The 69,025-nt window shown below is 31.7% G+C and overlaps 2 protein-coding genes across 4 annotated transcripts; both read left to right on the top strand.

Annotated features, from left to right (window-relative positions):
* Positions 1 to 14,889: 14,889 nt before the first annotated feature.
* LOC134715263 (heat shock 70 kDa protein 12A-like) lies at positions 14,890 to 18,829 on the top strand. The gene is made up of 4 exons (XM_063577329.1): positions 14,890 to 15,222; positions 16,376 to 16,591; positions 17,001 to 17,148; positions 17,544 to 18,829. The coding sequence occupies exons 1-4, from the start codon at positions 14,914 to 14,916 to the stop codon at positions 18,602 to 18,604; spliced, it is 1,734 nt and encodes a 577-aa protein (XP_063433399.1). The 5' UTR covers positions 14,890 to 14,913; the 3' UTR covers positions 18,605 to 18,829.
* A 9,967-nt stretch (positions 18,830 to 28,796) lies between these two features.
* Positions 28,797 to 50,159, top strand: LOC134713909 (steroid 17-alpha-hydroxylase/17,20 lyase-like). 3 transcript variants are annotated; one of them, XM_063575188.1, is made up of 11 exons: positions 28,797 to 28,900; positions 34,092 to 34,246; positions 35,496 to 35,573; positions 37,462 to 37,560; positions 39,067 to 39,160; positions 40,409 to 40,564; positions 43,430 to 43,641; positions 44,868 to 44,996; positions 45,803 to 45,907; positions 46,460 to 46,594; positions 49,448 to 50,157. In XM_063575188.1, the coding sequence occupies exons 2-11, from the start codon at positions 34,093 to 34,095 to the stop codon at positions 49,810 to 49,812; spliced, it is 1,527 nt and encodes a 508-aa protein (XP_063431258.1). In that variant the 5' UTR covers positions 28,797 to 28,900; position 34,092; the 3' UTR covers positions 49,813 to 50,157. The 3 variants fall into 3 exon arrangements, with proteins under 3 accessions (XP_063431258.1, XP_063431257.1, XP_063431259.1); XM_063575187.1 differs by lacking the exon at positions 28,797 to 28,900 and adding an exon at positions 31,052 to 31,170 and having other exon boundaries at positions 49,448 to 50,158; XM_063575189.1 differs by lacking the exons at positions 28,797 to 28,900; positions 40,409 to 40,564 and adding an exon at positions 31,055 to 31,170 and having other exon boundaries at positions 49,448 to 50,159.
* Positions 50,160 to 69,025: the final 18,866 nt, after the last annotated feature.

Here is a 69,025-nt window from a genome sequence, read left to right as displayed (position 1 = left end):
GTACATGTTTTGGCTTAAGGGATGTTCAAGTTTATTACAATTACTTTTTCATTCAGCAACATGTGTTCATCGTGTTGTGGCCAGTTAATTAGACTTTAATAGTTTGGCTTTAATTAACCTAACGTTAAGTATTTGAGACCAAAAGTAATCGTCACTATTTAAAACCATTTTTTTTTGTGGCTTTGGCTTTCTAAAAGTAAGTACCTATTATAAACAAAATTCTTTCTAAACTAAAGTCACGTTGACTTCGTAGATGTATGAAAGAACTGTTCCTAACAAGATAGTTTAGATTGTAAGTAGGCACTGAATAACAAATAGTTCCTCTTTAGCCATTGAGTTTATAGTGTCACATTGCTGCCTAAAAGCACTTTTATTCAAATTAAAATAAAATCCAGATTAAGGAAGCCTTGATTTTAACAAAAGAACCACAGTGAATGAATATGCTGCCGTCATGGTAATTGTTACTGTGTATGATTGTAAGCATCTTACTCTTACTAAGGAAAAGAAAACTATTGGCTGTTTTGCCTAATCACATGTCAGCAATACTGAGAAAAATTTCAGGACATTATATACACTCTTATGGATTTAAAACATATAGATGTTGAGGAAATACCACAAATAATTTACATGAAAATTTAGAATTGTATTCTTTAGCTGATTCTAATTGATGTCGAATGCCTGTCTAATTCTGCTGAAAGTCATTTTTAGTTTCTTCCATTGACTGTTGGCATTCTGCTGTAAATCAAATTAGAATTGTAAAGGTTGTGCCGGTTTAGGTCATAAATAAAACAATATTGTTGATGTAAATCGGCATAAAGATTACCTTATTACTTTAGAATTAAGATAAATCGTCGCTTTGACCATTTTTTTCAGGTGTTCAAGTGTTTTACAATCACCATTAGCACTAACAATGAGTTGTTTGTTATGCTAGTATAAAGACGGCTAAAATGTCAAGAATCAATGAGACATTCTGCCTGTTGAATAGAAGAGGTAAAATTATTATTTTGTATCACTTTTTATTGATATTTCTGCTTTTTTTGCATAGTTATCTTCCATATCAATGCAAATCTCTGTAGGAATTTTAAAATCATGATTTTTTAGTTTTCCTCAAGTTAGATTTATGGGATTTTTTCTGTGTATATTTGTGGTATAATGCTAAAGATAAAAAAAAAAAAAAAATTAGCAATTTCTTCAAGGTTAGGGTCAAATTTATGCTAGATTGACTGGACTACATCATTGTACATGTAATGCACTAGATATAGCGTGATTTTATCAATTTACTATAAACAAATGACTTTTTTGATGGTATTTGTGAATCGATCTGAATTTGTCAAAATTATTAATAACTATAAATTACTGTCTATTGAATCTATTTGTCAGTATAAATTTTGTGCAACATAAAGCATTTCTTCTCATATCTTAGACATAACTGTATTGTCCCCAATGCGTCATCTCATTTTACCAAATAGCATATTTCCCACATAATAATATCAATGAAACCAATGGGAACCAAATTATGTTAGGTAATAAGTTCACGATGGCACAAATCTCGCATGAAACTGACTCGCACAGTGATGCAAACAACAATTAACTAAACACAATAGATAACATTAACTATACAAAAATTCACAACGAATAACTTATAATTATATGGTCATTTTTATAAATTTTCTGTTTACAAAACTTTGAATTTTTCGAAATAATAAGGATTTTCTTACCCCAGGAGTAGATTACCTTAGCCGTATTTGGCACAACTTTTTGGAATTTTGGATTCTCAATGCTCTTCAACTTTGTATTTATTTGGCTTTTTAACTATTTTGATCTGAGCGTCACTGATGAGTCTTATGTAGACGAAAAGCGCGTCTGGCGTATAAAATTATAATCCTGGTACTTTTGATAACCAATCATAAAACCCTTAAAAATATGAAAAAGACCGTTGTGACAACGAGGAGACAAAAGAGTATGTGTCGAGGTTAAATTATAATAACATCTGACGGAGAGATAACGTACATTCAATTTTTATGATTTAAATATTATACAAAATAAAAACATTTTTAAACTTCCTTTTTATATTCGTAAAACTGAGAAAATTAGATCTTTGCAAGTTGTTTTGATAAAAAAATGCACATCCTGTTGATTTGAATTATTTATGAATTTTACACAAGTGTATTTAAATCATGTTCTTGTATTTCCAATTTTCAATCTCAAACTGTTTAATATTCTTTTTCTTTCTTTTATCAAATATAAGTACAAATATATTGGAAGAACTCCAGAAAGGTTTTAGATCATGTTTATGTTTTTATTTATCTATTTATAAATCGATCAATTTCATTACTTACACATAATTCTAGTTCTATTATTAAACGCCAAATACTGATAGTGTTCGGTGTTAATTTGCTGTTATAAAATGTCAGGTCATTTTGAATTAAGAAATATATCTCCCTTTATCTATGATTGTATGTCCTCATTCTGTTCAACTTTTGACCCTTTCTTGTTTTATCATTTCTACAATGTTTGTAGTTTTTTTTTCCAAAATTTGGACCCCGATCAAAAAAAGACAATACATGTTCAAATGCGCGTCTGTGCAATAAAACTTTCTACCGTTTACGCTTTAAAACTCCCGATCAAGTATATGGTATGTGTCACAAGCTTAATTATTATTAAATATGGCTTTCTTAAAAAAAAAAGAGAAACAGCTGACAATAGAACCAGATTTAATATATCGTTTTCTATAAGATGAAATGCCTGTACCAATACAGGAAAAGGACAGCACGTTGTTTCCATATATTCGTGCTTTTTTTTTTATTTTTGCCATTTCAAAAGCACTTTCCGTTTTGAATTTATCTTGCAATTCAGCATTTTTATTATTTTCTTCTAGTAGGATTGTTAATTATTATAATAATAATACTTTATTCTGAAAAGGAATACAGCCTATCGAATATACATTTTTACAATAACCCAAATTAACCCTGGGTTGTTATATTTGTAAATGTTAATACTTATCTCTATCATATCGTATTTTAATCGATGCTTTCTTATCCTTTTATTCATGCCAGTGCCGAATCACTTGCTCCTGGACTGGCAATATATCTATATATTATTTGGGTTTTAAATTGCAGTACAAACGTTATTACAGTAGGATAACTATAAGAGGTACACATGTTCTGTAACGTATCTTCACATGTTATGAGAAATTTTACACTTGCTGTCTTTTAAAAAAAAATCTTAATGGATATTACTTTTGGGGAAACTATTTGTATACTAAATCATAAAAAATGCCTGGATCTTGATCTACATCGATATAAAATATTACACTAAGCCATTAGTACGTGCGAGTAGTCTTTTTATTTATAATGAAATAGTACCTACGTTTTTTATTATTAATTTGGGTACATGTAAGTACGACATTGTTCTCACAATTAGTTTTTTGCGCGAACTGAGAATTTAGAACCAATTTACTTTCTTTGTGTATGTAAACTTCTACATTCATTTATTCATAATCTTTGCAAACACTTTTATGTTTTGTTCTTTGTAAAAATACAGGTCAATTGATAAATTTATGGTTCACAACGGACATTTAGTTCAGTATCTTCCGATACGCAAACACAAATCAACCATTTTCGGTTTAAACTGTTTTATTTTATTATAAGGCAATAGTTATCAAACATACCAGGATTATAATTTAGTACGCCAGACCCGCGTTTCGTCTACATAAGACTCATCAGTTACGCTCAAATCCAAAATATTTATTAAGCCAAACAAGTACAAAATTGATTATTAGGAAATATGATTTGCTTTTAACTTTTTAGTTTTAGATATTTTCTATGAGTTTAAGGATCATGTATATATTAATGTTACTTATACAGGATTTATTTATCTATTGATGCAAGTTTTGACACACATACTTCTGTATTTGCATGCACCTATTTACAGTGTAAAATGTTATCAATTGGTTTTTTTTTAACTTGAGTATTATCTAACAGATTATAAATATCTTAAATCGCTGTTTCAGAATCTAATGCATTCTGGGTAACATTTTCAAATGCGTACACAAAAAACGATCTAAACAATAGAAATTCAACCAATGATGTGACGTTAGTTTCATTTTTTGTATAAGCCATGAGATTAGCCATAGTCCTTTAGATTTTGAAAATGTGAATTGATCTTATACATCCTCCGTAGATTCCTATATGTAGCAAATATATATATGTGTAATATTCAAAAATGTAAGGCCCTACAAATGCATGTAAAATGATATTTTCCGAAGTGCTGTTCGGAGCAGGTGCTCCTTTTAATGTTTTACTAATAATTAATTGCATTCATCTTTATTACATTAATTGTATTCTACCAATACTGCATTTTTAGTTATAAATAATCCATATCACAAAAAGTATAAAACAAATTAAAATTTAGATAAAAGGATTTAAACTGCTTAAAATAAATTTGTTCCGGTCAGTTGTTTTCCTACTATTTACAATATAATATGATAAAATTGAGAATGGAAATGGGGAATGTGTCAAAGAGACAACAACCCGACCAAAATAAAAAAACACAACAGCAGAAGGTCACCAACAGGCCTTTAATGTAGCGAGAAATTCCCGCACCCGGAGGCGTCCTTCAGCTGGCCCCTAAACAAATATATACTAGTTCAGTGATAATGAACGCCATACTAATTTCCAAATTGTACACAAGAAACTAAAATTTAAATAATACAAGACTAACAAAGGCTAGAGGCTCCTGACTTGGGACAGGCGCAAAAATGCGGCGGGGTTAAACATGTTTGTGAGATCTCAACCCTCCCCCTATACCTCTAACCAGTGTAGAAAAGTAAAAGCATAACAATACGCACATTCAAATTCAGTTCAAAAGAAGTCCGAGTCTGATGTCAGAAGATGTAACCAAAGAAAATAAACAAAATGACAATAATACATAAATAACAACAGACTACTAGCAGTTAACTGACATGCCAGCTCCAGACTTCAATTAAACTGACTGAAAGATTATGATTTCATCATATGAACATCAGGCACAATCCTTCCCGTAAGGGGTTTAGTATCATACCATCATAACATATATGAGAAGAACATAACCCGTGTCATGCCAACAACTGTTTTTAGAATAAATGTGTTTAGTTCCGACGCAAAGACCTTATCAGTGACTCAATATTAACTCCAAAATATGCAATCTTTAATGACTTGACAACAGTATCGTAATTATATCCCTTCTTAATAAGTCTATTCAAAGGTTTTGTAAGTTTATGAGGTGAATACTGACACCTTTGTGCTTTATAAAGAATATTTCCATAAAAAATTGGATGTGAAATACCTGAACGTATAAAAAGTCTGCATGTTGAGCTATATTTACGAATGATGTCTTTATACCGATGATAAAATTTAGTAAATGTTTTGATTAGTTTGTGATATCGAAAACCCTGGTGTAATAATTTTCAGTAATACATAAATTTCTCTCGTTAAAATCTAAAACATTGTTACATACACGAGCGAATCGTACAAGTTGAGATATATAAACACCGTAAGATGGTGACAAGGGAACGTCACCATCTAAAAACGGATAATTAACGATAGGAAATGAAAAATCATCCCTTTTATCATAAATTTTAGTATTCAGCTTTCCGTTAGTGATATAGATATCAAGATCGAGGAAAGGGCAGTGGTCATTGTTAGTATTAGCTTTATTTAAAGTGAGTTCACCAGGATAAATTTCATTAATATACATACTGAAGTCGTCATTATTGAGAGCCAAAATATCATCCAAATATCTAAAAGTATTATTAAATTTGTTTATCAGATGTTGTTTTGATGGGTCTTTGCTTATTTTTGTCATAACTTGTAACTCGTAACAATACAAAAAGAGGTCCGCAATAAGTGGTGCACAGTTAGTCCCCATTGGAATTCCGATAATCTGACGATATACGGAATCCCCAAAGCGAACAAAAATGTTATCTAGTAAAAATTCAAGGGCATATATAGTATCAAAGCATGTCCAATTAACATAGTTTTTTTGTTTATTGCTACTAAAAAATGACCTAAAAGAGTTTGAACATATATATTCACATTCTGATTTTTTGAATGCCCATTTAATTAGGTTTGTGAATTTTTTCTTTATGAGAATGTGAGGCAATGTGGTATACAGGGTAGAAAAATCAAAACTTTGAACAGATTCAAAATCACCAATATAAGCATGCAATTTATCAAGTACTAACGTCTTCAGCAAGTAACAGGATAGTACTTTTGTATAAATACTACTATTACAAGTCAGTTATAAACACTCTGGTAACTGAATATTTACGATTATATTCACTTACTTGATAATCTCACCTGACATTGTAGACATATATTACGAAGAAACGTGCGTATGGTATGTACAAAAAAGATATAGCGACCTAAGTAAAAGACAAAATAACAAATTGAAACATAGACTAACGTCTTCAGCAAGTAACAGGTTTTACTACGTATACACTATACAATGGTTTGAAAACGTTCCTAGGCCTAACAAGTTACATTTCTGTAATTGTGAAAATAAGAATTAAAAATACCATCAAAAACCTACCACTAACATCAAACGTACTAAATTATCAAAACTTTATGACGTGGCATAAGATATTTGAAGACAAAATATGCCTGGGAACAGGCGCATACATATAAAAATGGTCGAAGGTTAAACTTTTGCCGATTTTAGACAATAACAGAAATCTTGCGTAAATTTCTTAACATAATAAACTCATCATAGATACCAGGACTAAATTTAGTATATACGCCAGACGCGCTTTTCGTCTACAAAAGACTCATCAGTTACGCTCGAATCCAAAAAAGTTAAAAAGCTAAATAAAGTACGAAGTTGAGAGCTTTGAGAACCAAAATTCCTAAAAGTTTTGCTAAATACAGCTTAGTAAAGGTAATCTATGCCTGAGGTAAAAAAAAAAGCCTTAGTATTTTTAAAAATTCTCAAATTTATGACTGTGCACTTTTTTCAGAAACAAAAACCCTTGGAGTAAATCAATCGGTTATGTTTCGTGTATAACACATGTCTAATTTATCCATCTTGTTGAATAGATGTTATCTTTATAATAAAGCTGTGAGACTTTTACTGTCACGAGTCACTTAATGTAGTTTTGACAGGAACATTATATATGTTAAATAAAGGCAACAGTAGTATACCGCTGTTTGAAAGTCATCAATCGATTAAGAGAAAAAAAATGCGGGTTACAAACTAAAACTGTCGTAAACACATTAACTATTTCATGGAAAACAACGAAATAACAGAAACACTGAAGTGAAACAAAAAACCAACACGAAATTGCAGCGCACAAGGAAACGAACAACATCATGCATTTCCCATGCAAATTTTGATAGCAGAATAGGAAGTTTAAAACGTGAGTTGAAAGGAGAAGCGACAAGTAAATTAGATAATATTATCTTTAAATAACTTGGAACATTAACATAATCTTAAAGATTTTCTAAAATATAGTTGAGTTCGAATTTAATTCTGATATTGACAACACGATCACAATAACTAAACGCGCCACCGAGTCCAGGGACTTTGATAAGATTAAAGACATTGCTAAGACCTCAAAAACAAAATCAATAAGCGTAACAAATGCAACAAGATTGCAGAAAAAGACGGGTAGGGTACAGTCAATGAGTTTTTTTTTTTAAATGGACTTGACTTTCGCAAGCAGCTACTATCCATGCATGCGAGAGTTTTGTATTATACTGATAATTGTTTGATGTTCGGTTGAGGTTACGAACAAGATCATAATGTAAAATCTTTTGATTAATATGGTCTGTCCCGCAAGCTTAGTATGATTGCTAAATCCTTCTTCTTATACGTCATCTGATCTGTGTTTTTCTGACGAAGTTTGTATTTATTTTAGTTTGTAACTCATGTGTACAAGGACGTTTCACTATTGTAATGGCTTGCATGATGTCACACATTTTAACTCTAATTGGACGAAATAACAAAATTGAATAAATTCCAACATAAAAAGATATTAACACTACGATAAAAAGAAAATAATAAGAACTTAAAATCAAATCTTAAAATGTCATTATCACAACTATCAAGTTCTTTGGATTTTGCAGGATTAACCTTTAATACCTTAGAAGTAAATATCACTGACAACGACGAGAAATTACAAGAAGTAATAATAATATCAATTTGACAAAGAGTTAAAAATATTTTGAACGAAGTAAAATTTATCTAATAACATCTTTTCAATGACTTACAAAGAGGTGTATCATATATATCATCTTCATGTGGCGTTCGTCCTACACCATATACATGTACACACCGGAATAGGTTGTTTCTCTAATCGTTAAAGTTTGTCGGGTTGGTTTATTCATAACAGATTGTAAGCTCAAATATGTTATGTGTATTTTACAGCTATGAGGACATTTTTCCGACGTAGTCGGTATAGTTTCGGTTTTGCCCTATGAACTCAAGGACGCTTAAATATGGCAACCGAATACGCATGCTCGAAAATCCTTTCTGTGATTGGACAAAGTGCTGTCATGGTGGGTGATTTGGTTGTGTTTGAAAAAACGTCTCGAAAATTATATCGTGATGGAAAGCAAGTGAAAAACTATAAATATTGGAACTAGATGTTACAAAGATTTATATTTTTATCAAAATAATTGTTTCTCCAATAGCTCTTTGCATCCATGACAGCTGTTTATTCGGGACAATTATATAATTTTTAATGTAAACTTTGTTGTACGAACGTACATGACTTTTAGAAAGCACCTACGCATGTGAGATTCCGCGGGGTTTTGGTGAATGTTATCAGAAAGATACTACTTATACTACCAATAGTTTTTAGCTTTGTTAGCCATGAATTAAGTTTAATGTAAACAGTAGTAAATGTATATTTGTTTCTTGTCATTTGCACTGGATTATTTGACAAATACATTTTTAGGTGTCATCACAATATTCTGATATATTGCTGTCTTAATATAACTAGACTTAGTAAAGAATTTCTTGTAGTTACATTCAGATGGAGATTTTATTCAAGAGGTCCTGCACCATTAAGTCATTGTGCTTCTGAAGGTCATCAAAAAAGTTTAAAACATATACTCAAATGTAAATACGTCGGATATCTTTTTTTAAAGATAGTTCTTGTTGTATCTATATACATTTAGTTAATTACGATGCACTGTATAACTTGTTAAGTGGGAAGATATTATAATTTTGTGCCTTTTTATAATCTATGTTATAGATATTTCATATCTTTTGGACAGTTTTGTGGTGTTTCGTAAATTATACCATAGCTTTTGTTGAAACCCCCGGCATTAACCTCACGAGACGAAGTCGAGTGAGGTTGCCGATGGGTTTCAACAAAAACTATGGTATAATTTCGTCTCGTGAGGTGCCGGGGGTTTCAACAAAAGCTATGGTATAATTTACGAAACACCACAAAACTTTCCAAAAAATATGAAATATCTGTTTTAACCTATTGTATCTTTCGCTGTAAAAAATTGTGTATTTCATATATTTTTGTTTGTTTACATCGAAATCATTTTAATAAGAATCTATAAAATAACCCTTTTCGGACCTTACACTTAAGGCTCCGCCTACTTTTTAAAACTAGCGCGGGCTTCAGAAACAGCGGGTATTCAGTTTGAAAAGATTTTTCGACAGCGATGGATGTATCTTTACAGTGGTGACGAAAAACCTGTTAAAGATGTTCTGGATAAGGACACAAGAACTTTCTAGTACAGATTTCTTATATTTTGGAAGATTGCTGCAATCCCAAACTTACGTACAATTGAACTGCAAAGGGAAGGTTTTTTTTAATTTTATTATTTGTTTTCAAAATTTTCGAAATGTTTTATTTTTTTAAATTAATGATTTTGAGGAAATTAACTTAATAAGAATCTGTCTGAGAGTTTGTATGAATTATGCCACTTTTAACATTAAACCAGAAAAGTCCATGGGGGAGGGTGGAGAAGTCCTGATCCCGCAATCCCGGTCTTTTTAAAAACACGAAATTCCGAAATGCCGGGCTTATTGACACGAAATCCCGAGGTTCCGAAATTCGAAAAAAAAGAATTCCCGGACCCCGATAGGGTCAATCCCGAAATCCCGGGCTTAAAAACACCTGATCCCGGAGTCCCGATAAAGGTCCTATCTATTAAGGATGTCTGCTGCTCTAATTTAAAATAACAAGGATTTCATGTGGTTGCTTAAAATGAAAACAACTTTGATATTTAAACAAAATAAAGTAATAAAATCATTAGTCTCGTGTGTAGTTTTCAAAATACGAGACATTTAGAAAATGGCGGGAAAAGGGTTTTCTTCAGACTTTACTATTTGTTAACATTGGAATTGTTTTTTACCCTTTAAACCAAGAAAAAATAACAAGGATTTCATGCCGCCGGATCACTAAATCTTAAATGATCTATTGAACAGATTTATGAAGACAAAAGTGGGGTGTCGTGTAAAAAAAAATTTAATACATGTGGATGGATTAAACCTGAGAAAATCGAAAATATGACAAGAATTCAAAAACATGACCAGCAGACATCCTTAAATTCATTGACATGCGACGATATAATTTTTTAAAAATCGCTCATTTAGAGCTGGGATCAAATGTATAATATATATTCCTGTTTAGAGTAAACAAACGCTATATAATTTTAACGGTCAAACATAGAGTATAGCCTCATGAAAAGTCTAGATCTCAGCAGTGTTTAATAAACCGGGTGTGGATCAAACACTTTTAAAGTGGGGTAGGGCCATAATAAAAATAGGTTTGTTTTCCCAAACGCTAACTACCCAGAAAAAAGCTGCTTACTCAAATTCTTTTATTGTCCTTATTTGAAGAAGTTTTTTTTTAATCAAATAGGCATGAAGACTAATAAACATCTGATACTTCAATTTCTTTTTTTTTTAAAGAAAAGAAAATGACTACCTACCTACCCACTGTCTCAATCTTTGGTAGGGTTTGGGCAAACCAACATATTTTTAAGTGTGGCCTAGGGGTAAAGCATGCCAACATTTGAAAATATTATTAAATAGATTATTTGTTTACCATATTTAAAGTTCTTTAAAAGGGGTGTGCTTCCTGTCACCCCCCCATCACCTAAAAACTTAACCGCCTTGCCAAACAAACGGTTAGATGGGATTCATGTAACTGTAGCTGTACAGTGGAGACTATAGAAAGATTACCATTTAATTACCGAAAATCAACATATTTTTAAACCTTTTTTGTTAGTTCTGGGAGCGAATCTTGGTTCATTTAAAATATAGGACAACAGAGTTGGTGTATGTGGGTTCGATTCCCACCCTAAGCAATCATTTATTTCAGCTGGTGCAAAGCGGGCAGTTTAGCTTAGTGGCCCCACACTAACTTTGTTGTTTCTATCAAAAAATTTAGACGGCCGCGTCGAGGTCTTGACATTTTTTTTCTTTTGAATTCCTTATACAACAAAACCATGGTATAATTGTGAAAATTATACCATGAATAGCCATGATATAATTTTCGGTTATTGGGATTTATACTCGGGTTGCACTCCCATAGGTTACATTGTACAGCTATAGGTTAAGGTAAAAAAATACCTGTTTAAGATTGAATGCTGTACTCACATCTGAATGCTTTTTAAAGATAGTACTTGTTATAATGTTCATGAAAATGCTTATCATGTTTCAAATAATTCGATTTACTTAATCAATGTACTTTTATGTTGCCTTCGATATTTTTGTTTATTTTACCGATTGAAATTCATTATATATTTATAAGGAAATGACATTCTTCATTATATATTTTTTAAATTGTAAGACACTTGTTTCCGATAAAACGGTTGAGTAAATTATAAGTAAAGTTTCACGAGTAATCTTTCCCATAGGAAAGAAAGAATTTATAAACACGAATAAAAAGATTTAGAATATTGTGTACGTCTATAAGCTACCTAACACAAACGAGACAGTAAGAATTTACTAACCTTACTGTCTTAAAAACATGAACCAGTACTTATATAAATACATTTGTCAATATGAAGAATTCGTGAATAAAAATTTGGTCAATATGAAGAATTCGTGAATACAAATTTGGTCAATATGAAGAATTCGTGAATAAAAATTTGGTCAATATGAAGAATTCGTGAATAAAAATTTGTTCAATATATTATTTTGAAATATTTTTTCTAAATAATCCATCAATTTATACATGTTTGGCTAATACATCTTAAGCATCTCTGAACAATAAACATACATCTTTCAATCAAAGTAATAAATAAAGCTAATGGTAAGACGTGAAGTAAGGTCAGAGATATTCTGTTAAAAATAGATTTGTAAATCGTAGTTTGAACTCACCGTTCCATTTCAAACCACTTCCTTGATAAATTTTGACAACTCATATAAACTGTAAATTCAACGAATAGTTTAAATCAAGTTTTACATGTCGATTTCAAATTTACAACTTCGAACGAAATGGCATTAGAATAACTATTAGAGGTACAGTGACGTCTTTTTCATTTTATGTCTGTTTGTTTAGCTTTCATTTTGAACCTTTTAAACTGATATTGAAAGTCTAAAAGAAACTTTTTGAAATAATAAATATTTGTTAAATAGTATAAAACATGACAGTAGCTTCTGACTCTATCATAACATTAAGCTGTTAGTGCATGCATATGTGTGTTTTTGTTTTTATTTTTTGTGAAATATTATTTATTTGGAATGTTCATACATGTTTTTGTTTGACTGCGCAAACTACTATAATGAAAGAAAAAGTATAATCACAAAAATACTGAACTTAGAGGAAAATCTTATCGGAAAGTCAATAGTCACATGGCAAAATCAAATAACAAAACAAATCAAAACGAATGGAAAAGAATTGTCATATTCCTGACTATTCCTGTACAGTCATTTTCAAATATAGAAAATGATTGCTGTACTTTGCAATCAGAAAACAAGGGTTTTATAGTCAATCATTAAAGGAGAAGGCACAATAAGGCTTTATTTAACTAAGATACAAGGTATTCAGAAAATAAAAACAAATTTTAGATTTAAGGTGTTAAACAACCGGGCTTTGATTTCCCTTATTAGTCCTTTTAAACATTTGCATTATACAAACACTTGTGCAGAAAGTATCCTTGTTTCAAAAGTTTAAAAAAACCTGGCATGAGCGAAGTTTTATTCTGTCCAGTACTATGGACAAAATAAAATGAAAGTGCTGATTTTGATTATCTTTTTCCTTTCAATTTTTATGACTTAAAACCCAAATATTAACAACGAAACAATTCATGAAATGCTTTTTTTTTCATATCATATTTGACCCACAACACAAAAAGATCAAAACAAGTGAAAATGAAGTCGATAAATTTAAACCACATGAGAATTTACTGTTCCATATCAGTGCGTTAATGTATTACTTTCTATAATACTTTTGTTTTTGTTTTTTTCTTAAATGAGTTTAACTTGATTTTTCCTTTAAAAATCCACTATCGCTATATACAAGTGATATTGAATACGGTCATATTTGCATATTAGAGAAGTGTACTTGTATTGATAAACGATTTAAGGTATATGCAAAATTATGTAAAATGACAAACCTCAACATATGTCTGCTGATCTTGACAGTTATTTATCCACTATATTGGTGCATTACAATCATAAATGTTTATTGCTAAATTAAACATGATTCTGAGGAAAATACATACTACAGAAAAGATAGACGCATGAATATGTAAAATTGTGAAAGTTGACTTTTTTAACTCAACTTTCCCATTGTTTTTGAATGCTCAATAATTATTAATTTAAGTTGTCGTGCAAAATAAGAGCTAATCATAAAAATGATTCAGGTTAATCTTCTTACTTCTACCTAAAGATATAATAGATAACTAGACAAAGTGATGCCCCGCACTCCACTCTGAAGTAATTGTATTATAACAAGTCTATGTAGGACTTTCTTTGAGATATTATTGTAACTGGAAGACACAATTGATGCCCCCACAGATGCAAAGAGCTAAAATAACAATAGAATTCAACCGCTAATACTCCAAAAATTGACAAAATTAAACTATCTCCTAAAAGTATAAATATTATTAAAAATCAAAACCCTGACCACACGAATACCTTCATACAGACAGCAAAGTAAAACTTCCTAGGATTCAAACTGTAGGAGGTGCTAATCTGACAAATTATAGATTCATAAAAAGGTAATATAAATAACAGATGAAAAAAAAAACCAAACGACAAATGTATAATGTATCAATAAAAAAGTTCACAGAAGGGTGATTAGGAGTGTGCTATACAAGGAGTTAACTTTTTTATTTTGTCCAACTGCTATAAATCCAAAGAATGATTCCAGACCTCCAAGTTAATAAAAGTATGTCCTGTGCACGATGTTCATATCGCGATGTCTACAATATTGAATAATCATCATGCACTGGACATGAATGTATAAGTTGAGTGATTTAAATTGTTTTTTTTTATATGTTTTTGTCATCAGGTCAATATTAATATTTTATAATTAATTACTTTTTGTAAATTTTTTTATGAAAATTACACAAGCAAAATTCTTTTTAATAAATTTGGTGGGTACCCCCTTTTAGATAAATTAATGACTATTAATAAATCGGTTCACTGGTTATCGAAGATTCGTTTATTCAATATCCTGAGAAACAACATGAACAAACGGATAAAACATAGGCCATGTCTAACAGTCCATCTCGTCACTACCATTGACTGATTATGAAATAAACTTAACACATCATTGAACTGAAATCGTTGCTGAATAACAAAAGACAACAACATTGTCAGCTAAAATGATAATAATATCATTAATTTGAGTCTTTATTCCGGAGATATAACAGAGAGATCTCACAATGGTTGCATTTTTACATAGTAATACAGATGTTTTTTTTCAGGTGTATTTTAATTGCCAATTTCGAAACAATGTCTGACTATTTAATGGTTGCATCTATCGATTTTGGCACAGCCTATTCTGGGTATGCATTTTCTTTGACGACTGATTTCAAACGTGATCCGCTACTCATTCATTCTAACCAGAACTGGAATGCGGGTAATGCACAGCTAATGTCTCTGAAGACACCTACATGTATTCTTCTCGATAAAGACAGAGAGATCAAATCCTTTGGATATGAAGCAGAAAGTGAATATTCACAATTGGCAGAAGAAGGCACTGACAAACAAGAGGATTATTACTTCTTTTATCGTTTCAAAATGATACTTTATGACAATGAGGTACTGAAGATTTTTTTAAAATGCCAGTGACATACATATTCTGTTTTGTTCATACTTGCATCACATATACTTTGTAGAGGGATATCTTTTTTTGAGACGAGTATGGCGTATTAAATTATATAAATGGTATCTTTTATAGATATTGCAATCTATAAACGCTAAAAAAAAAAACTATATTACACCTATTATTTTGATTTAAACACTCAATGTTACCTTATAACGTGATTTTTTACATGTCTTAACAATAAATCATGCTTTCTCATTAGATGAATTTGTAATAAATTAAATTAAGTGTCTTTGAAAAAATTTAAAATAACACGTTTAATAATTCTATGCATCCGAAGCGCTTTTCTGGATTAACCTTAACCAGGAACGCTCAAAGTCAAACGTTTGAAATCTGAAGATGTATAAGTACCGAAACTGTTGAAGAGGCAATATGCATATACCCCACCACTGCAACAAGTGAGCTACGGTATTTCTCCACTCGAGACAGTTAAATTTGAAAATGTAAAGCGCCAGCTTCGCTAAGATTTCTAAATAAGTAAAATTTAGCTGTTGAGTGTGAAGACATATTGCAATACAAGGTTCTATGGTTGACATTGTTACTCTAATGATTATTATCCTTCCTTTCCGAATGTTGTAGAAAATTGTGTTCTTTATATGTGGCGTCATTAGGCATGGTGGGCTTTGTCATCACGTCCTAATAGAAAATTCGGAATAAACAAGGGAAAATTGAAAAAAAATAATAATCAAATATCGACCAATAATTTGCTGAGAACAGACATTATACCAGTGAATAGAAATATTTTTCTCACACCGATCACTTAATGTGAACATAGCACACAAATAAGGGAAGTTAAGTTAATTGTCGATGGGGCTGTAATATTAATTCATTTATTCATATTGTTTTCCAAGTATTTTAATTGTTGTTGACTTCATCTCATGTCCATCACCAATATGAATATTCTTAAAAAGGCACAAAAGAGAACTTTATTCAGTATATAACACAGAAAAATCAATAACAGACGATAAATTCATATAAATTTAAAAAAAAAAATACAAACAGTTTTACAAATATATGCTACATGTATGATGGGAGTGTTCTAGTTTTGAATATTAAATTATTCTTAATAGCTTTTCTATTCAATTTCAGAAACTAAAGCATCAAATACTTAATGATGTGACAGGAAAAACTCTTGCTGCTTCAGAAGTATTTGCAAAATTTATCAAAGCACTAAAAGGTCATTTATTGACTCAATTTATTGACAGGGGCAAAGCCATAGAGCCACATGAAATACGTTGGGTATTAACTGTTCCAACGATATGGACGGATGCATCTAAACAGTTTATGCGGGAATGTGCACATCAGGTATAAAATCGACATCATTTGTTTGAATGTGAATATCAGATATTAACTAAGCATTTCAAGTAGAAACGTGGTCATAAGGTATGCATTTAAAATATCTGAGTTGGAATATGTACATAAGGTAATAAATCAAAAATCTCACGTTGAAATTTGTTGATAGCTAAAATGTGCGGACGTGCAATCACTTAATGATGTGAATATCATGTACAAGTACACATTAAACATATAACGTGGAAGGTGAACATCGTTTATAAACTTATCACCTCAAGTCATAATATGCAAATTAGTTACCATGTAACATCTCATGTAGAAATTGGTACACGAGGTATCAACCAAAAGTTCAACCAGGAAATGTGCAAAGCATGCACAAGAAGTTTACCATAATGTTATATGACATATTTATTTATTGTAGGCTGGTATAGATGATAACAAGCTTGTGATTGCCTTGGAACCGGAGGCAGCCTCAATTTTCTGTCTCTTTCAAGAAAATTCACGAGCATCAAATGAAAGAAGTTTGCTTAATCGAACAGGACAGAAATATATGATCATTGATTTAGGAGGTAAACAATTGTATTTTTAAAGCATCCAAAAAGTACAGGCAAAAGAAATTTAATTATAACAGTAAATTTTTGTTGAAAGTAAACGCGAGATCCGTTTCTATGTTTAAATAAAACCTGTTACATTTATCCATCATCGCAGGTGGTTTAATTTATGATTTTTTAGTTTGTTTCTATCTATAAATAATTTGTGTAGAAGACATTTATTCAAAACGAGACACATATAAACTTATACTTACTGCAAATTATAACAGACACGTATATACTAGTTAGGTTGATGTATTTGTGTGTGGATTTTTTCGGGGGGGGGGATTTGTATTTGATTGCTTTCCTATTGAAGTAAATCTTCGAATCCTAATCTCATACATAAACAAATATCTATTCGTTATAATTTTTAGGGGGTACAGCTGATATAACAATCCACGAGAGACTACCAGAAGGTGTTGATTGTGAATATCCATCTTTGAAAGAGCTACACCATGCCATCGGTGATGACTGTGGTGGCACACAAGTAGATAACGCCTTTATGGAAGTTCTGAGAGAAATTCTTGGACAGAAGTTGGTAAAACTGATGAAAAAGAAACAGCCATCCACCTACCTGGAGCTTCTAAGAGAATTTGAAACGGTTAAAAGAAGAGAAATAAAACAAAAGAATTACATACGAATTCCCTTTGTTACAATTAATGAGCTAATAGAGGAACTAGGACAAGATGATATAGATAATAAGATCAAGATGTCTAAATATAAAAATCAAATAAAACGCAATAGAGAAAAATTTTGTATTGATGCTGAGTTAATGAAATCGTTCTTTGGTCCGACAACAGACAGAATTGTATCTTTAGTGAAAGAAACGAGTAAAATTAAGGCGATAAGAGATGTTTCCCTTTTTGTGTTAGTTGGTGGGTTTTCTGAATGTAAGCATGTGATTCGTGCTCTCAAAGAAGCATTACCTAACAAAACCTTTATTATACCTGATGATCCAGGTTTATCTGTTCTAAAGGGAGCTGTAATATTTGGTCATAAAAGTATTATTGAATCAAGAGTCATGATGAATTCATACGGAACAAAAGTGTTTGAACCGTTCGACCCAGATGTGCATGAGATGTCTAGGAGGAAGAGAGCTGGAGGTCGGTTTATATGTCCAAAGATATTTGATTTCATAGTCAAGAAAAACGAATCAGTTCCAGTAGGTACAACCATTAAAAGAGAATATTTGACGGATGAACCTCAGCAATGCTATATGGACCTTACTATGTACAAATCGGACTCCGAATATACCGAATACACAGACGAAGAAGGTTGTTATCGAGTTTGTAAAGCGACGATAGACATACCAAACCCATCAGACGAACAACGGACTGTTGAGGTTGAATATTTCTTTGGTGATACGGAGATAAGAATGACAGCAGTCGAAACAGACAGTGGAGAATCCTGTAATACTGTTTTGAAATTCATTTAGTTTGTTTCAAAGTTTCATTTATTGCACGTGCAACCTTTTACAGATTGTGAAATATACATGTTGTTCTTGTTCAAGCCAAGTCTGAAGTTATAAAGAATATATTACAAAAAATCCGAGCTCGGGAGAAAATTCGACAGGAATGTTACTTAAAAAATGACAAAACCAAAAGCTTAAACATATCATGCAAATGTATAGCAAAAATGTTCAATACAAGTAGTTGACTTAGTACAGGCATTTTCTTATGTAGAAAAAAGGTCAATTAATCCTGGTTTTATATCAAGCTATAACACGCACTTGCATGACAGACACACTGAGTCACATGCATTTTCTTTATATTGATAACGATTTGTGAACAAAACCAATAGATAGTATAAGTTGAAATGTAAAAATTAAGAGTACAGCAGTCAATATTGTATTATATTCTCAATCACTATGACTATGACAAAACAAAATATGTAAACAAATGAACACAAAAAGTCATATAGACAAAGCACATGAGCATAAACGAAAGACACGTATACAAAAGTTACATATCACAATATCACATTTTGTCGATTTGAATTTGGTGTTCATAAAGTTCTAAATCATTTAGAACTAAGTACTGTATTTCACTTTAGCAAAACTCTGATTCTGTGTTTGTATTTTGTTTTACTGTTGGTCCTGTTTGGTTCTATCAGCTCTTCGAGTGCAAATGTGACAACTATCCTTCCAGGTTTCAATTTGTTACTGTCAGTCTAAAATAAACTGACAACGGTATGGCTAAAATAAAAAAAGACAAACATACAAAAAGCGTACACCAAACACAACAAAAAGATTACATTTCATAGATTTTTACACGATATACCATCATTGTATATATCTAATATGTCTGAACACATCTGCACGTGAAGTATTCATCATTTAATTAACTTGATCAATCAAGTCCATTCTAAAACTGAATATCAAAATATAAAGACAGACAAATTCAGTTTAGATTAGATCGGCAGACAGATGTTTAAACTGACTATTCTATAGTTAACTTGCTTTCGTAAATAAGATGTGAATCCAATGAGTCGCTTACATCAAGTCTAGCATATCTATATGGTTTCTTGTGTCATTTGCCCGTTAAAAATGTGTTGTTCACGTTTTGCCTTTTTTTTTATTACGAAAGTTTGTTCTTGCAATTTATTTTTTTAACGCGTGAGAAGTGGGAAATAAGAAACAATGTATATGTGTATGCAAAGCGTTACAATTTTTTGACACCACACATACTTAATGTTCTTTGTAGAGGTATAGGTCAATAAGCAATTTAACGGTTTACACAGTCGAATATTTTTCGATCAACAAACACAAATATACCATTTCGTAGTTCTAACTGTTTAACCATGTTAACCTTGTTGCAAGACAATTAACAATTTTCAATATTAAGGAAATGCGATTTGTTTTTAATATTTTGGAATGAAATATTTTCACTTTATCTTTCGGGATCATATATAAATTAATGTTACTCATACAAGATTTTATTTATTGGTAGATGCACATTTTGAAGATAATTTCTTTGTTATAGAATTGTGACAGTCAGTAGTACCCAGATCGCAGTGTTATTTTGTTGTTGTCTTATTATTTTTGGATGGTTGGGATCCCCCTTACATGTTTAACCCCGACACATTTTATATGTATGTGCCTGTCCCAAGTCAGGAGCCTGTAGTTCAGTGGTTGTCGTTTGTCTATGTGCTACATAGTTGTTTTTCGTTCCTTTTTTTTTATATAAATAAGGCCGTAAGTTTTATCATTTGAATTGTTTTACATTGTCTTATCGAGGCCTTTTATAGCTGACTATGCGGTATAGGCTTTGTCCATTGTTGAAGGCCGTACTGTGACCTATAGTTGTTAATGTCTGTGTCAGTTTGGTCTCTTGTGGAAAATTGTCTAATTGACAATCATACCACATCATCCTTTTGTATACCTACATATGAAAAAGGACTAAGATTAAACTGTTTTATCCAATTTTAGATAATTTAAGAAATCTTAAAACAATTCTTATTATAATACTCTTACTAGTGATTATGCATTTTTGTCAAGAAAAAACCTTCCAGAAAATCAATTGGTAATGTTTCGTGTATGAAACATGTCTTATATCATACACCTGGTTAGAGAATGTTATCTTTATAATAAAGATAACAATTTATCTCATGGGTCACTTAATGTAGGTTTATCAGGAATACTGAATATGTCAATAGCGTGTGTTAGAATTGTTTTAAAATTTCAAGAAATGAACTGCAAATATTCCTGTAGAGATCATATTTACATGCTCACATTCCTTATATCTTTGAAATAAAAAATTCAAGGGGTTTGCTTAGAAGTAAAATAATATAGAAAACAGAAATATTATATAAAAAAGAATCAAGGAATAAAAACGAATATTTATGAAAATCTTGGAATGAAACAATCCGTCCAAAAGAGCATATGGGGGTGAATTATTCTTAGAGTTTATGACTTTCTTCAAATGGACACACTGATTTTAAAGATTCTTGGATAAACAAATAATCATCCATTCGTTTTATATGTTTGAGTTTTTGATTTTGACATTTGATTAGGGTCTATCAGTTTTGTTTCATCCTCGGAATTCAGTATTTTCGTGATTTAACTTTTCAGTACAAATGTGTTTTTTTCTGACAATAACGAAACAGCAGTAAACAATGTTAATGGTTATGTCTATAGATCTTTCCACAGCATATTCTTGGTATGCCTTTTTCTTAGGTCAGATTTTAAACGAGATCCACTAATAATTCATTCTAATCTGGCCTGGAATGCAGGTTGTGTACACCTAATGAAATAGAAAACACCTACCTCTATTCTTCTCGATAAAAACAACAAGATCAAATCATTTGGATATAAAGCAAAAAACGATGACTCATTGATAGGGAAATAGACAAATGATAAACAAGAAGATTAATACATCTTTCATCGATTCAAAATGGTATTGTATGAAGTTGAGGTAACACAATCATACATTTGATAATTTAAATGATTTTTTCCATTAATTTAACGGCGCACTTTGTAAAGGTGATATTAATGTTTGGTGAAATGAATTTGTGAGATAAGTGTATTTACGAATACTTACAACACAATATTAAAGGCAATATACAAGTCCAACCACTACAGCTTTGTACATGACCATATATAGGTGATATTTTACATGGCCACTCATGAAATGGTTTAACTTATATACTTTTTATTTAAGACGTCCGATTCGCTCGCTTCTGAAGCTGACAGTTCTCCAGAGAATATTGAGAATATAATTTATCAATTTACTTTATTTTAGTTGTTTCAAGGGTTGACTTTGGTTTAAATACGTCAATATTGAATACTTATGCAATCAACAAACAATACAGTGCTGAATCCACCAACATGTGACCTCTAAAAGATCTAGCTACAGCTTCTCCGCTAATGGTAATGCGTGGCGGCATTCGGAGCGTATATGAGTTCAAATATCTCTTTCAAACCAGTATTACTCATTGAGTCGAGGAAGCTCATCTCAGTGTGGAATGGTCATAATCGTAAAGCCATAGACAATTGAGAAGGCTTTCTGATATAGAGATTGATCAAAAGTTAAGATTGCTGTTATGTCATAAATTCATAATGCTTTATTGGTTTGGCGACGAAGTTCAAAGTGGAATAACTAAAGGTCATGTACGAAGCATACAAATCTATCATAGGTAGGAATAAAACCGATGGGTTACCTGGTAGTCACATACAGCAGATCAAGACGAAATATCTTATCCTGTGTGTTTAGGTTTTTCAACTCATCATAACTTAATTCAGCCATACGATTTGATTGAGGTTTGTAATATTTGATCTTTATCTTTGCTAATACTTTTATTTCATCACTAGAAAAAGCTGTTCTAGGAATGGGTTGTGTCATCTTCGTACCATGCCATGAAAAGTGTTGAGCCATTCTTTTGTTCTTGTGTTGTGGTCAACGTTATTGGCTACAAATTGTACAAAGCTGTTGCTTACATCGCCTGCAGCACTTGATTCAAACTTTTGGACTTCATAGTATGAAAACAAAATCCTAAGCTGTTCAATGTTGACACAAGAAATCGTGAAGCGACGTTGTGATGCACTTGTACTCCTAGACCGAGTTGAAGTGGTCTTATAAGTGCTAGAGGTTGTGAAGCTTGCATTACTACTTGATTGTCCTAAAAAAGCTATTTTCAATGATGGGTCTTTCTCAGAAAAGATAGAAGAAAGGAATAACAGCAGGCTTTCGGGTAGGTATGATAAATTGATATCAACTGATGCAATGTAGGCTGGAGTTGTATAAATAGACTTTGTGGTATCTACAGATCGGATGTCGCGTTTTTTATAAGTTTGGCAGCTGCTTTGATCAAAGCTCTCTTTTCGACATCTGGATTTAAATTACTTGGCCTCTGCATGTAATAGTCCCGAAAAATACAAGTCACGATTTTTCGTAGAGTTACAACCCTTCTGTTTACCCGATATTTCGTCTCCAAAATGTTGCCTCTATGTTTTCGTCAAATACATTTGGCTATAAGCATTTCCATCACACATCTCGTCCATTTTATCAACAAGATCTGATTTCGAAATCTTATCTTCGTTCATGATGTCGACTATTTCGTATAAGCCGTCTACTTGCAAAGCTGACCTTCCTCTTTTGTTTTCAGGCTTTACGTCCGATGATATGAGAGAACAGAATACAGGAATATTTTTACACATGCGGAAGTTCACACTACAGTCCTGGTGATAAACAGCATCCGATGCACGGAGGTCACTCACACTCTCAAATCTTCTGCTAACCTTGACTGCCCAATCATCATTTCGAAGATCACAAGCATCCTGTATGAGACTCCCAAAATCAGTTTTAAGAACTGAAAATACATTTTTGTCTTTTTTCTTTGAGTCTGTTGCTTAATTTCCACAGAATAAACAATGACGTTTAAAATCAAAATGGGACTTTGATTGTAGTTTTTGAGTGTTTGTATTTATTTTTCGTAGAACACGTTTTCCCTTTTTGTATTTCTTTATATCATTTGGATTGGTATATGTTTCCTGCAAAGTTGATTGACAAAATTACTCTCTAATGCGGACAAACAGTCTCCACTTTCCTGGTTAGCTCTGATGATTTTAAGACAACCTTTTTGTCACAGTTTGATCAGCGTTGTTAGCTGGCCATCTTATAGGCACACAATGCATTTCTCCATGGAATAGTAGTAGCTGAAAAGAAGTAGTAAACACATCATTTGTTGATCAAATTGAGAATGATAAAGAGGAATGTGTCAACGCACCAACAACTCGACAATAGAGCAGACAACAGCCAAAGACCACCAATGGGTCTTCAATGTAGTGAGAAACTCCCGCACCCGGAGTCGTCCTTCAGCTGGCTTCTTAATATGTATATTTTACTCATTATATATCATATAACATCCTAATACACATTATAATATTATTCGAAACAACAAGAATAAACAACGTCGACTCTTAATGAATAATGTTTTCTTGTTCGTGTGATGTTTCTCTTTTAGTGTTTCACTATACTGTTTCTCATGAATTCTAGCACTATTGAAGATAATTAATTGTTTGAAAAGCGAGAATACTGAAGTGTCAGAAAGGGTGACGAGAGAAGTTGAATCAATCGGTTGAAATCGAGTACGAGAAAACGAAAAAGGACATTAAGACAAACAGGACAAAATATACACATAAAAGAGTAGCTTCAACTTAGTACAATATTTATTATAAAGTCTTAACAAGTATATTATGTTGGATGTTTTTCCCTACTTGGAAAATTTCGATTGTGTTTTACTGTAGTATATTTCGTACATTATTTTTGTTAACCATTCATTTTGAACTTTGTTTGAATTGACTCTTTGATCAAGCAAGATATACAATCAAATATTTTTGACTCCATTGGGATAAATTATTTTTATGGGAATAAGACATTCAGATTAATATAATATAACAAACTTTAGATGAATTTATCATTATATGAACTTTTACAATCGTTAATTCTTAATCTATAATTATCTGTATTTAAATTTAAATTGGTAATTGACACGTGATATTAGAACATTTATATTGAACTAAAAGTAAAAGGTGACTTATTGGTCCATTGGGCCGGGTGTATCATATATGTAACTATATTTTGTACAAATTTATATATTTATGCTGACTTACACATGTCACTATAATAAACAATTTACTTACTTACTTACTTACTATAGTATCTAATATAGAACTTATCATTGCGCTAATCAATTAGCACAGTGACTGTGGTTAGCTCCGATAAAATAATGACGCTTAATTGAACAACGGTCACTTCAAGTGAAATAAAATAACAAAATAGTTAATTTTTGGCAATGATTCATTAAAAAATTAAGAAAATAATTATTTAAATCTAGTTAAATGAAATTAAGGCAATATTAGTTAAGAACAAATGCTTTGGCTATAGTAAGAAGTGCAAATTCGACGAAATTGTAATTATGACTATCCGTTTTTGGCGTTCAATACTTTTTTTGTTTTTGTAAGGGACGAGTTTTGTCCACGTGTCTTTAAGTTTTTTTTTATTTTATATTTTGGACTTTTTTAGTTTAAATTTTGTTCATTTTATGTAAAGGTTGTTGATTTTATTTATTTTCTTTGAAATTAACAAACATATAGCGATCAACTTTGTCGTTTGACCTGCGTCAAGAACTTTTGTATGTTAAAGTCTTTTCTAGAAGCATTTCCGAATATCTGAATAAACGTATAACATAAAGGGACTGTTCAATATTTATCAGATGGATGGGCCGGTGCAAAATGGGGCGGGGCAAGCACTTTTTTTGTAGAAATATTTGGATGGGGCAGAACTTTTTTTAAATATTTAGTAGATGGGCCAGAACATATTTTAGAGGAAAAATTTTGCTATCAATTTTATCGGTGTGAAAAAAAAAGTAAAAACATAAAAATACTGAACTCCGAGGAAAATTCAAAAAGGAAAATCAAAAATCAAAAGGCAAAATCAAAAGTCCAAACACATCAAACGAATGGATAACAACTGTCATATTCCTGACTTTGTACAGTCATTTTCTGATGTAGAAAATGGTGGATTGAACCTGGTTTTATAGCTAGCTAAACCTCTCACTTGTATGACAGTCGCATCAAATTCCATTACATTGTCAACGATGTGTGAACAAAACAAACATACTCAAAGAGTAAAAATGTCAAAAATAGGGGTACAGCAGTCAATATTGTGTTATCATTATAAAAACAACAAATGTAACGAAGAATCACAAAAAGGCATACATCAAATTTAACATACTCATTTTGCTTTTCTTGTACCACTTAATTTATGTATATAAAGTCTACCCGTAAAGGAAAGAAGGTTTTCATTGCTGGTGTAAAAATGCGCGTTTGAAATTCGTACAGGTAGACATACAATTAATTTTGTCGTTCAAAGTATGAAGGCATACATACATGCATGGAGAGTTGTCTCATTGGCACTCACACCACATCTTCCTATATCTATCACTATAAAAACAACAAATGTAACGAAGAAGCACAAAAAGGCATACATCAAATTTAACATACTCATTTTGCTTTTCTTATACCACTTAATTTATCTATATAAAGTATACCCGTAAAGGATAGAAGGTTTTCATTGCGCGTTTGAAATTCACACAAGAAGTTTTCTCTTGCGGGCACTCAAAACATGTCTCAACAAACTGGTAGCTTGGTCATTTTTGTTAATTTTAAGGAATTTTAATTAAGGACTAAAAAAGCTAGAATTTTCTGTTCGGACTATCTTATCTTTTAAATTATTTTGACCTTATCGAATACCAAGTTGTTTACAAGTGTGGTGTATTGCTGTTAAATTTATGAATTTGATTAAAAGGTAAGGTAAGAAAAAAAAGCTTAAATTTTCATTTTAGGCTAAATTCAGATAGTCACCTTTAATTTTTTTTAAAACTTTTTCAAATCAACTTGGATTTTCATAAAACTCAATAGCTATCTCAATTATATATTGATCTAACAGAAAGCCAGTTTGTTTGGTACTTTGGTGTATTGCTGTCATTTTTATGAATTTCACATAAAGGTAAAAAAAATCTAAAATTTTAAATTTAGGCTTAATCATACGGAAGCGTATTAGCGCCACACATGTTTTTCTCCTATGTTTGCGTTATAACGCAAAAGTTTTTGCGTTATCTTTTTTATCTACTAGTAAATCACATCCGAAATGAATGCGTTATAACCTTTTGCGTTATAACGCAAACATTTTGATTTCAATTATTCATTAAGTTTTGTATATAAGTCCGTCAGTCATTCATTTCGGATGTGATTTACTAGTAGATAAAAATAGAAACATACATACAAGGCCAAATCATTATAATAAATATGGATAGGAATAATGGAATACTTGAAGTGCAATTATACATAAATTAAGACTGGTTTGTGCATCAGAAAATTATAGAATTTAACAAGAAAATAGATATACATGTAGTTTAGTATGTAGTCATATTAAAATTGAAAGATAAAAAATGATGTCATACAATTGTGAAACCTCCAAGTCAAATAGACAAAATGATCTTTCTGCTTTAAAATGAATTATTAATAAGAAAACATTTTTTTTAAATCTCAGAATATGATCAAGATTCTTTGATAGAAAGTCGTTGAATTTTCATTCAAATATAAAGTAGTATTTTTTAGATGTTTGGGTAGCAATGTGAATAGAGAAAACATAATTTTATAATGATTTTAATAAAACATCTTCATTCTATACATTTATTGCCAAAGGGTAGCTTGTTGGCACCTAACCTACTTTACACATTTCTCAAACGAGAGCTTACTTTGGAAGTATATTTATATTCCATATTATAGCCATATTAGCAGGGTTGATTTTAGCGAGGGGTAAAATATCGGCATGAAGGGCCAACCCGTGGTAAAATCTAGATATATTCAAGCCCCCATGAATTATTTCGATTCTAATAGGTCAAATACGGCAATTCTTTTGGATCGAAGCGCTCTAGGTGGAGGCAAATAATTGCCATTCCCATAAATAAACGCACTATTAAATTGGCGTAAAAGAACGGAGCAAACTGAATTAGTGACATGCTTAAACTATTTAAAATAACGCATATAGATAGTTTTGAATTATTTTAAATGATAATTTACTTATATATCTTAAATGTTTAAACAAATATGGCTTATAACACATTTTAGCATCGTTTGTTTACGTTGCCATGTTGTGATGATTTTCGGTTTTTCAAGCGTGTATTTTCCCGTAAAATGCTCATATTCTAACGTCATCGTATTATGACGTCGCGAAACTCATTCATAAAAAAGCATATGACGTGGGAGTACGATTGGAACAGCCCATGCAATATATTCAAATTTTACCACGGGTGTGTACTCAAAGCGTTTGAAGGACGTCATGTTAGAATGGCACTCATACCACACCTTCTTATATTATTCTGCTCATTATTAGTCATTGATATGATCTAATTATTCAAGCATTTTACTTTGCAATGATTACAAAGGTGATAAATTTTAATGTATACAGCCTCCTCCATTAATAACTACTGTTCCCTTTGAATCATAAATAAGAAATAAGATAAAAAAAAATGTTTGCGTTATAACGCAAAGGTTTGCGTTATTTCGCAAAGGTTTGCGTTATAACGCAAAGGTTTGCGTTATAACTCAAGCATAGGAAGAAGAAACAAAATGTGTGGCGCTAATACGCTTCCGTTTATACACATCTTAAAGACCGGTTTTTTTTTAAAATAATAAATTAAATCATGTATTTTCATTATATCTAAAAATAAACGTGATACAAAATTATTTTCTAAAGGAAGTTGTTAAAAAAATTATAATTTCTGTACGTTTGTACATTCCGTTCTTATCCATTCTTTATTCTATAATCACATATGTATTGTATTGTGAACACTTTTAATTGCTATATATAGAAAGTACTGACAAACGAGTTATAATTAAATTATAGAATCGCCCGCAAAAGGGAAAGAAGGTGTTTGCATTTATAAACAAATATGCTATTTTGGGATTTTTTTAAAATGGTTTGTAAGTTAGTAAATTCATTGTAAGTAAATATTAAAATTACAAGACCTACGAACAAAAAAGGGTGCTAAAATCCCCTCGAACTTCGGGCTAGTGGATCTTAACACCCCCTTTTGTTCGTAGGTCTTTTAATTTCAATAATAACTTATAATTCAACTTTTATTATTACGTAGATTATAGATAGGATCACAGTAATTGTAATCCTTCCTGAAATTGAAAAATATATCATCGTTCTGGGAACAAGAAAAGGTAAGTGGAAATAAATTCGATCTATGAACTACTTAGATAAGGCCTATCAGTGCCCCCTCCCCCTTTACAAAAAGATCTGGATCCGCCACGGTTCTCTTTTGGAGGCAATTGGATTTTCGTGGATTATGAACAAATCAATTTTTCTTTGAAGTTTTTATTTTGTTGCTTGATTAGAGTGCATACAAATCTATAGAAAATGAAAATTGGATTTTCATATTGAATATAAAGTTTAACGTGCAAAAGTATACAGTGCAAATACACACTGCTGCCTTAAAAAAAAGATGAACATTCTATCGTCCCCTTTAAAAAATAATATTACAAAAATCAAAATAATCAATTGGATGTTCCCTTAATCTGTTTTATAACGAACTCGGTGCTAATGGGGAACATTCAATACATTTTTTCCAGCAATTTAGAACGGCTAACAGCCTAACATTAGCATAACCGTTTATCACATTCAGTTATTTTCAAAATAGCATTTGTGGAAAACTTTGTGTTTACATCTGAAGGCTTCTCAGTTCTAGCTTATATATTATTGACAGTGGTAAACGTTTTTACTAAACTCATATGTGTTCAACAATGTTTAACAGCCTGTAATTAAGTGGTTGTCGTTTTATTATGTGTTACATATGTGTATTTCGTTCATTTTTTGTACATAAATAAGGCTGTAAGTTTTCTCGTTTGAATTATTTCACATTGTCCTTTCGGTGCATTTTATAGCCGACTATGCGGTATGGGCTTTGCGCTTTGTTGAAGGCCGTACGGCTGCCCTATAGTCTCTTGTGGACATCTACTTTTTTATATTAACAATACAAAATTGCTGGATAGCGGGCAAAAAGGTAATGAATAGAGAAAATTGGCAAACAAAAACAGAATAGAGATAAATGCATCATACATAGATAATTATTAAGTGCATCAAGACAAGGAATAGAGCAAATTGTATAAAAATTAAAGAAAAAAGAAATGAGGAACCCCTAATAAATCAATACTTTGAGGTCATACATTCATCTTGATCTTTTGTTGATCTCTTTTGTTTTTCTGTTGTTCATGTATTTGACGTGTTTCCCACATCTTTTATTTTTGTTTTGACAAAACATTTCTACGGTGCACTTTTCCCCTCTCCGAACATTGTCAACTGAAGCAGCAACTGCTTAGTTAACCTAGTAAGGAGCATATGCAAGTCAAATGCATAAGAAATATTATTGTCTAATTATATAAGATAACTAGCAATTTTATTCCTTTTCCTAGAGTTGAAAATTGGTTTCACTCGTCATTCTAAATATCCCGCAAATCCCCGACTGTTCCCCGAATGTTACATTAACGATCAGCTATAGTCGCTTTAGGGACTAGAGTCTTTAAATTCCAGCAATCCCCGTCTGTTCCTCAATTGCTACAGTAACGATCAGCTATAGTCGCTTTAGGGATTAGAGTCTTTAAATTCCAGCAATCCCCGTCTGTTCCTCAATTGCTACAGTAACGATCAGCTATAGTCGCTTTAGGTTTTATAGTCTTTATGTCTCGCCAATTCCTGACTTTTCCCCGATTGCCACATTAACGATCAGCTATAGTCACTTTTGAGATTAGAGTTTTTATACTCCGCCAATCCCCGACTGTTTCCCAATTGCTACATTAACGCCAATATATAGTCGCTTTAGGGATTAAAGTCTTTATACTCCGCCAATCCCCGACTGTACCCCGATTGTTACTTAAAACGATCAGCTATAGTCACTTTAGGAAAGAAGAGTCTTTATATTCCGCCAATCCCCGACTGTTCCTCGAATGTTACATTAACGAACACATATCGTCAATTTAGGGATTAGAGTGTTAATATTCCGTCAATCCCCGACTGTTCCTCGATTGCTAGTGTAACGATCAGCTATAGTAGCTTGAGGGATTAGAATTATTCGAATGTTTACACTAGGGAAAATTGAAACAAACATTATGACATAAGAGAAAAATTTTTATTCCCGAAAGTGTTCTGCTTTTACTTCCTGATCGGTCGATATTACTGAGACGTTAATAATAAAAGTTCGTTGATTGGTTGCGACACCAAACCTAGTATATGTCTTTCAATCCCGTAGAGTTTCGGATGTGTACTCTCTATTTTAGCAATAACATTTTGCCTGGTAACGAATCATGCATATCGGTACAAAAGAAATTTATCTATGAATTGCCGAATCTCCCGATGTTTTGTAAACACACGGAAAACAAGAAAACTTGAACATGGTTATGATATTACATGATGAGAGAATTAATTGTTTGACAAATGGGTAAAACATTTACAACCATTATTTAAAGTATAAGCACGACAAGGACCTTATTTAACAAACCAACATCAAACAATATACTGCTTTATAACGTGTGTGGTAAAATTTGTTGATAGATATGCAAGGCTATTCGGAATGAATTTATATACATAGCGAGAACAGGCACTATCCATTTCAATCAGCAAAGAGACGGCTAGCTTTTTTTTCTTCGAAAAGCTATTACTTGTAGTGTGTATATTAAATTTAAAATTATCATACAGTCACTATTACACAAAATGACGACATTGACTTATATATATATATAGCAATGAATAAAAGTCAAATGACGGTCAATTTTAGAAATTATGTCAAGACTGCGTTAGCAGTATATTTGCGACTTTTAAGTTTGAATACCCCTTTGGTATTGTTTGCCTCCCTTTGTTGAAGTTAAAACAATAAGAACTACACCATCACCACACAGTGCGTGAACCGGTGAAAAAATATTACCTCCCCTGTAAACAGTGCGCTCTTCTGACTAGAGGTAATCGGTAAAGAACAGCGGGAAATGGTGTACATTGTTTACGAGCTTGAAATGAGCTAACACAGACGAACTAAGACGTGTCAACGTAATATGAATATGATAATGCACCAGGTAAATTATTAATTGTTAAGTTTATCACATCATCGTATCTTCATATATGATAGTTAAATAAGTGAATTTTCGATTTTAATTGTCGTCAGGGTTCAAACCTGTAATCATGCCATCATTTCATTTTTTTTTTTTAATACTAGTAACCTATAGTCGGAACATCTTGATTTTCTCCCAATTTGTAAAGTTAATTATGCTGCTTGACATATATTTTTTTTGGGAAAAAGAATTGATATGCAGTCAAATGTGGCAGTTTTTAATATTTGTTGCTATGTGAAATAAAGGGAAGTAAATTAAAGTAAAAGAAGGCGCGCTTTTTCAAATAGTATTTCAATTTAATTCAGATGCATAGTATTTTGTCAAATGATAAGGAATATCGTAGAAACTTGCTAGAAATAAATCTAATTTATAAAAGATATACAACATGACATACTGAAATCTGAAAAGGGGTAAAACCACCATACCTTGAACAAATTCAGTAAAAAAAAAGGGGGGGGGGGTAAAATGTTACGAATTTTAGATTTTATTTATTTGTTGTCGACAGCCAAAAGATGATTTGACATGCAACTAACTACTTTTTCAATTTCATTGTAAAGTAAAATTGGCTTTTTTTGGGTCTCTGTTAGTTGTGGTCTGATATTTTCAGGTTCTCTTTGGATTGCCAAATAATATTATAATCATCTAATTAAATGTTCAAATTATTTTGCAGCGATGGTCTGTATGGAAGGAAGACTGTCAGTCATAAAACCAAACAGTTCCGGATGGCCCTTTAAATAATTGCTTAACATCAATTGCGATGTAAGATTCAAGTGTTTGAATTTGCACAAGTTTAGCCAGGTTCTCCTTGTAATTGTGGCATACAAACCACTAGACAGTGTTATGCATTGAAAGGATATCAAACGGAAATTTTATGGAATGATTCTCGTACATATGACAATCATATGCATAGGAATGTGGAGCTAGTGTCTTTCATGCAGCAATTTTTAATTCCCCCCCCCATACGGGGGGAGGGGGAAGATTTTTTTTTACCGAGTCAAACATTTTTCCTATCAATACTACATTGAGATTTAATATATACTTTGCTATATGTAGTGTTTATATTAAAGTATTGCCAACAAAGTTTATTAAATATGGGATCATAATATTGTTTAAGAAAAAACTATTACCCCCTGTACATCATAAAAGTTCATAATCTTCTATAACAAACGTGCATGGTTAATTCGGATCACATATTTTTATTCCGATATTATAAGAATTGGAAGGTTCATTCCATTTACAATATCATTCAAAAAATTTCTGGGATTTTTTTTTGAATTTCAACGTTGAACCTCGAGGTTACATGATCTTACATTGTAGTAAAAAAATTCCAATAAAAACGTTGAATGTAAATGATATGCACCTTTAAAATCTTATATTGTAGGACTCATGTTGTTCGAACATAATGTGTTGATCAATTATGTTATGATGATTTTGATAAACTTCACATTAGGTAATCTTTCACGTATATTGATTACATTATATCGAGTTGTCCCAACGATATTCTTGTCGGTGTGCTCGATCATACGAATTTACCGACATTCATATAGACAAAATGACACAACTTTGAAAAATTCTTGTGACGAAACTACATTTCGGAACACGTTAAAAATTGGATACCCAGAAAGCTACATTATTAAGGTTTGATATATATTTAAAAAGAAAAAAAAGCAAAATATGCAGTCAAATCTGGCAGTTTTTTACACACCCCTATGTCGAACAATATGTTGTTCAATTAACAGCATGTTTGGCAATTAAAAAATCATATATTAACAAATTTAGCTTTAACATATACTTTATTTATAGTGGTTGTATAAAAGTTATATAATGGTTTTGTGTTTTAAGAGATATTCATCCCTATGCATATCGGGTTTTATGCGTAAATTGTCTCTCCTGTTTTAGACCTTTTCTATCTCTTTCATAAGAAGAGTGACTTTTCTATTGTTCTAGTGTCACTGGAAATCCTACTGCACATAATACTTTGAGGCATACAGTAGTGACCCTCAATGAGATAAAACACCAAACAAATATATACTGTCTTTTGAAATTTTATATTCTTAGAACGAGTGGTTTATATACAGATTGCATATTTAGATCTATATACATACAATATCCTAGATACTATTTCAATTTCAACTTTATTTTTTTATAATGTATATTTTTCATACATGTAAGATCTTTGCCCACTTTCTTGTAATATTGGTGAAGAATTCCACGAGCATTGGAACTTATATATTTAATTGTATTTTCATATTTGCAGAATGTTTTACTCAAACTTATCAGCGTTAAATGTGCAGACAGTTCTTATTGTACTACTGGTTTTACTTGTTGTATACATGTACAAACTCAGACAAGGATTGAAGTATAATCTTCCTCCTGGACCATTTTGCTGGCCTCTAATTGGAAATTATGAAGGTAATATGTGTTTTATGAACGAATGAAGAATAGCTATGTTAAGTGACTTCTGTCGTCGTTAGTCTTGAAAATAATGGGTTTCCACTCAACAGACTGACCTAAATTTGTAGATCCTATCCTAAAGACTATTTTCTCAATTTTAACATATAACCAGACAACTTTTTCATTTCTAGCAAATAATAAGACTATTTCCCCCGGTTTGAACAAAACTTTTTGTCTGCTTTGTTAACTTTTTCGTCACATTAGGGGGAATACAGTTTTTATGTTATTCCCTCACGTTCGGTTATTTGGTTCATGCCATGTGTTATTGTGTTAATTCTTAGCTTGCTACACTTTAAGACAAAGATGATCTGAGGCACCTTTTGCTATTCTACACTGGCTTATTTAAGCAATTTTGGTTGTCACAATGCTCTAAAGAAATTAGATATTGAATATAACCTTATGAATTAGAAGTTAAAGACATGAAACACATAAGTACATTGTAGTTCAAAATTAGTAATATGTGTACACTTGATTGATATATAACAGATGCTCCAAAGACATAGAAAGATAACATGTTTGATACACTACAATTTTTTCCTTATGCCATATTTAAACATTATAGTAATCAATGAAAAAATTAAATCACAAAAATACTGAACTCCAAGGAAAATTTCAAACAGAAAGCCCATAATCAAATGGCAAAATCAAATAAAAAACACATCCAACTAATGGACAACAACTGTCATATTCCTGACTTGGTACTGGCATTTTTCAAATATTGTTAAATGCAATTCTTTCCATGTGCATATCGAACTTCAAGGGATATTCAAAACGGTCAGTTCTTTTTCTTTATAAAACCGCAAAATCGAAATCTCAAACACTTAAAACAAATGAAAAACAAGATATTTTTTACTTCGTACAGGCATTTTCTTATGTAGGGAGTGGTAGACACTATAGCTACTGTTGCCTTAATTTAAGACTTGTTTAACTATTAGTTTTTACTGCGTATTAGGTATTTGTGTTTTGTGTTTTAGTATTTGTATTTTCTGTCAAATTATTTGTGTTTTCTGCTCTTGTATTTGTATTTTCTATCTAAGTATAAGTGATTTCAACCTAAACACTTGTGTATTCTGCTTTATAATATTATGTTTTTATGTAATATTGTATCATTGTTTTGTGCTTCAGTATTTGCGTTTTTTTCTCTTGTAATCTGTATTTTACGGTACATACTTAACCAGGATTAATATGTAGTTTTGATCAATTGTAGTTATCCAAGCCAAATTTCTACATGAAATATTTGTAAAATATGCGAAGAAATATGGACCAGTGTTCACTGTAAGTCTAGGTGAGTTACTCAAAATATGAGAACATATGAGTAGAATCAAGAGTTTGAAATACAACGGTTAAAATTGGTGCCGTTTGCATCGTTAAATACCTTCATACTTTATTTTAGTTTTTTAATATCTTAAAAAAAAATGTTTTCAGTGAGTTTAGTTTGAAAACTGTTAGAATTGATGTGATTAACCTGTGGATGAAGACTTACTAACTGTTTCTTGTTAAAGATAGCAAAGCAAGGTGCTTTCCCATGATAGATAAAAGGATCTCTCAAAATAAAACAAAAATGATTTTCTAATTTCGGAAAAAAGGAAAGCAAAAATGAAAGAAGCTTACCAAAAATAAGATAAATAGTTCAGGGTAAGCTCGATCGCGACCTAGAATTCGGAGTGGGTCGCGAGAATATGCGAGATTTGGATGAACTGGGGGGAAAGTCATATATGGTATACATCAATATTCGAGGTTTGTTAGGACGCCCGCCGCTTTCCCGTTTATCTGTGAAGCCGTTGAGTGTCATCTGTTTGTGTTTTGTTTATTTTTATGTTTAATAAAGTAAAATGAAAAAAAAATCTGTAAAATTTCGAGACCCAGTGGGAGAAAGTTGGGAAAGAAATTTGAATGAAACTGAAAATATCTTGCAAATAACCAAAACGAAATGTTTGATAAAGAAGGAACGAGGACTTTCAAGTCCCTTGAAGCTTTTTAAAAACTTTGAAGAAATTTGTGCGCAGAAATATGATCTTTGGCGAAATGATTTAATAATTTACAGAAAATAAATTCTTTTGTAATTAAGACTAATTAACATAACGGTCCAACTAGTCTACTTTAATATGTCAGTGTAATCTTCAGCTTTAGAAGAATGTAACAAACTTTGTATTTATAAACGATATAAACTAGTATTTGGTTTTGAAATATACTTATATATTTTCATTGAGTAATCATTATGTATCTATATTAACAAAATTGCGTCCCAGCACACTAAGATTAAATGTTCGTTATTTAAATACTCAAAGAAAAAAAAAGAGAATTTGTTTATGTTGCAATATGAATGTTTAAGAGGACGAATATCATTTTGTTTTATCATGTCCAGCGGATAGATCTGTGCGCATGGAAGTTTTACCTTTATTTTACTGTTCTGGGCAAAACCGGCACAAGTTAGATATTTATTTCAAGCTCTACTTTCTCTATCTCTGACAGAAAAAACTATGCAAGTATTCAAATGCAGCTTGGAAAATTAAATCACATATATATATATTGTCATAATATTATTGTATACTCTGTTACTCATATCTTTTGTTTGTCATATATTGTATCTATATTTTCGTTTGATAAAGCATATATGCTTCTTGTAAATAAAGTATTTATAATCTGACTACAGTAATAACGATACCGATCTGATAAATCAATAACCTGTTTATGTCCCCAGTTCATGAAATCTCGTTTCTAATTAGTCGATAACGCAAAATCACGATCGATCTTGCACATACGCATTGTTTTCCTGAATTAGAAAGAAAAAAATATGCAAACTTTATGAACAGAAAACACACGGTTAAAAATTGAATTAAATCGGAAAACTCTCCCATCATAAAAAAAAGATAGACCGATGAACTGTTTAGGATATTTGTCAAATATCTATTACAATTACAATTGTCAACCCAAATTGTTATAGAAGGTGTTATAGTATTTAAGTTTTTGTTATTTTGTTGATGATAATATGTTATTATATTTTAAAACATTGTCTTTTGATAAATTTTTGCAATATGTAATATATCTTTTGTATAATTGAAGTTTAAAAAAAATCTCAAATGGTTATACCTGTTTAACAAGGTCAACCCTCTTATTTACCCCATTCGTTAGAACGCTGATAGCTTACAAAACGGATTTTTCTTTCTTTACAGGACCTTACCAGACGGTTGTTTTAAATGATATCAATAGTGTCACAGAAGCATTAGTCAGAAGCAAAGCTGATTTCGCAAATAGACCATCAATTCATTCGGGTAAATGTAGACTATATACTATCATATTTTAACATGCAAAGCTGATTGCTGATTTCGCAAATAGACCATCTTTCACTCGGGTAAATGTAGACTATATACTATCATATTTTAACATGCAAAGCTGATTGCTGATTTCGCAAATAGACCATCTTTCACTCGGGTAAATGTAGACTATATACTATCATATTTTAACATGCAAAGCTGATTTCGCAAATAGACCATCAATTCATTCGGGTAAATGTAGACTATATACTATCATATTTAACATGCAAAGCTGATTTCGCAAATAGACCATCAATTCATTCGGGTAAATGTAGACTATATACTATCATATTTAACATGCAAAGCTGATTTCGCAAATAGACCATCAATTCATTCGGGTAAATGTAGACTATATACTATCATATTTTAACATGCAAAGCTGATTTCGCAAATAGACCATCAATTCATTCGGGTAAATGTAGACTATATACTATCATATTTTAACATGCAAAGCTGATTTCGCAAATAGACCATCAATTCACTCGGGTAAATGTAGACTATATACTATCATATTTTAACATGGATACATCCTAGCTTTTCTTTTCAATTGTCATTTATCTTTATGAAAAAAAATCAAGCAGTAAAGTTGAATTATTTGGTCTCAGAAAATAGATGTATAAGATGATTTGAGTGCGGGTCCTTCATTTAAATTTATTCTTTGATTTATACAATTTTCTCTATTCTTTATTTAGTTTGCCTGTTGTGCTCTTATTTTTATATTTTAGCAACCTATTATTTCTGTTCTTTATTTTTTTTTTGCATTATTGTCTTTTTTCTTTATAAGTTTTGCTCCTTATTCTGAACTTCCCCCATTATTGTCTATCCTCTAAAACCTAGAACAGACCCTCTTTTTTCAGTAATATGAGTAGACTATATAATGTCATATCTAAACCAGTATAAATAATATTGATTTTCAAATTTCGTTCATTTTACATGTTCCCTTCGTCTATGAAAAGTACAAATGTATGTCCGTTAATATTCTTTGGGTGTATCTCCGACTCTGTAAAATAAAAATCGACTTTTAAGTTTGAAATGATATATAGGTATTTAAATTTCATATTTTTTTTCATAGACGTGAATTAGCTGAAATATTACAAAGTCACATGTATTTTTTTTTAAGTGTTTAAGATTGTACAACTTGGTGAATACTTTTTTTAAATGAAAATTTACAAAGTGCCAGGACCTAAGTCTGGACGAGACTGAGGAGGGCAGTCCATAGGCCCCCCTAATCACATGAATACATGGAATTTACACCAGATGATAATTGTTATTTTTTGTAGCAAAACTGGAAAATGATTAAGATAGAAATAATATATTCAGTTACCATTAAGTGTTTACTCGGTACATGAATACTATGACAATCTGTTTTCCAATAAATAACCAACTTTGTTTCAAATTTTACAGTTTGGTAGAGAAAAACAAGTTATTATTCCTCACTTGACATGAAAGACATTTTACTTGCAGTTCACATGTTCACGGAGGAAAGTAAAGATATTGCTTTTGCTAATTATACACCAACATGGAAACTGCACAGAAAAATTGCTGGAAAGGCATTAAGGTACTTTTTTTTAAAAATTCACCAGATGCAAATTAAGACAAATAGTGAATCTGGATTGATGCTCGAGATTTTAAAAACTAAAATTTCAAAACCAAATACAAATTTTAAAGACCTGAGAAATCTCATAAATCGACCAAGAAGTGAATGAAAGTAGCACAAAAAACTAGATACCCCTATAGACTTAGAATAAGGCTTGCCACCGGATGAGTAAACAAGATAAGCGTCTTTTGATATACATTTTCGTCAACCACAATTGAATCCACAAACGTTCAAAACGACTCGTTACATTGAAGACCTGTTGGTGACCTTCTGTTGTTGTTTTCGCTATGGTCGGGCTGTTGTCTCTTTGACACATTCCCCATTTAATTTACAGATTAGACTAATATTCTGATATCTAAATACCTAACACGACGATTCGTGTCGCTAGTGAGTGAGAAACAAATATGTTGTATTGGACAACAAACTCGTGATGGTGACCTTTAAACTTATGTAGCGTTGATTTCCGTCTTTGTTCTCGGAAACTATGTCGGGACAGTTCTACGTAACGAGTAAACATAAGCTACTTAAGATGTATGTCATGAACAGACACAAGCGTTGAGTTTCAATTTATTTTTCAACACCCTATAAAGGAGAAAAGGGTATTTTACCGCTGAGTAATGGAAAGGGGACAATTGAAAAGTTGAAATCATATAAGATATTCTATAAATATCGGTAAAATAAATAATGCATTACATCCTTATCAATCACATATTTTATATTGATGGTGCTATTTTAGTAGGTCCCTAAATGAGAGTAAATGAAAACATGTTGAAGATTTGAAGTAATTCAGTAAAACCCAACTTTAGATTAGGAATGCTGATGTACAAAAGAGGGAAGAAAGATACCAGAGGGACAGTCAAATAGAAAATACACTGATGTATAACCCCATGGCTAAAAATGAAAAAGACAAACAGACAAACAATAGTACACATGACACAACATGGAAAACTAAAGAATAAGCAGCACGAACCCCACAAAAAAACTCAGGTGCTCCGGAAGGGTACAGTATACATCCTCACGGATCTATTGAGGAACTTTACAGTTTGTTCTTATGTAGTGCTGTTTAACAGAGTGCTAGGTGAAAACTGGTTATCATTTTTATTTTTATATCAAACCATATAATTGTTAACTTTAAAAAAAAATATCAATGCTGTTTATTGAAAAAATAGGTATAGCAATTATCATAATAAGGAAGCTTAATATTTGTAGGCAATATTTGGCAGGAAATCGTTTAGAGGACGTTATGCATTCTTCAATGAAAAAATGTTTACCTTTAATGGCCAAAGAAAATGGACCATTTAATCCAGAAAAGTACATTGATTTAATGGTGTTCAATATCATGACTGCTGTTTGTTTTGGCGAAAGGTAAACGATGAATTTATAAGCGTTGCAGTAGAAGCCAATGTAGACAGTTCCATCAAATTTAAATTCAAGACCAATTTTAGGATGGACTTAGGATCATCTTAGGACACTCTTAAGTTGTGTCTCAAATATAACTCAGACGTATCACATGTAAGCACATCCTAAACATATCTTAAGTGCGATATTTTAAATCGTTGAAGTAATTTTTACGATAAATGAAGATGTTGTATGAATGCCAATGAGACAACTCTCCACAAGAGACCAACATGACACAGAAAGTAACAACTCTCCGTCACCGTACGGCCTTCATGATAAAACCTTTATTAATGACGAAAGCATTTTATAGAATTGTTTTCGAGTTTTATAATGACATATATAGAATTAAATGCATGATTTCAGATGTAACTATCATGGTTATAAAATCATATAGAAAGGGAATGTACTTGATAAAACTTATATGAGAATTGAATTTGTAGAGTCATCGTATCGTGAAACACGAAGTAAAAAATCTTGCACACTTTCTTTATGTACGAGTGGCGAACTAATAAGCGATGGTTCGTTTCATTTCGTTTTCTTTTTCACGTAAAGTAATGAGCATACAGCGAATTCCAAATTTTATTAAGTTTGGATAAAGATAGGATTACCTTGAGACACCTAATTAGGTGTTCTAAAGTTAGGACGAAAAATGTAATAAATTCTAACTTAAGGTGGCTAGCGGGTCATTTTTTTTTTTAAATTTAATCTAGGATTTCTCTACATTTTTCTATAAATGAACTTTATCTTTTACCGAATAGAAAAATGAAATAAAAAAATAGGGTCACCGTTCATTTACACTCACAATCTGCCTTCGAAAGAAGCATACAATTTTGATCATGTCCTTTTTTTACGGGGCGCTGAATGGGACTCTTGTGGTTTTGTACTCGAAATTCAATTTTCTACGGACAAGAGTTACTTTTGTTCAACAAAAATGAGTTCAGTTTAACATACTACTAATTTATAATTTTGTCAAAAAAAATATCTTACAAATTTATAATTTTGTCAAAAAAAAATATCTTTCAGTGGACAAAAGTCACTTTTGTCATGTGACTTTTGTCATGGACAAAACTCATTTCTGTTACCTAATTTAAAAAGTGGGTGAAAAAGTCTATTTTGTATGTAAAATAGTTTAGTTCTGTAGATTCTGTAAACTAATTTGCATACAAAATTGACTTTTGTGAGACAAAATGGACAAAATTGAATTTTGTCTCACAGAAGCCAATTTTGTCTCACAAAAGTCAATTTTGTCTCACAAAATTGAATCTTATCTCACAGACGCACACAATTGACTTTTGTGTTTTAATTTCCATATCCGGTAACATAGTCAATTGTGTAAGCAAATAATATTTGCAAAACTTTTTGACAAAATTGAAAACAGGGACGAAAGATATCAAAGGGACAGTCAAACTCATGAATCTAAAACAAACTGACTACGCCATGGCTAAACATGAAAAAGACAAAAAGACCAACAATAGTACACCAGACACAACAAAGAAAACTAAAGAATAAACAACAGGAACCCCACCTAAAACAAGGGGAGACTTTTGTCATGACAGAAATGAATTTTGTCTATAAAAATGAATTTTGTCTACAAAAATGAATTTTGTCTACAAAAATGAATTTTCTCAAAAAACAAGTCTGTATCACATAGTTTTGTAAGACAAAAATGATTTTGTTATGAAAGATTAAATTTTGTACAAAACCGCAAGAGTCCCATTCGGCGCCCCGTATTTTTTCTGTTGAAGTAATAGGAGAAATAGCGGTAATATCGAAATAAAAAACGAACTAAGTTACAGAAATCGCTTAAATTTTACAATTATTTAGTTTATGTACAGTTCATTCGAAAACAACAATAAAACATATATGTCACCAATGAGTTAAAAAAAATATTTCAATTTAAATGCCTAAAAATAGCATTTTGCACCAAAGGGAGATAATTTGGAGCTTTTTCAATGATATTTACATTTTAAAAGTCACCTGGGTCCAACACGAATTGATTTTTAAGAATGTTTTTTGTACTATATTATAAAGTGACAACTATTTAAGGTAATAAATAAAATTTGTAATAAAAAATTAAAGTTTATTATTTTTCTGAAAATCTTATACCCGCGAGAACACGACTTAGGACAAGGACGTGTCATAATCCTAAGATAACTTCGAGTACAACACCCCAGGATTACAATTTTGATCGACAGACGCGTGTACTCATCAATGACGCTGGAATCAAAAAAGTTAAAAAGGCCAAAATAAAACAGGAAGTTTAAGAAAATTGAGGACTCAGAACTCTGATTTTATATTATTTTTAATTTCATAGATTGTGCATTAATAATTTTGTAAACTAGTAAATATTGCAAAATAAACGATTTGAGGTACTTTTGCTTTGAATAGCAATGTCTCCTTGTCTGGTATGTAGGTAGCTCATCGGTGTTTCAACCATTTGGTCGATGCCACTGCTGATGGAGTTTTTTATTTCCCCGAGAGAATCACCAGCCCAGTAGTTGACACTTCTGTGCTTACATGAAATATCATTGATAAGGTCATATAAGAAAATAAACTGTATACAAAACTTATGAATTTTTGAAATACTAAGGCTTACCTCTGGAATAGACTACCCTAGCTGTATTTGGCAAAACGTTCAGGAATTTTGGTCCTCAATACTCTTCAACTTCGTACTTTATTTGGCCTTTTAAACCTTTTTGGATTCGAGTGTCACTGATGAGTCTTTTGTAGACGATATGCGCGTCTGGTGTAAATACACAATAGTCATGGTATCTATGATGAGTTTATATTCAAGTATAAGTGCTAGGCTGTAAATGTTTTCTATCTTTTCAGTGTTGAATTAGATGATCCAGAATTTATAAGATTTATAAGACTTAGAAGGGAAGCCAATGAAATGATAGGAAATGGCTTTGTCGAAGATATGTTCCCCATCATGTATAAGATATGGACAACAAATAAGTACAGAACTTTTAGCAAAACGATGAATGAACTCATCACTATTGTCAAAAGAAAATTCCAGGAACACGAAAAAACATTTGATATTGGTATGTATATAAGAACAGACATGACAGTGACAAAAAAATCAAAAAAGGCTTAATAGAACTAAATAAAACTAAAAAAAGACAATAAAAAATACACAGTTCTCTTTCAATAAAAGGAAGACATCAACAAATTGGAAGAGAGAGCAATCAAAAGGAAAAAGCACAAAAATACTGAACTCAGTGGAAAATTCAAAACGGAAAGTCCCTAATCAAAATTGAATGATAAAACACATCAAACGAATGAACAACAACTGTCACATCCTGACTTGGTACAGGCTTTTTCATCTGGTTTTATAGCGCTAAACCTCTCACTTGTATGTCAGTCGCATCAAATTCCGTTATACTAACAACGATGCGTGAACAAATCAGACATAATCGGTAACATATTCAAAAATATGGTTACAGCAGTCATCACTGTGTTAAAATCTCGAAACAAAAAATACAAAAGGAAACAAAAACCATCTATCAAATTTAAAAACACATTTATTGTCTTGCGTGTTTGGCGTCAGAAAATGTAAAGTCACATAAGAAGAAATTTTGTCGTTCAATGTATATTCAAAACAATTATAATTTTACATTGGGAATGGTGGTATGCAGGGTTGGAAAATCATCAAGATAATGTCAGTGTTCTTTATCTATAATTATTTTATGTACTTATATATTATACGAATTTACTTTTCTCATTACAACAGATTTTTTTCTTTTCTCGTTGTTGATTTATCGGAAATATGATAAATAGTACAGTAATGATAATAACAGTACCAACGGAGCTCTTAGAGCTCTTGTAGCATATGTAGGTCATTGCGACCTTTTGCAAAAGTGTATGTTTCAGTTCTTACTACTTAATCAATTTGTACCTGTTTTATTCTTTTGATTAAGATGATGTAGACCCTGATCACTGGTGTTGACAATAGTGTCAAGATGGAATATATATTTTAAATTTTAAACGTCCTACCTGTTTTATTTCTGTATTGATTTCTCGTTTATCTAATCAACAAATCGTTCGCTTTTTTCAATAATTCAAAATAATGAGTGTGCAGGAATTGAATGCATAGAAAATAGCTAGACCATATTGAATGTGACATTTGTGTACCTGATAAAAGCATCATAGTAAATACATTTTCTTTTTAGCAGATCTGTAAACATTGCCAAATTTTAATTGTCATATGTTAATGCCATCTACTGTTTTATCTAACAGTTTATAGAAAAAACCTCATTAATTATTTAAGACAATGTAAGAGATTTTACTGATTCCTTGATACTGGCAAGAAAAGAAGCGGAACACGAAGAGAACCGGGAAATGTTGTCCAAGTTATCCGAAACACATCTTAGACAAACTGTATTTGACATTTTTAGCGGTGAGTTCAAATGAGTAACTGTTGTGTTATTATCTGAAACACAGGTTAGAAAATTATTATTACATGTATATGTTTAGAGTTGAGTTGAGGCAAATAAGACAGATGAACTATATCATACATAGTATTCTATCAAAACACAATGCGACATGACAGATTTGATGTATTATTGCATGACTTCTTACCCGGTACCTCCTGTAAGCTGTCGAAAATGAAAGCGCATGGACTCTATTTGTATTGTTGATAATCATCTAAAAGTCACAATGAGCCTAACACATTAAAAGAAACCTGTTTGCCTACTAAAAGGCCAAATGGTTCTAGCCTCAGTTTTTGTTTGAATGTGTTTGTGCTAAAAGTAGATATACTGGGATAATACATGACAATAAATAAGTCGTCATATAATTAGAATCAGTACACACCAAACAGATTCAGTGTCTAAATGATTTTTTAAAATATGAACAGTAGCCCTTCATAAAATTCAAAACTCTGTGATATCAATTAAGTTTACGGAAGTTGTGACCAACAACCACTTGGTAACAGGGCCTGTCTTGTAATAAGTACATGCAAATGTTGCCCGATAAATTATTTTTTCAACTCTCCGTTCAAACGGATATAGTTGTTAAACAACACATTATAAAATCATTGCGTTGAAAAGGTCTTTATAAGTTTAAATGACAAACGAAACGTTGTGCCACACTAAGAGAACTTGCAGTTTCTATAAGCTAGGTCTAAACTCAATATGAACTCATTAATTATGTTTGTTTTCTGTGCTAATTAATAATAATCTATAGAAAAATTGCCTTTAATAGCTGGTATTGACACATCAAGAATAACGTTAGGTTTTGCTGTGCGTTATATGGCCAGTCTACCAGAAATTCAAAGTAATGTTCAGGAAGAAATAGACAGAGTTGTTGGTGAGTAATCAAAGTTTGCCTGTGTCCTTTCCTTGTCATTGATATTGTAATATTTGGAAATTAACTGTATATAAAACTTTAAACTGTTTTGAATACTAAGGATTTTCTACCCCAGGAATGGATAGCCTTAGCTCTACAGAACCTTTTAGAAATAAAGCTTTCAATTCTCTTCCACTTTGCACTGTATTTGGCCTTTAATTTTTTTTTGATACGAACGTCACTGAAGAGTATTTTGTAGAGTAAATGCGTTTTGGTGTACACAATTATAATCCTGGTACTTTTAATGACATTTTCTAAAGCTTTAGGGTATTTTATTTCTGACTTGGTACAGGCATTTCCTTAGTATAGCATTAACGGTACAAATTTTCCTGCACCAGATGCGCATTTCGACAATAAATGTCTCTTCAGTGATGCTCGTGGCCAAAATATTTGAAGTCCAAAGCTTATATTAAAGATGAAGAGCAATAGACCAAAAGGACCAAAAAATGTAGTCAAATCCGTGAAAGGATTAGAAAATAGGTGGATTAAACCTGGTTTCTGATGTTTAAATAGGAAAAGATAGATTACCGACAGTAAAAGACAGAGACAATCTCAGCTATACAGAAGCCACCTTACACGAAGCCATGAGGCTTGGTTTAGCTGTTCCTGTAGGTCTACCTCATAGTACAATTTGTGACACACGAGTCGGTGAGTATTTAAATAAAACAGACTTTAACAATGTTTTCAACAATCGTTTAACTTATCCAATGTGGAAACTTTATATTTTCTTTGAAGAAGGCAATTAAAATTTCTTTCACTGCATCTTGTGTTATTATATAAAATTGAGAATGTAAACGGGGAATTTGTCAAAGAGACAACGAATCGACCAAAGACCAAACAGCACAAGACCACCAATGGGTCTTCAGCACAGCGAGAAAATTCTACACCCGGAGGCGTATATATTAATCTCAATGTTGCTAGGTCAGTGTTCATAGTTCAAATGTTAATGAACTATTATGACAAGGAAGATTTTATTATCTTTATAAAAAATAAATCACAAAAATACTGAACTCCGAGGAAAATTCAATCGTAAAGTCCCTTATCAAATGGCAAAATCAAATGTCAAAACTCACCAAACGAATGGACAACAACTGTCATATTCCTGACTTGGTAGAGGCATTATCAAATGTAGAAATGGTGGATTGAACCTGGATTTATAGCGCTGAACCTCTCACTTATATGACAGCATCATATTCGTTATATTTACAACGATGCGTGAACATAACAGACATAATAAACAACAGTCAAAATATGGGCACAGCCGTCATCACTGTGTTACAATCTTAAAACAAATAATCATTTACAAAAAGGCATAAAAGCATCTATCAAATTAAAAAAAACACATTCATTGCTTCGCGTGTCTGACGTCAGGAAATGAAACGTCACATAGGAAAAAGATTTTGTCGTTCAATGTTTACTCAAAACAATTATAATTTCACATTGGTAATGGTGGTATACAGGGTTAAAAGTCAAAAGTTACATTAGAATTAATTTCAGAAATAGACCGAGATTTAAAACTACGCGAATAAAATAATTTTGTCGTTTGTGGTTCAAAGTATTTTCAAATTTATAATAAAACAATAACATAATGACTTATAATAGAACAATAACATAATTACGGGATCTTTTAAAGTACAGAGTCACGTCATAAGAACCAGCGAAACACAAAAAGTCTTTTTAACAAAACACACTAGCAAAAATGAAAGATTATACAATCACATTGACGGGATGTTTAAGTACCGAGCTATGTCAAATGGATATCACAGAAAACAAACCAAACAGTAAGAGTCATATTATAAATAGAACAAAGACAAATAAAAGAACAATATAACAGGTTGTTGAGATGATTAACAACGTAAGTACGCAGAATCTATACATCAAGACCATCATGTACTATTCGTGAATTTGATACGGATATTTATCAACAAGGTCTTGGTACCTTCCGATAAACTTTTTTTTTTAGAAAAAGGACAAGACGTTCTATGAAATACCCCTGGTCCATCAACTTTCTGCTCAGATACTGGTGACCTTTAACAAAGTCCGACAAAGTCCGAGTAAGAGCTGCAAGATCTTGAATATATATAGAATAAGTTGGGAATGTATCTCCCATATGCAGGTGAAGTTGGAGTCTGCAATTCAGTGGTTGTCGTTTGTTTATGTGTTACATATTTGTTTTTCGTTCATTGTTTTACATAAATAAGGCCGTTAGTTTTCTTGTTTGAATTGTTTTACATTGTCTTATCGGGGCCTTTTATAGCTGACTATATGCGGTATGGGCTTAGCTCAATGTTGAAGGCCGTACGGTGACCTATTATTGTTAATGTTTGTGTCATTTTGGTCTTTTGTGGAAAATTGTTTTATTGGCAATCATACCACATCTTCTTTTTTATATTGCTGCTATGGTGGGGGACTTTATAATTTCAAAATTAAAATCGTTTCGTGTATCATAGATTCTTGTACTGAGATGACTGTGTATGTCAAATTCGAGATATAAGTCTAAAATGTGGTGGAGGAAGCCGTGTCTATTGTTTCTTTTATTTCTAGTTCTGGGGGATATATTAATGGAACCCAATCAGAAAAGTTCGGATTGTTAATGGAAAGAACATCATCAATATATCTGAAAGTGAAATTAAATAATCTGGCTTCTTTGATCTTCTTGTTTTTGACAAGTGTCGAGCATTTTGCCTAGACTATATCATTGCAACGCGAATTCATTGAACGAATTGTGTGTTTTTTTTTTTATTAATGTAACAAGAACTACATGGAAAGAACACTGTGACATCGTATTGTTCTGCAACATTTAAGATTAATGGTTCAATTATTAAAACAAAACAACTAATAAGTCGAAAGTTGAATACTTGTTAATCTCTAAAAAGTCTTTCAAATAGAGAAATATCATTATAATCATATCAATACATACATGTTTATAGTACTGTTACTTACATGTCATGATTAACATACTTGCCCACATTTTGCTTTTCCGATTCTGTGCTTCTTTGATAGGCAGAGGAGTATATTGTGAGATTCATATATGTCCCAAGTCAGTAGATAAGTTTTGAAAGGTGATTAGACTATCACTTTACCAAATATTTTGACATACCAACACAATGTTATAGAACATAAAATACAGGTCATGTACGATTCCAATGGATTTTCTATTTACCGTTTAAGATCAATACCCGTTTAGTTATTTAAAAAAAGATAGTTCTTTTATAGCTTACAGATGATAACTTAAATGAATATACCAAATCCATTGAAATTTGAAAACAATGTATAAGATACTAAAATATGACACGGTGATCCTCTTATTCGTCGGCGTTATTCAGGTTCAGTATGTTGCAGTATTTAAAAAAAAAAAACATTAATAACTTTTCAAACCTCAGAAACTTTTTTTTAATTTTCCGTATTGTACTGATTTAATTGCACTAGTTTTTTAAGTTATGCATTCAGGTTGAAATTGCTTGTCTTATTCGAACGTACTATATTTTTTATGATTTACAGGAGGATATGATGTCCCAAAGGATACAATGGTAATGATCAATCACTGGGCACTTCACCATGATCCTAGATATTGGAAAGACGTGGAGAAATTCGATCCGACACGCTACCTCGACGGGAAGGGTAAACTTGGTATGAAACCAGAAAGCTGGTTACCATTCTCAGCAGGCAGACGTGTGTGTCTAGGCGAAACTGTTGCTAAACCAGAACTTCATTTGATTTTTGCAACGATTATGCAAAGGTTCAAGATAACCTTGCCTGAAGGAACAAATCCAAAAGTAGAGTTAGGTGGATCTGGTAATATTACAGTACCTGCTCCTTATAAAATCATTGTTAAAGAACGAAATCTCATATACAAATTTTCATGATATTGTATTATGATTTCTACATTTTCTTTTTTGCATTTCGTTGTTTGTTAGAAAAGAAATTCAATTCATGTTAAGCATCCTTATATTAATTTTCTCACTCTTATGAATGTGTGGTTTATTACGTGCTGCTGTGAAGTTTATCTACAGATCAATATCACGGTAACTGATCAACTGTTCTCAAAGGCATACATTATTTATATATATTTTGACTGGACATAGAAACGCAGCATGTACAGATACTTTTAATTTGTTAATAAAAAAAAATTCTTCTACAAAACTGTCCAATGGATGCAAGTGTTTTTATCTAGTACATATGTTTTCTAGTGTTTCACATGCACCGAACATAGCAATACCATTGTGTTTATTATGCATTACTAAATACTTATTGTCTCCGTAATTGTTTAATTAGAATTTTATTTCGTTCGTTCATCTGCATTTATTTTTACTTCTGGATTTATTACATCTTTTCAAGTCCTGACTTGGATTTTGAAATAACATAAACAACAAGTCATCTGTTTTATTTATCTTCTTTTGCGTGTAGTGATTTTGTGTCATGAACTTATACACCATGGTCTTTGTTTATTGTTACGAACAACTTATTTCTTCACGTATGCTTGTATATGATCATTAATATGTTGGTGTTTTTTTTTTATATAAAAGGTTTGCTGTCGGTTCACAGGTCCAACACAGTTAATGTCTAAATTAGATGCTTCCATAAAATATAATTTTTCAGCTGTCATTAATGGCATATTGGATTATATTTCGATATTCAACAATGATATAATTGATTTTTTTAACACTTCCGTTTCTAGTGATAAGGTTTTCTTTTCATTTGATGACGCGTAATGGCGTTGTTATTTGATGCTAGTTTAGATAAATCTGATCTTCTGTCGGCAAACATGTTTTTTTCAGAAAATTAAGCCTTGTGTCAACTCCAATTTGTCGCGTTCTCACGTACTACTGTACTTTATTTTGAAGGACTTAACATCTGGTTTCAACATTACAACTGTTTCTTAAAATGTTGTGTACCAAATGTAAAATGGCAGTTATTATCTTATAGTTCGTTTCTGTGTGTGTTGCATTGTCGTTTGTTTTTTGTTGCACTTCAGTGAATCTGTTGTTTCGTTGTTTCCTCTTATAGTTGATGTATTTTCCTTGGTTTTAGTTTGTAACCCGGATTTCTTTTTTCTCAATCGATTTATGACTTTTGAAGAGCGGTATACTACTGTTGTCCTTGTTTCCATTGTTTAAAACTTAAACTTGCGTACGTAAAGCTAGGTACTGACTGGTTATTGCAGTTCCGTTTATAACCTTTATATAATTTATACAGAAGTGCCATCTATTGTACAGACGACAGCCGGAAGTCTAAGCGCCAAAAAATAACCCGTTTTGCTCTTTGAAATATTGGGATACATGAAATAATCTCCGCTGGAATTGTTGCAACACTAACGTTCAAAATCAACTGGAGAAAACATGATATGACGGAAGCAACAGAATACCCTTTACAACAACAATATACAACATAACCCATAATAATAAGTTGATAACACAATATTGACTGATGTTCCCTTACTTTTGTCATCTTTACCTATTGTTTCGTCTGTTTGTTTCAATTAAGAATCCTTGTCAGTATAGTAGAATGTCATACAAGTGAGAGGTTCAGCTAGCTATAAAACCAGGTTAAATCCACCATTTTCAAAATAAGAAAATGCCTCTACAAATTCATTACTATCACAGTTGACGTCCGATTGTTTGTTGTGTTTTAGCTTTTCATTCCATTTGATTAGAAACTATCCGTTTTTAGTTTTCCTCTGAGTTCAGTTCTTAGTATTTTTTTCTTACTTTCTATATACAACATAAAACCAATATCAGAATGTCATTAAATTATATGCCAATACCATATTGACTTATAACAAAACATTTTTAGTAATGTCAAAACCATATTATATAAGGACAAACTATTATAAAGTAAAATATTAACTATTAAAAACACAACACCTCAAGTCAGCGCGCCAAATAAAATATCTGTGGCTTGCATAGTACTTACAATAAACAGTAGGAAAGCTTTCCAAATTCATTGTTTTCTCGACAAATAGATATAGGAAGATGTGGTGTGAGTGCCAATGAGACAACTCTCCAGATGTCTGTTTTACCCTTTTAATTTTAAAACAATATTCGGTAGGCATTAACTTTATCAACTTAATTATATACAATAAACTATGCAAAGAACACTTTGAAAAGTCAATGATCTTGCCAATCTAGTTTCTAATAATGCTCCATGGTCAATAATGCTAATACCGCAGTCCACTGGGCCACAATTGAACTACGATCTGTGAAAAAAATGCAAATTTTGATGATCGTAGTACGATCGTATAGATCGTAGTAAGGCCGTATCACGGTTGTTATGAGGTCTTCAAGATCGTGATGAGAGTTGCTAACTTTGAACGTGATCAAAACATTCGTGGCGCGGTACCGTTCGTGACGAAATTAGTTCGTAGAAGAAGCATAGTTAGAGCGCAATAAGGTCGAAGTAAGATCACAAATGTCGCTGTACCCTCGCAGCGAATGAGTAGCGAAAGCGTGATTCTTTTCGGGGAAACTGCGCTACGATCTAAAAGCGACGTTATTACGACCTCACTACGACCATCACGTTCTCACCGTGACCCAACTACGCTTTCAATACGACTAAACAACGTTTACCGCACGCTGTTCAAGACCATAGTACGATTCTACAACGCTCTTCTTACGAAATTACTACGACCATCATTCTCATTTTCATCTAAAATATATTAAAGCTTTCCATGTTTTGTTTGTCTGTATGTAATTGTGATTTTTTTCTCTAATAGCTCAATCATGCTTCACATTTTTAGATAGATTAGACCGTTGATTTTCTCGTTTGAATTGTTTTACACTAGTACTTTTTTGAAGCTCTTTATAGCTTGCTGTTCGGCGTGAGCTAATGCTCCGTGTTGAAAGATGACCTTGGCCTATAATCATAATAATGGTTTACTTTTATAAATCGTTACTTGGATTTAGAGTTGTCTCATTGGCACTCATACCACATTTTCCTATATCTATTGACACCTCTGTGTCAACTCTGCTATCTTTCACTAAATAAACTCACCATAGATACCAGGACTATATTTTGTATATACGCCTTACGCGCGTTTAGTCTACGAAAGACTCATCAGTGACGCTCGAATTCAAAAAAGTTAAAAAGGCCAAGTAAAGTACAAAGTTGTAGAGCACTGAGGACCAAAATTCCTAAAATATCGTTATTTGAGCTTTTTGGACCAGCAAAATATTTAGTTGGATTTGTCGGTTCGACATCTATGCTTGATCAGGATTCGTTTCTATCAGAGCTCCCTCAGCCTCTACACCAACCCCTACCACCACGCCCACGTGTTTTAGTAGAGTTTGGTGGCATGACTGTATTGTTTCCGAAAAAATTACGTATTAATCAGAAAAATAAGGAATGGAATTGCATTGATATGGAACACGATGTTTAAGCGATAACGTAGTAAGAAAGCGGTATGAGAGTAGTAAATTCATGGTAACGACGTGCTCTTATCACAGAAAAAGCGTGGTAAGATCGTGTTGCAATCGGATAACTCGGTGTATGGTCGCAGTGAGAACGCGGCGAGCGTAGAAAGGTCTTGATAAGCGTAGTGAGGTCGCAGAATAAGCGCGTTATATGGTATATGTATAATCACATTGTGCAGTTAACGTATACTTTATACATGTATAAAGATTCATTCATTGTAAACATTGAAATTTGAAGGGAATACGGCAATGTACGTATATGTGTTAGCTGTTTCCCTGCTTGCATTCAATACACACCACACATTTTCTGTAGCGTTACTTCAACATCTGGTATTGTACGAGTTGATGAAATGGTACAATTTGGCATACGAACCTCATAACCATGGATTACATCTTTTAACATTAGTCAATAGAAATAATGGAATATAATAAGTAACTATTCAATATACTGATGATAATGATTCTATATGATGAGTATCAATGATGCTTTATACTTAGTAATAATGATTTGATAAACTTAGTGATAATGATTTGATAAACTTAGTGATAATGAGTTGATATTTCTAGTAATAATGATTTAATATACTTTGAAATATATTTATATATAATTTAATATACCAATTGAATATACCTGATAATGATTAAACTTACTTTATCAAAGAATATTGTGGAAATAAAACAAGTGTATGGATTTATATTTCTAATGAAAAATTCTTACCTTTAAAATTCCTTTTCTATTCCATTCCATGCCGATCAAATAGTTGCATGTTTTGTCGATTTGTCATTTGTCTTTTTGTTGTGAAGTTGTCCTTCTTTCACCTACGTATGGTTTGTAATTGCAAACTATGTCGATACCATAAATTACTTAAAACTTTTACTAAATTATTTCATAGATACAAAGATTTGATTAGTAAATTTGGCTATACCTGTAGAAAGCTTATTAAAAATGGTATTTCACATCCTAAATTTTATGGTAATATTGTACTTAAAGCGAGGAAAGCACTATGTGATCCTTGTAAACTCATCGAACCTTTAAACAAACTTATAAGTAAGGGTTATCGTACCAATATTGTTAATAGATCTCTGAATATAGTTCACATTGGCACTAATATTGATTTTGTCATTAGCAAATTAAAACATAACTAAATTTCATTATCTTTTGAGGCGAGATGTATAGAGACACAGACACGTTAACTTTTATTCCTATAGAAGTCGCTCTTCACTATACTACTACCTGTCGATACATTTATTTTTGGCATTGCACAAGTCATGTCTTCTTTGACTATTAATGACGTTAAAATACTAAATCACTGTGATGTGTTTTAGTCGATTTTAGTCTCTGATGCATGATTTTTTACTATTAATTGGTTTCGGCTTTTAACTAGCTGTCAGTAACTGCGAGTACTCTCAAATCGTATTTTCTTGTTAATTCGACCTGTTGATACTGTTTATAATGCTTTTTTGTTATTTTTTATTTATATGGATCTTGTCTGTACACCAGCTTTGATTATTTGTAATATCTTCAATTTTTCACTTATTCTTACAACATTTGTATAAACTTCAAGATTATAAAAAAACATTTTTTTCTAAAGTGAAAATTGATTGGTTAAATATTTCTCAGTGTGTTTGAATTTGTTTGTTAGCTTTTTGGTCATGAATGTTTGTCTCTAATATTTAATTAACTGTGCATTTGTATTCAGATATCGCAGATCAAATTTATTCGTTCATTGTGTAATCATACGTTTTTTGATTGAGTTAAGCCTGCCAATTGATATTTTATCGTATGTTTTTCTATGTTGTGATGTTATGCTATTGTTTCGGAAAAAGGGAGAAGGTTTGGATCCATTAAAACGTTTAATTCCGCTGTTTGCACCTGTCCTAAGTCAGGAATCTGATGTACAGTAGTTGTCGTTTGTTTATGTAATATATACGTGTTTCTCGTTTCTCGTTTTGTTTATATAGATTAGACCGTTGGTGTTCCCGTTTGAATGGTTTTACACTAGTAATTTTGGGGCCCTTTATAGCTTGTTGTTCGGTGTGAGCCAAGGCTCCGTGTTGAAGGCCGTACGTTAACCTATAATGGTTTACTTTTTAAATTGTTATTTGGATGGAGAGTTGTCTCATTGGCACTCACACCACATCTTCCTATATCTATGTTTCTTCGGTTTTTGCAATCTAAAACCACATTTCAACATTATTTTCTACATATCAATTGAAAGTCAAAGTATGACATTTGATATCCATTCGTTTGATGTGTTAGCACTTTGAATTGTCCTTTGATTATGTACTTCCACTTTTGATCTTTCATCAGAGTTCGGTAGTTTTGTTATTTTACTTTTTATATAATGTTATTGTCATGCAGTTTTAGTAATTGTAGTATAAGGAATGCAACTTTGTTTACTGTAAACGTAGGAATTTACAGATTTAGTTTTTCATGAATTAATGTAATATTTGAGTTTTTGTAATACCATTTGTTTTAAGGTGAAACTGATGATTTTAAGCACAATCATCTATGTTATCGTTTATTGAATTTTAAAATTATAAATACACTAAATCATGATATGAAAAACACAAACCAATTATAAATCAAAACTTTGAACTTCGTATGAGGTTATAGTAGAGGTAATAAATAATTCACACACTAGTTTTAATATTGCTGATAAAATCAAATCGCCAAATTTATCTTGTTAATATTTCAATCGCATAGAGATTTATATCTCTAAATTTTGTTCAGACATAATTATATCTAATGTAATATTTGCATAAGGATTGGTCTCATGCGCTGGTTAAAGTCATATCTAGAAAAAAAGTGAACTGGCTAAGATTGAAATCAAATCTATACAAAGTTAACTTTAAGGATAGTTCTGTGCATTTTTTTCAAGAGTTCTTTTAGTTTTTTATGCATTTGAAATTTATATATATATAAAAAAAAACCAGACCATCATTATTTGGATATGTCATGTTCCTGTCAGTGGGTATGTGTGGGAAAAGAAAAAAAACCAAATTGTCGCTAACAGAAGATTCCTCAAGTTTTAATAAATCATTTCTGTAAATAAATGAGCTAGGTTCATCAATTGATACAATTTAATGTATGGACCTCAAGAGACGTAATCTTTTATTTTTTTACCGTTCGTAATGTATGATGATACTTTTTGAGATGACAATACTTTTTTTTCAAATGCTTGATACATATCTTCAAATTACATTTTTGTTCCATGTTTATCGACTATTTGTATGTTTTGCCTATTTCTATTTTGTATTGTGTCATGGTGTTTGTCTTTCTTTTACCAAGTTTAGGCATCTATTAATATTTCATTTTAACAATTTCTGTTCTGGTTTGTTTAATACAGTTTCAGTCGTTTGTGGTAGTTTATCTTTGTTTAAAGGGAATGCAATTCTATTTAAACTGAGGAAATGTCTAAAAAATCGTTCTTACAATTTTGAACTTCTACCCTGTTATTGCAAATATATAGACCAAGGTTATATTAGTATCTACTTCGTTAAGGTGATGTTAGAGTAGATTAATAATTCATGTGAAAGTTTTGATATAGCTGACTATATCAAATTGCCAAATTAATCTTATTAATATTTTATCTTGTAGAGATTTTTGACTCTAAAGTTTCTTAGACACGGATAAATGTTAAATCTGAAAATAAATTGAACTTGCTGAAATCCATACAAAGTTAGCCTTAAATATTTGTCTGTATATATGTACTATAAACAATGTTCTTAAAATACAAGTTATTTTCATAGACTACAGTAAAAGTCTGTGGATCCTAGTGAAAAAAATATGTCCTACCAATGCTAATGAGACAACACCAGAAACTAAATAACATAGAAGTTAATATATATGGTTTACTGTATGGCTTTCACCAATGAACAAAACTCATACCAGAAAGAATGTTCTTTTGCAAAGATACAAACAAGACATGTACATCTATTGCAATAACATATCTCCATGTCATCACATTGTTATACTGACAGGTGCTTCTACTATTTAAGTAAGCAGGACAATTGTCAACAACAAGAAGATCTAAGAAGCCAGAGCATTTAATTTCACATTCAGATATATTGATGGTGTTCTTTCCATTGACATGCAAAGCTTTTTTGATTGGATTCCTTTAAAATATCCTCCAGAACAAGAATGTTAAGAAACAACAGACACGGCTTCCACTGCATCATTTTTGGACTTATACTTTGCATTTTGGCATATGCAGTCATATCAGTACAAGAATGTATAACAAACGAGATGTTTTCTATTTTGAAATTATTAACATCTCCAATCTCAGTAGCAATATATCAACTTCACTTGCATATATGGAATATGTATTCCCCAACTTATTCGATATTCAAGAGCTTGCAGCTAATACGCAGACTTTGTAAAACTAGCAAGTGTCTAGGTTGATAGTTGTAGAACCAGGGATATATCAAAAAGCGTATCGTCCTTTTTCTGAAAAGAAATCATCGTAATATTCTAAGATCTTGTTGATAAATTTCCGTATCAACTTCACAAATACATTTACGACATGTTAGTCTTGAAGTATAAATTCTGAGTTTTGACGTTGTTTATCATCTTCATAATTTTCTACAATATTCTTTTACTTGTTTCTTTTTAAAAATACTTTTTCTGTTGAATCTGTGATATCCATTTGACGTGGCTTTTTACTTATGCATCCCGTCATTGAGCTAGTCTTCTATGGTAAACATATGGTGTTCTTGTTTTGTTTTATTGCAAATGTGCTTTGTTTTTATGCCATGTTGTGTTTGTTTGTTCCATATGACGTGACTATGTACCTATACATCCTGTCAATGTGTTTTTGTATCCTTATCCTCAGTAGAGTAGTTGTTTGTTTTTTATTTTATTTCTTTAGCCGTGGATTATAAAATATCATATGTTTTGTTGAATATTGTTTTTATTTCGCCCCCAATTTATTATTGTGAAAAAAACTATTTTTTGTCGCCCCCCAAATTTATTATTGTTTAAATCTAATTCTTTGTAGGTTCGCTTTCTATCGGATGAAAAAATTAAAGAAATCCACCCCATGATAGTTTGGTCGTTTGCAAACCGTGAGGCACGAAAGGGGCATTGGATGACATACGCCGTTGATGCCGATCGATTCAGGCGACGTATTTTTATAATGGAGAAGATAATTATGTACCCCAATTTTATCCCAAGACCACAGACAAAGGGTGTATAAAAACTTACGATCTTCAGATATTATAATCCCCAATCTGTAGATTTTCAGCCCCCTAGCACCTGTTCTCTCAGATCATTATAAATACACGTCTGGAATTGTTCAGGGTATCAGAATAAGAAATACAATCCAATCGTCAACATGCAGGAAGAGCACAGACAGTCCTTACAGAGAAATTACGTGCAATTGGTAAAAGAAACACCAACAGATCTTGTTGTTGATCATTTGTATCAGAATGGGATCCTGACATAAGATGAGGGAAGAAATTTTACAGAATTCAAACTCTTATTCGAAAACTAGACAACTCATTACAACACTTCAGAGAAGGGGCCCAAGGGCATTTGAATGTTTTTGTACAGCACTGACTGATGAAAGCAAGTCAAGTTTAGTACATCTTTTGAAAGAGTCAAAGATTGAATCAAGAGTATCAAAAGATAGAGCCATGTTACCTATAGGAGGAGATATATTTGTCAGATAGTTTCAACAAAGAAGGGCATTTCTCTCACATATGACAAGTGCCCGGCATATTTCTTTTCCACTAATAAATTGCAATTATTACTATATATTTAAATAAGGTATAAGAGATTTATGGTATTGCAGGTACGTGTACGGCTTCATGCAAAAGTTGTCTCTGGGCTTTAAGAGGAGTACTGTTTCAATTTTTCTTTAAAACAAAAGGACGGTTTCTGTAATAATATCAATTGGATTTATATTTTTACAAATTGTGATTAATTTTCTGAAAGCTATAACCCCCTCCCCTTTAATCCCCCTTTATGATCCAAAACGTGACACCTGAAATTTCTAAAAATCTAGAGGGAGTTTGCATCCAAAGATATAAATGATTCACCATAGTTTTATGGGAAATCGTGAAAGCAAGTACCTTAATTCGTCCCGTCTAAAACACAGGTTGTAAAACTTGTGTCTAATTCATTTTTTTTAACAATAGAATATGCTTAAACTAAACAAGTTGTAGTTATTGTACGACATGTTGACGACTGACAGACGGTCAAACGGACGGTCAGCAACGCTGTATACCATAATTCGTCCTTTCTGAAGCACAGGAATTTTAAAATAGATAAAGCTGAAAATTTTAATCATCAATTTTTTTTAGTTTGTCTAATCTAATGTTTGGTTAAGAGTTAAAAAGTGCTACTTTCTATGAAACTGTTAAATTGCAAAAAAAACTAAAAAAAGAATTCTTTAATTAATAAAGTGACCACTGTTACGGAGGGGTGAACATGGAATGATTCACATTTACCTCCCCCGTCCTTTTTTTTTTGTGAATCATAAACTTTACTTTTTTACTTCCCTCACCACCTGGTGTCCGCCCCAATCTCAATTCCCTCCAACCTTACTCCCATACATCGATTCAAGAATCGTGTCCACCTAGAATTTTTGGGTATTTTCGGTCAAAAAGAAATGTATTAAAGAATATCCGATTAAAAGAAATCTGATTTTGATTAGTTGTAGACTCGATGGAATTTATAACGACTTTTTTTCTTAGCTTTTCCTATAAAGTGACTCTTTTTTATCGAATTTAATGAGGATCATATCTTAGTTTCTTTCAAAACTGGGGGAGGGGCCAATCAAATCGGCATATACGATTTAATCTGAACGCTCTGAATGACCCTTTAACCCGAACCCCTACGTCGTTCGGGTTACCAGAGCCGTGCAGATCAAATCGTATATACTGACTTGCTTGGTCAATAACTATAACATAAAATGATGATATTTTTAAAATATAGGTATTGGTAGTTTGTAGAACCGTGAATACGCAGACGTGTATAACCATTATATTAGTTTGGTTGTATTTACTGATATCAAAATATATTAATGCCAATAAAACAATCTTTAAAGAACTAAATACATTACTGAATTGATAACTTTTTTTACGTTTCAAATCTTTTGTTTAACCATACAAAACAACGAACATAATGTACTATAAAAAAAAGATGTGGTATGATTGCCAATGAGACAACTATCCACAAATGACCAAAATGACACAAACATTAACAACTATAGGTCACCGTACGGCCTTCGACAATGAGCAAAGCCCATACCGCATAGTCAGTTTACCGCATAGTATATTTTTAGTGCGATGTCCGTATTTTTTTGTATAGCGAAAAAGAAATTAATTAACCGTTAATACTGATTTTAGGGATTATGTAAATGTTCTTTTCTTCCGACGTTGGAAAGTTCCGGGCGGAAAAAACTAACTAGCCGAAGAGTACCGGAGGAACTTATCAACTAGTTACTTAGTTCCTGTCTCTGGTTTAAAAGTTCCACCGGAACAAACTGACTAGTTGAAAAGTTCCAGCGGAACATATTAACCAGTTAGAAAGGACCTTTTTGCCAAATTCGTTAAAACCGGAACAAACAATATAGCACAAAAGTTCCAACGGAACTTATCAACCAGTCACAAAGTTCCATTTGGAGAATTGATGCAAAGTAAAAGCGTAACATATTATCTTTGAAAGATTTCAAAGGGAAAAAAAGATACTACTAAGCCACAAAAGTCAAACGGAACTTATCAACTAGTCACAAAGTTTCTCTATATCAAATAAGTCTTTAAAAGAACTAACAAACAAGTCAAAATTACAAACATAATCAAGATGGAAGAACATATTAGCAATGAACTTTTAAAAAACGGAACGCGGGAAATAAAAGACCCTAGCCACAAATGCCAAACGAAACTTATCAAATGGCTACAAAGTTCCTCCTTCGTCGGCGAATTAACCCCAATTTGGAATAAACTGTACCTTTTAGTTTTCATTTGATATACACAACTATGAAATACATATTGTCAAACTAATTGTTTGTTACGGTGGAACTTTCCAATTAGTTGGTTTATACCGAGTGTTATTTATAGTTATTATGATATGCTGGAATAAATTAACTAGCTGATTTGTTCCGGAACGATGTAACTAGTTGTTTTGTTCCGAAACTTTTCAACTGCACTTGGAATAAAACAACTAGTTGGAAAGTTCCATCGGAACGAAATAACTAGTTGAAAAGTTCCGCCGGAACAAAGTAACTGACGAACATAGTGGCTGTTACGATTACACCAAAACATGGTGCCATAGAATTTCATCTAAATAAATGCAGTCTTGAGTTATTTGCTAAATGTCGTGGAAACCTTGCCGAAATTGGTTCTTTGATGAAATTATTGTAGCAACGTTGTCATCGAAGTAAACGACTGCGCAGAGGAATACTATTGTCAGCAACGTCATAGCCGTTACCGCTGACAACGTCGAAGTTTCGCTGTATCGACAGGACTGATTCTTAGACTTCTAATAAGGTAAGTTATTTTAATTGTAATAATAGTCGTTGGTATTTTTTTTTCTTTAAGAAAATTCAAACAACCGAATATGTGTTTTGCGTGAAAAACATGAGCTCGAAGATGCCGATGAAAGACATTTTCTGATTAACTGTCCATGCTAAGATAAACTCAATGAAAAACTTCTACCTTCGGCTGCATTGGACATCTAATGACGATAGCGAAAGACATATTTACTGATTTTATCAAATTCAAACTGCAAAATGTGTAAATTCAACATTATTTCAGAGATTTAAAAAAAATATATGCCTATATAATAGTTCTGGGTTTTTTTATTTTGCTAACTTTTATGATTTTTGAATTGGATTTAATTTTGCTTTCTTACTCAGTAATATTTACTTACTTAATTCCTCTAAGTTTAACTTTTTCTATATAAAATTAAATAGTTTTATATTTTTCTTCTCCAGAACTTTATAAATGGCTATATAGGATGGGTTTTGCTCATTGTTGAAGACTCATGGTAACATTTTAGTTATTTAGTTATTCCTATTAAATATCATACCACATCTCCTTATTGGTATATGCATATTTATTTGAACATAATCCATTGTAAAAAGGTATGCTTTTACTATGGACTTTGCTAGAATACTAGTAATACAAATAGTTTATTTGCTTATAGACAAAATATTAAGATGACAGACCAAGACAAAAGAGAGCAACATGCTTTGTATTTCTACGATGCAATTCTAAGCGAAGCTGTTTTTGAGTGTTTACTTGAGGATTGGGAAAACATAGAGACTGACAAAGGGAAAGCTTTAAAGAAGGAACTAGGTATGTAAAAGTACGAGTTGGGAGGGGGGAGAGCCCCAAAGCAAAACTGAAATACAAAACAAAATAAAAATAGTTGAATAAAAACAACCACTGAAAACACAACTAAAACTTCTTTTATAATAGGTATTGTATATTTTTTCTCTTGTTGTGTGCATGTATTATATACATCTAGCACGTATCCTTTGGTTTATCTAGATTTTGACATAAGTTTCCACGGTTTGAGTGCTCATCATGTCAAGCAGAAACAAAGATGGCGCATATTGACGTTTGAATAAAAAATGTCTAATTCACGAAAATTCTTGTCTTCCCTTATAATTTGACAAAGGTCATTGTTGTCTATTACAACCAATCTTGATGTTAATTGTTATGTTGATTTTCAAATTTCTTTCTTTTACCATTAGAAGACACGGATTATTGGAATAGTGAAAACGAAGAGAATAAAATGAGGATCTTACAAGAATGGAAAAATAAAGAGAATGAGACGATCGCAGAAGAAAACCAGACAAAAACAGGTAACGGAAAACAAAATATCCAAAATTTATAGTTTGTCCTGAATATGCATGAAGTATTTGCCACTGACCGTTAAGCAAATAAAAACCAATTACTCAATTATTCGAATTAATCTTTTCCGATTTCAAATCTAAGGTTTTTAATTTAATCGCATTTAACGCTTATCATTTCATGACGGTTAGTTTTTGGTTTGGGGAAATATGATTAACTTATCTATTTGATTTTGTGTTTAAATCTGCACTAAATTTTATTTCTTCAAATTTTATTTCCACAAACATTTGCATTTTTTAGCAATTAACTTTATATAACGTTTTTGTAATTTTGATTTGAAGGGCCTATTATTACAAAGATATACCAGCAGAAGATCGCAGAAAATCCATTTAAGCATGCGGAAGGATATGTTTATCAGGTAAGACCTACTTACATGCTAAATATGCGAACATAATACAAAATCTTCCGCGATCGAAGAATACTAGTATACAAAATATTTCAGGAAAAAGAATACAAGAAATCCGGGAAAAGGTTTGGGGGGGGGGGGGGTGATATAGGACTACAAGATACGTCTAATCACTCGATTTTTCTCTTGCGTTTATTTATTTCTACCCGTATTCTCTACGCTTTATGTTTAGTCATCTCATTAAAGATATTATTTTATATTCTTTATTTTTAAGTTATTTATTCTTTGTATCTTAGAACACCATTATTCTCTACTCTTTTTTAACCCCATACTTCTCTATTCTTTAAACAGTGAAACCTGACTAAACCGAATCCTGTATAAATCGAAAAACCTGTCTAAACCAAACATGTTCTTAAGCACCGTCATATCAAGTTGCATGCGATGTGAACCTGATAAAATAGAACAACGGCATGCAAAAACCGAACACAATCTTAAGTCTCAAATATGTTCGGTTTAAACAGGTTTCACTGTACATGATTGTCCCTTTTTACTGCTTATTTTACCCATTGTTCTCTATTCTATAACCCAAACTCATATTCATATTCATACTAAAAGTCCCTTTCGGGTGAAATTATAATATGTTGACCTGTTTTACTAATGCTCATTTCATTACAAAAATATAATTTCTGTGAAATCATTGAAAGATTTAAATGGCGTTATACTTTTAAATCGTAGAATCCAGGAAAGCAGAACGCTAAAGACAATCCCAAGAAGAAAAAAGAAATAAGGAGGGAAGAAAAAAGAAGGCTGACAAGAGCCAGAGAGGAAGAAAAGATGGTAAAGGAACAATTCGAAGCAATAGACAAACTGATGGAAAATTATTCAAGGGAGGTTAGAATTCAGTGGAAAAAAGAACTGAAGAGAGAACAGATGAAAAAGATGACTTGTAGAAGAAAGTTAGAAAAAGGTATTTACTTGAGTTAAATTGCATGCTTTGTTCTGAACATATTCGATTCCTGATGTACTAAATCAAAAGCCTGATTTTTCTAATTTCTAACCAAATTCGTAGTGTGTCTCTACAATTTTCAAACAAGTTCCATTTTTGTTAATAATAACAATTAAGTGCAATACAGGTATAATGGACTTTACTGTAATTTGGAAAGATCATGTTTGTTAAAATATCATAAAAAGGTATCGTACATGTACATGTATGTCAAATTATCATAAAAATGTCCCACATGTTGAAATATCATTTAAATGGTATCATATCTTGTAGAAATGAAAGCTAAAAAAGAAGAAAAGGAAAAAGTACAGATCAACATGTTGATAAATGATATCAGGAACGTGTATATATTAGATATGCTGTTCCCAGATGATATCGATATGGAAAAGAAAGAAGAAGAGAAGGAAGAAAGTAAAGAAACACAAACAAATATCAATGTTAAAATCGATGATCAAAGAGAAGAAAAGAAGAAAACAGTTACAGAAAGAATTCGCTCTTTTTTCATGTCACTGTGTTGTATTAAAGGACAGTAAAAAGATATGTTATTTAAAAAAAAAGATACCTCCCTTATTTATTAAAATGTTTTTAATTCAGCAACCGCATTTCGTTTTTTTTTTTCGTTTTTTTTAAAATTTTGGGTCATTAATGCTCTTCAACTTTGTACTAAGTCTTGTTTGGCTTTCTATTCTATTTTGATCCGAGGGTCACTGGTCAATGGTGAGTCTTACGTAGACGAAACGCACGCGTGATATATTTAATTAAAAACCTGGTATCTTTGATAATTATTAGCATGTCGAAATGTTCTATTGTAATGTTTATTTATGTATTTCTCTGTCCTGAATGTTCTTGCATTAATTTATACTCTATTCCTGTCATGTAATGTTGTCAGTTCATTTTTATATTTAACATTTCCATAAAAGCGCAAGGTTTCAAAATTGGCTAGCCGCAAAACCAGGCTCAACCCACCATTTTGTCGAAACATGTCCTGTAACAAGTCGGGGAAAATGGCAGTTGATATCTTATAGTTCGTTTCTGTGTTAGTTGCTTTGTCGTTTTGGTTTTTGTTATTTCTGTTGTTTCTTTGGTTTGCCGAGTCTACTAGTTGATGTGTTTACCTCAGTTTAAGTTTGTAACCCGGATTTGTTTTCTCTCAATCGATGTATGAACTTTGAGTAGCATTATACTACGGTTGCCTTTATCTAGCCTAGATTGGAATCAAATGTGAAAATCAAACAATTGGCTCCATTTTGAACCATGAACAGCTTTTAAGAAGTTGACATATCTAGAAAGAATTTAGGGGCAATTGATTATAATTACTCATCTAGTATATATAGATTCAACTAATACTGATAATTTTTTCCTACTATGTGTACTCCTTGATAGTATCATGATATTAAAAGAATATATATTTGGTAGGTATATTCACAATTGACATGCGCCAGTGTGCGTCAAAAGGATTTCTCCACTTTAATTAAAAAAATTGACTTGATTTTTTTTTTCAGAGAAACACATGAGTTATTTGGTAAATAAAACACTTGTCATTGTTTGAAACTTTCAGTAATCAAAATTCAGTTTTAAGCCTTTTTGAATATGCTATTCTGATCTGAGTTTTTATTCATACATATACTGGCATGGCTGGTGCTGTTCCAAGTTGTCTTTTTATTCTGCTTCTTGAGAAGTATTTGTTTAACCTGTTCAGTCACTATAAAGTGTTATAATTCTTATTTAGACGCAACACATAAATAGTGACCACAAAGGTACTGCTTTCACATGAGAGAAGCTAGAAAGAAAAAAATCTACACATTTTCAATATCTTTGTAGGACTTACCGACTATCATATAAAATTAAGGAGATATGTCAATGTAGTTAGAGACTGCTGCTGAATAGAAATGTTTGGGTTCACCTGATACCTGTTTTCAAATTAGTCCATATTGAAATTTGAAGGGTCCACAATTAAAGTATGCTTGATTTCAACTGACATAAAAAATTGGGTGTTTTTTTTATGCTAAATATACATCTGTACCATGGTCGTATCAGGCTGTGCATGGCGAAGCATTTTATTGTCGAGCCTGCAACTTTTGTTGCAGAAAGCTCGACATAGGGATAGTGATCCGGCGGCGTTAGCTAACTTCTTAAAAGCTTAATATTTTAGACGGTAGAAGACCTGGATGCTTCATACTTTATATATAGATGCCTCATGTTACGAACTTTCCGTCAGTCACATGTCCAATAATCTTGACCTTATTTTCATGGTTCAGTGACTACTTGAAAAAAAAGTTAAGTTTTTTTTCTAATGTTAAATTCTCTGTTATAATAAGTAAAATGTAATTGGATAAATAAATTTAGTATGTGCGTATCTTGCAAGGTCCTCATGCCCGTCAGACAGTTTTCACTTGACCTCGACCTCATTTCATGGATCAGTGAACAAGGTTAAGTTTTGGTGGTCAAGTCCATATCTCAGATACTATAAGCAATAGGTCTAGTATATTCGGTGTAAGGAAGGACAGTAAGGTGTACATGTCCAACTGGCAGGTGTCATCTGACCTTGATCTCATTTTCATGGTTCAGTGGTTATAGTTAAGTTTCTGCGTTTTGGTCAGTTTTTCTTTTACTATATGCAATAGGTCTTCTATATTTGGTGTATGGAACGATTGTAAGGTGTACATGACCCATACGTCTCTAAATTTTGTACACAGATAACTATATTGAATGTAATATTTGCTTTTGACTTGGTCTCAGATGCTGATGAAGGTTATAAGAGTAAAAAATGTCATTAAAACTGACAAATCGATATCATATATAAAAGAAGTTAGTTTAAAATTAAAAATACAGACAACGTACTAAACATCAAAAGCATTTATATAGAATGCAGTAAAACTCCATGGATCATAATATTATCTTTTTGGGATTTAGAAACAAGACAGTCATTGTTGTTATCTAGACATTTCTCCACGCTTTTCAAATTCTTAAATATTACCTTGATTTTGGAGTTTATTCGAAAGTGAGTGTGCTCTCTCTTGGAAATCCAAATGACTGACACAAGCTCTTGAGTTTCGAGCGCCCCTGCTGTTTTTTTTCCAAATTTATCATACTCAATACTGTCTTTAGAAAAGTCCAATTGAAGTAAACACGGTTTTTATAATATCCTGTATTTCATTTGTAGTAGGGTGCCCAGACTCGAAAAAGACGTCTAGTTAATGAGTTTAAGTTAACGGATAACATACGGCTATATTAATATGCAAACGATTGCAAAATCATTATATTTTTTAATCATGACTGTCGTCGTATGCTGCCGTGGTCACGTTTTTCAAAACTTTGTGGTTTCTTAGGGTATCCAAAGATACCTCATCATACAGAACATCTTCAACACGAAAAATAAAATTACTGCTTTCTGTGTTATTTGTTCAAATGATACTTATCGTTTAGCTTAAAAATTAAATTTATCATACAACAAAAGCTGAAAAGATTTATATAATTTAAGTATAAGTATTTCATGATTTTTGTAAGGCTATTTTTTAGCTGAAATTTACCACATTTTGAACATAAGAAAATTTATTACGTGTTACTTTCACGGGATTTTTACTCTGATTACATCAATAACATATGGTTCATATGTGTGCCAAATATCTTTAATTTTGTGTAATGTTAATGGGTGAGAAGAAAGATCATTCTGCCTTTTTCAAACACGCCTTTTCTCGTGCCGTTATTCGTTTTGTAGCTTACACTACCAGGTCATTTTAACTAGGACCATTGTCACTAATTTCATTTATATTTCTTGCTAGTTGAATGGTCAAATTGTATATATGGAATAGTCCAGTTAGTTTGAAGATCGTTGTTTTGTAATTGGAAATATTTTTTGTTGGTTTTTAAACCTTTAATTTTTTTTTATTGATAGTTTTGTTATAATTGTAATATACAAATCAAATCCTTCAATCACGTTTCAGACCCGGAATATGGCACAAATTTACAGTCTTGTTTATCTGTCCATCAAGCTAGAAATAAATTAGACATGAAAAACAATGGGATAAGTGTGTCATATGTCAGTGTTTTTCTACTAAATTGCTTATTAATAAGCGAGGATTAAGCACAAATAAAAGCTTTATCGAGGCTATGGGACCACGGAAAGATTTGAGTCCATTTTCGTACTGATGATTACAAAATGTTGTAACATCATTCTTGCTACAAATCTTACACTAGCAGACACAACTGAAGTTTTTTTTTAAAGACGAATCAAGTTCTTGTTCGTCTGTTAGCATCATGATAGATCAATAGTTACTATGATACACGATGAAGTCATATTTTAGCTAGCACTTCCAAGGACCCTAAATCAGCACAGAAAGAGTATATAAGTTTTAAGAATTATGTTGTACTTACATTCACTCCATCAGCATACACAGGAGCTATGGTTTTCAAACAGACACTATAACTTGTATATAAGATTTTCGCATCTGTATAGA

Source organism: Mytilus trossulus, chromosome 4 (genome assembly GCF_036588685.1).
Source record: "Mytilus trossulus isolate FHL-02 chromosome 4, PNRI_Mtr1.1.1.hap1, whole genome shotgun sequence".
NCBI classification, from domain to species: domain Eukaryota; kingdom Metazoa; phylum Mollusca; class Bivalvia; order Mytilida; family Mytilidae; genus Mytilus; species Mytilus trossulus.
Note: the sequence above shows the minus strand (reverse complement) of the source record. Positions and strands in the feature narration are given on the sequence as shown.

Bases quoted from the DNA above. Each gene is read 5' to 3' on its own strand.
- LOC134715263 (XM_063577329.1), top strand. From the start codon at position 14,914: ATGTCTGACTATTTAATGGTTGCATCTATCGATTTTGGCACAGCCTAT. The intron at 15,223-16,375 runs GTACTGAAGATT...ATTCAATTTCAG, and splicing joins TGATACTTTATGACAATGAG to AAACTAAAGCATCAAATACT. The intron at 17,149-17,543 runs GTAAACAATTGT...TATAATTTTTAG, and splicing joins TATGATCATTGATTTAGGAG to GGGGTACAGCTGATATAACA.
- LOC134713909 (XM_063575187.1), top strand. From the start codon at position 31,124: ATGGTTATGATATTACATGATGAGAGAATTAATTGTTTGACAAATGG. The intron at 34,247-35,495 runs GTAATATGTGTT...GATCAATTGTAG, and splicing joins TCTAATTGGAAATTATGAAG to TTATCCAAGCCAAATTTCTA. The intron at 43,642-44,867 runs GTATGTATATAA...TAATTATTTAAG, and splicing joins CGAAAAAACATTTGATATTG to ACAATGTAAGAGATTTTACT.